General features: G+C 43.9%; 1 protein-coding gene across 1 annotated transcript; it reads right to left on the bottom strand.

Moving 5' to 3' along the window:
- Positions 1-1,164: 1,164 nt before the first annotated feature.
- Positions 1,165-51,378, bottom strand: LOC111067639 (protein toll). The gene is made up of 4 exons (XM_022356858.2): positions 50,908-51,378; positions 19,942-20,090; positions 4,662-5,925; positions 1,165-4,568 (listed from the first exon to the last, which is right to left on the bottom strand). The coding sequence occupies exons 3-4, from the start codon at positions 5,879-5,881 to the stop codon at positions 2,486-2,488; spliced, it is 3,303 nt and encodes a 1,100-aa protein (XP_022212550.1). The 5' UTR covers positions 5,882-5,925; positions 19,942-20,090; positions 50,908-51,378; the 3' UTR covers positions 1,165-2,485.
- Positions 51,379-56,515: the final 5,137 nt, after the last annotated feature.

Below are 56,515 nucleotides of genomic sequence, written 5' to 3'. Positions count from 1 at the left end.
CTGTCCGTCTGTCCGTCTGTCTGTCTGTCCGTCTGTCTGTCTGTCCGTCTTGTTGAGCGCCTAGATCTCAAAGACTATAAGAGCTAGGGCAACCAAATTTGGTTTCCAGACTCATGTGATATCACACTTGTACAAGTGTATTTCAAAATTTCGCCCCGCCCCCTTCCACCCCCGCAAAGGACGAAATCTGTGGCAGCCACAATTTTAAAGATACGATAAAACTAAAAGCGCAGTATCGTAGAGAATGACCATATCTACCAGACTGCCGAATCTGAATAAGATCGGATCATAATTATAGCCAGAATGAAGAAATTAATTTTCTGTTGCTTCCCCTGCCCCCTCCTGCCCACAACAACGCAACTCAGTTTCCTTCTCGCTCGCACACTCTGCCGCGTTCAGTGCGCGAGCAACCCCTAGCGAAGGAGATGTAGAATAAGAATGGAACATGTACAATCTACATGTTAGATGTAGAATAGACATTGTATATGTAGATGTAGATAACAGATGTAGCAACAAAATGTAAAATGTAAAATTTTTTTTTTTTTTTCTAAAATTTTAAAAAATCATAAGCTCAAAAATGTATATACTGACTGAGTACGGGTATAAGTAGAGTCGTGTCCCCAGAAACGACTCGCACGTTCCTTCTCGTTCTTACTTGGTACTGATCTGAATTAGGTAAAATTGTAGACGTAATCCATCAAAAGTACTGAGTTTTCTGCGCCAAATAATTTGTAAATGCTCTTTAAAAATTTTGAGAAATATATTAGATTTTCTTTGCTTAATTTGTCACTTAATTTCTCACTTGTTCACGAGGATTGTTTATGCTTCGTGCCTTGTTATACCTACTAAGTAGTGAATAAGTTAGGTTTAGGAATCCCTCCAAATTCTAATCAGTGAAATTTGGGAGGCTGAAGACTAAACTGAAGACTGGTCCAAGGCAATATTCAAAAGAATATCCATCGAATGTAGAAAGACTTGTTTGGTCAAATTATACAAGATCCAAACCTGAAACTGTTTCGAAAACCTCCCGATACATGCTTTCGAGATAATAAACACTGTTTTAATTTTTTAAAATATATTTTATTTACGTTGTATGTGTGTGTGTGTATTTTCCATATACAATCAGATTCATATTCAGATTCAGATTCATACACATATATGCACACAGAATGATGTATGTAGATGAGAGTCTGCACAAATGTTGTAGGTACCTTAGGCAATTACATATTGTATCCGTAGAGACAATCTACACATAGCTTAGACGGTAGTGTGTATGTATATACTCGGTACTATATTTAAGCTTAATTACATTTACGTATCATAAACGATATCTTGTGTCCTGTGTATGAAATGAAGAGCCTGTCTCTAGCGATGTGTGATAATGTGGTAGGAGGCCGTACAGTTCATACAGTATATCTTATGCATATAGCGTCGTTTAAATGGTCGTGACGAGTGATAGGGGACGGGGGGAATATACTCGTACGAAGTACATACATATACATATATGTACGCATAGTATGCATAATTGATATTTGCGTTAGTTTTTGTGAATGAAGGAGAATCTTGTGCGATACATTTGCTTGCTTGGAAAAAAGTACAGAAACTCTCATATTCAGCATAGTATGTACAGTAGTTGTGGTAGTATATGTGGTAGTTCATGGTGTATTTGCAATCGAATATGTATGAGGATATGAGTGTAGGAGAGTAGGCTACAATTTACTTAGGCTATAGAATACATACATACATACAATAAAGGCAATTTGTATATCTCTTTCTGATTTGTTAGATCTACTATTTGGATACGTCATATGTGTATTGCATGTTGTGTGTGTGTGTGTTATGAGGGGGTGTGGGGGTTTCTTTAAGTGTCAAATAGTTTGTTCAAAATAAAGCTCGATTTTTGTTCGAAAAGTTCTCAATGGATTCTGAATCGGTGATGAGATTCGTTCAATGTGTAAAATAGATGTATGTGTAGAATAAAGGCAGCTTAAAATGATGAATTAACAATAATTTAAATGTACAAATAATTACTAAATAATTGAGATTTGTTTATGTTCTACAAGAGTCTGCACAGGGTCTAGGCGCTAGGCTTACAAATAACACTTAACAGAGAGCTAGAGAGATTCATTGCCATCCTTATTATAGTATTTCTCTTTTGTTTTCTCATTTGTTTCTTTCTCTTCTCAACACAAGGCCACATGAAATATTGAAAATAGAAATTTTCATAAACTTTTCCTCCCCCAGAGAGATAATTAAAACCAGGAAGGGAGGTATCCCAGAGGGATGCAGAGGGAGCAGAAAACTTGACCAAAACATGCAGAATAATCAATAATTTTCTATAGACTTTTTACATTCAGCTGTGGATGCTCTCTGTGGCTGCGGCTGCGGCTGCGACGGCGGCTGTGGCTCTGACATCCATCATTCTTCAACGGAACAATAGCTCATCGTCGGGCTCGAACTGGAATAGTTCCGCCTTCTCCCAGTCCTATACGTCGCTCTGCTTGGCATTCGTGTTGATGATGAAGGCCCCGTTGATGTGGCCATTGGCATGCGATTTGCCATTGTGTGGCGTGTAGAGATTCGTCAGGCCATTCTTGCCATTGGCAATCATGATGGCCGTGTGGGGCGTGCCGCCGTTCAGCTGTGCCACCAGCGGATTTTTTGTGGCCTCCGCCGGCGGTGTGGTCAGCGGCGGCGTCACCGGCGAGGGTTTAATCAGCTCCAGCTTGTCGTCTGTGGAGCCCTTCAGCGGCGACTTGACCAGTGCTCCATTGCCCACATTTCCAAGCGGCTTGCGATGGGGCAGGGCGAAGCGCAGCTTATCCCAGAACCACGGATCGCCCCACTTCAGGTAGGTGTTCATCTTGAGGTACGCCTTCAGCTCCTCGTCCAGCTTCTCCACGTCTCCGATGTCCGAGTAGATGACCACAATGATGCGGGCACGGCCCTCGTTCAGGGCCGCTCTGTGGGCCGCCCGGAACTCCATGCGCGCCCACTCCGACTCGATGAAGTTCTGGCTGAGCACGATGATGGTGCGTCGCGAGTCCGCCACAGAGCGCACGATATTCTCGGGAATGAAGCCGCCGACCAGCCAGTCGCGTTCGTGCACACAGAGCTGGAACTTCTGGGGTCCGTGCTCCAGCTGGGGGACGAGGTACTGCTCGATGAAGCTCTGGTCCTTGTGCGAGTACGAGATGAAGGCATCGAACTTCTTGTCCTTGTCCAGCTCCTCCTCGGTGACGAACCACAGGAACATGTTGTGCGCGTACAGCCAGATCTTGATCTCCGTTTGGTATTTGTAGTAGAGGGCGGCCGTGATGCCAGCCAGGAAGCCAGCCAGAGAGATGATCACAGCCATCGCAATGAAGACGCCCTTCTCCTCCGGACAGATATCGTTCGTCGAGAGCTCCGCCATTCGTGTGGGCATCTCGGCGTCCATGCACAGCATCTCACCGCGATCCCCGATCCTCTCGTAGTTGCTCTGCGTGAAGAGCAGCAGCGGCTTGGCCTCGCAGTTGCAGATCCACGGATTGCCCGACAGCATCAGCGATCGTCTGGGCATCGTGCGATTGAGGAAGCCCAGCACAGAGGTGTTCAGTGCCTGCAGATGGTTGCGCCGCACATCGAGGTGCTTCAAATTGGGCGGCAGTCGGTCCACATCGATGTGGGTGAGATTGTTGCCGGCCAAGTGGAGGCTCGTTACGTTCTCGTAGCCGGGAGAGCGGGCCGGAGGCAGGCTGAGCAGCGTATTGTTGTCCAGATAGAGTTCCATGATGTGCAGATTGTCGTAGAGGGTGGGCAGCTCTGGCACCTTGGTGAGATTGCCCTCGTGGCATTTAATGACCAGCGCCTTGTCGAAGGTGCGCACCCAGCATCTGCAGCCGCGCGGACACCGCCGCTGGCCGGGCTCCTCTGCACTGCCGATGGGACAGATGAGCTCCTTCGGCGGCACCAGACGCACTGGCAGATCCAGCAGGTTGTGCGGCTGACTGCAGGTGAGTCGATCCGTGTAGAACCTGAACTGTTTGGCATACTCCGGCACATGGGCGCCCCTCACCAGCTGCACGAACCACAGCAGAGTGCAGTCGCACACCAGAGGATTATCGTTCAGATCTATGCGAAGGACACTCGAGGACATCTCCCCATCGGGCATCACCGCCAGCTCCTGATAGAAGTTGATTCTGCTGATCTGATTGTGGGTGATGTTCACCAACAAATTGGACTTGGACAGGAACTGCAGATCCTCGTAGATCAGGGAGCTAATGTTGTTGTAGCTCAGATCGAGCTCCTGCAGCTTAACCAGATTGAAGTTCCAGTCCCGATAGATGAACATAATGGAGTTGTTGCGCAGATTGAGGGTCTGGAGCTTGGTCAAATGAATGAACGGGGAATTCAACTGCTCCTGGAGTATGCTGCTGAGCAGAGGCTGCTGCAAGTCAATCAGATTATGCTCCATGCTGATCTGCAGCAGTTCCGTGTTCGCGGCAAAGGCATTCGAGGCAATGGTTTTCACGAGATTATTGTTCATGTTGAGCGTTTCCAGTTTTTCCAATTTGCTGAATATGTCACTATAGAGAGGATGAGAGGAGGGACAAACACACACAGAGAAATGTGATTAGTGGAGGATTAGAGAGAGAAACCTTTTGGCTTGCAAAACCCACCTGCTTATGTCTGTGATCATATTCTCAGCCAGATTCAAGTCCACCAACTTGATGGTGTGCTCAAAGAACGTGTCCGGCAGATATGTCAATTTATTGTTGCTCAAGTCAAGACTCAAAAGGTTCGTCTGATGCTCCAGCAGCTTGGCTGGCAATGTGCTCAGATAGTTGTCCCGCAGCGAGATGTTGGTGATCTCCGTGGACTGCTCCAAGAGGTCACTGGGCAGTGTCTCGAGATCACAGCGAAGGAGCAGGACCCTCAGCTCTGGCTGATTGGCAAACAGTCGGGCGGGCAGCGTGGACAGGGGCACACGGTTGTTCAGCAGACGAACCTGCCTCAGCTGTTTGTTGTGCTCGAAGAGGCCCTCGGGCAGGGATCGGAAGTGATTCGCACTCAGGTTGATCTCCGTGAGATTTGTGAGCAGCGAGAAGACATCGTGGGGCAGCTGCTCAATGCCGTTGGCATGCAGATCCACATCCACCACAGAGCTGGCGCCCTCAAAGTCGTGCTTGGTCAGATTGTGCAGCTGATTGCTCCACAGATTCAAGTGCCGCAGCTTGGGCATCCTACTGAACACGCCATGGGGCAGGTGCTTCAGGCCATTGCTGCCCAATTCGAGGGACTCCAGATTCTCCAGGTTGTCAAACAGATGCGCTGGCAATTCCACAATATTCGCCCGAAGATCCAGCCAACTGAGGTTGCGCAGATCCGCGAGAAAGTCCGCCGGAATGTACGTGAACCGACGCGAGGTAAACCGCAGACGCTTCAGGTTCTGCAGGCGATCCAAGTGCCGACGCGTGATGTTCACTCCCAGATTGTCGCTCTCAAAGATGAGCATCTTGGGACTCCGGATGCCCAGGTGCTCCAGTATGCCCGCAATCGGCGTGTGTCCGGGCAACGGGCATCGCTGGATTTGCACCCGTTCGATCTCTCCGATCCTCAGTGGCGGCAGCTGCTTGTACTCATTCGCATCCGTCAGATTGCACTCGATCTGGACATTCGAATTGGGCCGGATGGCCAGACGGAATTTTGGATACACATTGTAGGCATTCGCGGGGCAGTAGATCTCGTATTCGGCCATCGACGGTGCGCACTGGCAGGACGAACTGACGCTCAGTTCGTTGCACTCGTCCCGCCCGAAGGCCGCCTCGCCGGCATGCCACTGCAACAGCTGCAGCAGCACTACCAGCAGCAGCTTGAAGGCCGCTCTCAGTCGACTCATGGCGCTGATGATGATTACGTTCTGTCTCTATGGGATTCCTTTTGCTGCAAGTGGAAAGGGAGAACGCATAATTAGCAAAGAAGTAAATCTAATTGCAGCTGTAATTAATAACCGTCAAGTTTTTGATTAAAACTTCGGGGAAGGAGGCACAGGCACAGGCACAGCGGAGGACATTTGTCATTATCATAATGACACGACAGCCGTAACGAGTATTCGAAAATGTAATGACAAGGCAGCCAAGGACTGAGCGCCAGTACGACTTTTAGTTAATTATATGGCACGATGAGTAAGAGTAAAAATAAAACACAATTTAAATGAAAATGTTTGCTCTTTGATAAATGATTATATGTACATACATGCACACGTACGTATGCATACGCTTATATCCTTAAAAAAGAAAAGCACCTGCTCATTACTAGATGGCTCTGCTAAAGTATATTCGAAATGTCGCTAAATAAAAAGACAGTTAATTAAGCGCGCAAGTCAACATTTTTGACAATCCAGCAAAAATATTTCATTAGCAGCACACACACGCACACGCAAAGCCATGTGTATGCCACACTCGCAAACCCTTTCTGAAAAATGAATTCAATTTAAATGTAGTCTACATTTGGGGGCTGAAAAAGCCTTTGGAGTCCCGTTGTCCTGGGCCATTACGTGCAAACACACACACACACGAACACAAGCAAACAGCACACAGAGCGCCATGTCACAGCTCCAAAGCGACACCTAGCGGCAACAGCAGGTGTATAAATAAAGCACGCATTAGAGATGTGCACTTTGTGTGGCATTGGGGGTAACGTAAGCGAACGAAAGGGAACATCAGGCATTATAGGCACGAACTTAGAAGCAAAATAATGATGGTATGAATAACCTGAATTTGATTTATGAGGAGATTTTGCTGAATTAAAATCAGTTTGGAATAATAAGGATTTCTTTCTTGGCATACCAATGAATTAAATAACAGCTGTTCATCGACGAAACAATCGAAAATAGTGTAGAAACACACAATAAATATTTGTTTAAAGTGCTGATTAGATTGATTGATTGTTATATATCAATGAATATTCTGCTAGTTATTTGAATACTTTTTGAATCTACATTTCACAGCTTTATTTTAAAATGAATCGGCCATCCTTTTCCTTTCACAGCTCATTTTCTGCAGATTCTACGGTTTCTGGGTCATGTGATCCACGAAATCAAAAGCATACGAGTATAGAAGTATTATTTTCTCGAAACCAGAGTGCCCCACAAAAGTGCTAACATCTCTTAAAATCACGCACGAGGAATCTCTCGATTGGCCTCCACATCCAACGTGCGTGCGTTTGTGCGGCAAGCAATGTTGCATTTCATGGATGAGCCACCTCGAAACCACGCCCCACTACTGTACGCCCGCAATCCCTTCTACCGGCTACCTTCTCTCCAGAGTGAGCTCCTCTGTCCCTCCACCCATGTGGTGTAATTACGGTCAGAGAGTGTATACAATTTTGTAAAGCGTTCTGAAGCTTCTTCTACTGCGAGTGCATGTACTTCTTATCCGTATACGGTCCGTTCCGTCCGTCAGCTCCATTGTACCGATGTCCGTTGTCCGGGCCAGTGTCTGTATCCCGGTATCCTCGTATGCATATTCTACGTGTGGCCACTCCACCGGTCTTTGTGCATTTAATGAATTTGTCATGCACTCGAGTGCTGCATAATACGAGCACGAGATTTTGTTAAAGCTTCTAGATCAACTTGAGCGACAGACAGGACGAGGAGTTCTGTCGGTTCTGTCTTTGTCCCTTCAAAGTATTCCCACGTACTATCTCTTTCAGATGCTGACAATCTAATTGTGCCCATTACGAACAATTTGAAAGGAATTCAATTAAAAGTTTTTCGGCTGTTCGTTGGCTGCCTTCTTGCCCGTCTGTCACTTTACTTTAGGCCATAGAAAGGGAACTTCAGGCCATCTATTGCATCTACCCGGACGCAAAAAAGTTCTCTGGCCTCTCCGGGAGGCTTTCGAATGAAATTTTGATAAGGCAATTTAATTATGCGCGCCGTAATTTGATTTCCAAATTGGTGACTTTTCCATTAATTAGAGGGCCCAACAATGATGAAATTTACAGTGTCGCCTCTGGCTACACTGCCCCTGGCAGCTCGGGGGAAGGCGGGAAGTGGAAAATCATATTGATTTTCCTGCCATTGCTTGGGACAATTGCCTTAGTTTCGCTTTGTTAACTTGATACATTTGATAAGCCAGGCCTAAACAACGATAAACATATTTTAGCCATTTTAAAGATTATTTTTGTTGTATTTGCTATGGAGAAAACAAAGCCTTAGGTCGATAGATATGCATATACTCTAGACAAAAGTGGTCCTATATTTGGAACATCATATTTGACGTATCCTTTAAGGTAGTAAAAATATTATTACCTTTTACAAATATAAGTTTTTCCATGAAACTTGTTGAATTTTACTTTGAAAGCCAAGAGATATGTTTTCAAAGTCTTATTTATTTTCTCAAGTATTCTTCTATCCAAAATATGCTTGAACTTTAATAGTTTTGTTTGCTTTTCGATATTTTCTATGCGAAATCGAGCTGGAACAACTCTTGAATGTTTAAGCTGTTAGTCGGAGGAAGAGGCACGTCTGACAGTAGCAGCAGCAGCAGCAGCAGCACCATCAGCAGCAGGGCACTTGGTGCTCAGCAGAAGTTCATTTTGAGCTCAACACCTTGTTTGGGGCCATGGCTTGTGGCACTACGCTCCTATTTGTGTAGCCAACTTCAATTTCGCATAAAACTTTAAGCACACTTTTTCACCCAATGAGCCAGCACTCGTCTGCTGTGTTTTGCCTTTTAAATTTCTTATCTAAACTGGCTTCGGCTTTTTTCATTCAGCCAGGCCAAGCCAAGGAGGCAGCAGACCGACCGACCGCCCGACCGACCGACCGACCTGACCACCTTGGCCAAGTTGGCTATTGTTGTGTTCGGGTGCTGCCGTAGTTGCCGTTGCTGTTGCTGTTCTTTTGCCAAGATTTTAAACATTTATATTCACTTAGGAAAATTACTTTTCGCTTTTATGCGACGCTGGCCGTGTAAATATCCTGCAACGAGCTGGAACCTGGCTTCAATCCACATTCACATCCACATCCACATTGATATCCCGAACGCGTTTGTTTATGCAATCTAATCTGTGGGCGGGCGAAAGTGTGGGTTTTCTCTGCTGACAGCTTGCCTCAAGCGGAACGCGTGCGGCAAAGTGTCATTCGATCTGAAGGGACCATCAAGGGCTTCAAGTGTTTTCCTACTCCAACCACTTTCGGGGCTGTCCTCAAAATTAATTGTTCTCCTTGTGCCAAAACCTTGCTTAGTCATTAAAAATAATTGTTAATTTTCCACATGCCTACAAAATGCCTTTGGAAAATTATGAAGCCACCTTTCCTTCAAGTGCGACCCCGCAGGCGTTCCGCTCGATTTAAAATTTTTGTCTGTTTTAATTAGACGCTCGCTTGGTGCTCTAGGTGTCGTTAATAAAGGTTAGCAAAGTTTAACATCCAAGCCGCTCAGATTTTTCACACATTTTCACCCACACACACATGCTGAGAGAAACCTCAATATCACATACACACACCCCCATACAATATACAATATACCATTCCTCGCACTCGATTCTCATTCCCCGTCGTAGAGATTCACAGACATTCCAGTTGAGTGCGCATTTTTGCACTCACATACCCCTGCCGCGCTTCCGTTTCCGGTATGTAACGGTACTAAATTCATTAGGCACACTAAATTACAACCACAGGCATGCTACGCCACAGTGTGTGGCATGATGATGTTGCCAGCCACCAAAGCAGCTGCCTAGAGAAGCCGCCTCTCGCCACAGAGCAGAAAGTCTCCCATTGAGTGGAGCCAGGTTTGGGCTGGGTAGGGGTATCCTTTCCCTGTTACCTTGAATTTTTTTTGCTCACCCAAGGAGTACGAAATAGTACCCACAATGTAAGCCGGGGAGGTGCGTGTGTGTGTGTGTGTATATCCTACTGTTATTTAATAGTCGTAGTGTACCGCCCACAGCGTGCTCTTGGAAAATTGGCTTTCCACGGCAGGCAGCCCGCCGCAGTGAGAGCATTTTGCGCGTCTTATTGCACGGCAGCCCCATTTAATGGTGAACTTTTCTTAATGCCTGCAGAGTCGGGGATTAAGGCAGTGCCAAAGCGTTTTTAATGGCGTTGACATATTGTTTCGTTCCTTTAATGAGAAATTTTCGAAAATAAAACGGCGGGGGGCAATAATTAAACAAGAGTAAGCCACGGGGGGGCGAGGGGGGGGGGGGGGGGGGGGGGGGGGGGGGGGGGGGGGGGGGGGGGGGGGCCCCACAGACGGCGCCGCGGCGGACGCCGGAGGCCACACCCAGTGGGTATAAAAACAGCAGCAGAACAGAAGTAGCAGCAGCAATGTCAGTGGCAGTGGCAGTGGCAGCTATGGAAGTGCCACACACTTACTTACGCACAAACACACGCATACACAAGCATTCATCAATCAACATGACTAATTACTACAATTTCTGCCAAGCAGCAGGAGACTCCTGTTGTCCTGCCTGCCCCTCTGGGGGAATGAGAGAGAGAGCTCAAGAGAGAGAGCAAAAGAAAATCGTACAAGTTGTTTAACAATTTCTTATTAAAAACTTACAAATGCTTGGAGAGCGAAAAGTTCTTACACGCATCGTGAGGGTAAGCTCTTGGCCCACAACTGTGGTTTTTTGTATCTTATTGCACCGAAATGTTTTCATTTTTCCCCTTCGTCCTTTCATGGGAAGTATATGTGTGTGTGGGGTGTGTGTGCTGCTGCTGCTGTTGCTGCTTGTTTGCCAAAGGATTTCAATTCCCCCAAAAACTTTTGCAAGTCTTTGGGTACCCTTCCCACACATCTCTGACATTCCACTCCCACTCCCATGTTTCTGGTTTTACACACTTAACCCCCCTCGCCCTCCATCACCCTCTCTCTCTCTCTGCATAAACACTTTCGGTGCAGGGCAGGCAGCTGCGAGGCATGTTTATATAGCCAGCTAGTATTGCTTGTAATATTGGGATGGGGTTGAATGTATTGGCAACCAAAGCTCTGAGTAAACATCTGTGCTCCCATGATGGAAATGTGTGTGGGCGGGCGTGGGAGGGTCCTTCTAAGCGGGTCTTAATATTGGAAATTGTTCAATATGTGATTGGTCATGTTGCAACTGCAGTGGCAGTGGCAGTGCCACTAGATACAAATGCCATGGGGTGGCCACTCAAATGCCAGGCAGTACACACTTAAATTCAATGCTGCAGATACAATCTCAAGGCACTAGATACAAAAATAGTGAAACAATCCGTTCGATTGCATTTGAGGTTTACGAGAGCCCAGAGTCCAGAGTCCAGCATGTGGTTTCCTACGGAAACTTTAACCGAAAAAGGTAAAGCCCTTGCAGCTAATTATGCGCCAGAAATCGCATCCGAAAGGTTGAAGCCTCTTGAAATGAATTCATTAAATCCTGCCTTCATTATTTATGGCTTACACCTTCTGCAGAATTTTATGCTTAAGCGTAAAGCGCATTCCAGAGAACACAAGACAGACAGACAGACAGACAGGCAGGCAGACAGACAGACGAGGATGAGAACTCTGCCAGCACTGCAGACAAAGCGAACGTGAAACAAGAAAGTAAGTCCGACCATCAGAGCCGAAGTATTTTATACTCTCAAAGAAGGATTATTTTTTATAGGTTTTTCTGATTTAAGATTATATTTGAGCGAGAGATATATGATTGTAAAACTGTGATTGAATTATCTATAGATACGACAAAGTATTTCTTATGAAAAATATAAAATTTCAACGGCTTTCAATGTTATAATGGCTTTTGATATAATATTGTGATCGGTTCAATAGATTTTTGTATGCCAGTTATATCTATGATTAAAGGACCCTTGTCTGTTAAAGCAATTAAGAATAGATATATTCCCCGCACTGCCTCGCACACACCTCTGGAAAAACAGCATACCCTCAGTTTGGTGTGTGAGGGTGCAGAGAGTACAAAAATATCTCGAAGCTGCTTACGCGATGACGCCTCTGCTTAAGTGCAAACCGCCGCCGGCTTGGCGATTCGCTCAAGTGCAAGGCTACTGGGGGGAAAGGGAGAGAGAGATAGAGAGAGAGAAAGATGGAAAAATACACACAGACAGTGCACTGGGCGAGATGGGAGACTGTGCCTCGAAATTCTCTCATTTAAATGTAAAATTTCTATTAGTAAATGCATCCCAGCAGCTGCTCAACTTTTAAGCAGACAAAAAGCGGAGTGGAGCGTCGTAGCTCAACTTCAAAGTCAACGACAAATCCATAAGATACTCATTCACTCATTTGGCAGAGGAGAAGTTACTGCGTACTCCCACCAGCTGCACAACTCGCTGAAAGTTCAAGTTGCACGCAAGAGGCTGAGGCGGCGGCAGCGGCAGCGGCAGCTTCAGCTGCTAAGCAGATGAAAGAAAAAGGGGTTAAGACCTGATTTGAGGCACACACACACACACACCCCAGAGAGTGCGAAGGGTCTCCTCTCTTCAGATCTGGTTGAAAGCCAGAGCCGCGCTCATTGTCTGAGAAATAGAAAGGCAGGCAAGACGATGCCGATGCAGCTTTTTTTTGTCTTCTTGACTTTTTTTCGCGTTGCCAAGTCAGCGAAAAGTCACGGGGCGGCACGGGACACGGGGCACGGGACAGGGGGCAGAACTTGCCAAGTGAAAGGCTTTGTAATGTCATTTGTCTGTTAATCATGTTGTCGTCCCCAAGTTGCTGCGCAAAGTTTTAGCATAATGCGCTCGTGCCCGGGACAAATGCAGAAACTTGTTGAGCCAGGGCCTTCATCATCATCATCATCATGATCCGTGGGGTGGAGTGGTGCCCAGGGAGTGGAGCCATGGCGTGGATTGAGGCCAGGCATGCGTGACGCATTCATGTTTAATAGTTGGCCCATTGTTGGCCCAGGTCGATGATGATGATGTTGTTGCTGCTGCTCCTGTCCGCCGCATGCCTTTGAGGTTGACCAGAACGCCGAAGCGCCTGGTGGCGCTGATTGTTGTTTGCTTTGGAATGGGTGCTGGTGCCCCAACATTTCGACCGTTTCGACCAGGCGGAGCTTAGGCCACTCAAATGGATACTCTGCGGTTGACTTGGCTGCCACTCATAGTCATTCTCATACCCATGCCCATTCCCCTGCTCACTTAGCGCACATCCTGAGCAGGCAGTACTCTTGTTGTTGTTTAGCTTAGTTTCGTTGGAAGAGCAAACATTTAACGTAAATTGATTTCCACTCGCCCAACCGATGATGTACTCAAGTGGATCTACAAGTACTCCCATTCCGAGGGAGCTGAACAAAAGGTGCAAAGAATTCTCGTTTACTCAGCGCTTGATTATTCCACACATTCCATCATCAATCTTTAGCAGCAGTCCACTTTTCCACTATTCTACTATTCCACTTCCAACTTGTCATTTCCTTAAGCCAGAGCTTAGTTTTGTGCTGGTTCTGGAGCGCTCCTTAAGCGACTAAGTAAATTTATCTGCAACTTCCACACACGCACAGTCCATCACATAAATAAACAACTGGGGGTACGCTCGGACAGCTGGCTGGCAGGGATAGGGACAGGGACAGGGACATAGGCAGGCAGTCAATAGGAATGGGAATAAAATAATAGACACCCAGTCCTCGGTTCCACATTCAATTTTTCCCTTCAACTCTCCTTTCAGTCGGTGGAGGAGGAGAAGGCGCAGGCATCATCGTAAATGAAAATGTCGTCCAAGCTGCACGCTCGTCCGTTCAGCGTTCATTTGAAGAACATTTTATGGGCCAGCAATGCCATGAGTATATCTAAGTGGCAGTCGTATTGTAAATAATACAGCATAATGCCCCCTTGCACCAACAGTCCGCAGTCAGTCCGACAATCCGCCAGAGTGTGGCGGCGGCCACAACTTGCTGCGATTGCCATGGGACGCACGCGCGTACTCTTCAATTACCGACAACGACAACGACGAAGACGAGGACGAGAAGGAGTACGCGATATTGGAGAAGGACTGGGGAGAACCAGCCTTTGGGGCTGTCTTCAATCCACTGGGACAGGTTCTACAACTACTTAATTTTTCGTATACCCAGCCCACAGCCTGCTTACTGCCGCTTACTGCATTCAAACTTTTTCTGTTGCCTTTGCGATTGCCATTGCCTTTGCCTCTGTCTCTCTGGGCATTTTATGCTTTCTTGATTTCTATTTATTCTGCCTGTCGTTGTCGCAATGGTAGCAGCAGCGGCAGTGGCAGTGGCAGTCGTCGTTGCCCGCTCTGTTTGTTTACTGTTTTCCTGTCCGCTGCCGGCCCTCATAATTTGCGCTTTGTTTTACCTATTAATCGTAAAGCAAAAAGGGTGTTTTGTATTTGTGGCTGAGCATGTAACAGGCGGAAGAAAGGAACGTCTGTGGATCATGGATCATGGCAGGAAATCCCACGTTAATGGAGATAATATTTTTTTTTTAATTTCACTATTGTTACAATTTTCAAGAGGGTAGCAAATCATTAGCAGAATTTTATTTAGATATATTGCTTCCCAATTAGTGGGTATCCTTGAGTCGCTAGATTTCCCACTCCTTGTATTGTATGCAGTTTAATTCGCGTACCCTCAGCAACAGCTCTGAAGCCCCTTCCCAATCCCTTCTTTTGTTCTTTCGATTGTGTTCTGTTTTAGTTCTGCTTGTTGTTTAAATGTGAGTCACGTTTAAAGTTGTTTTCGTCTGCTCCGCACTCTGGGGCCTTAAATGGTATGCCACTCCATGATTATGGTGGCAGAAGAGGAGGCATCGTCGTTCCCTCCCATCCTCCATGGAGTATACAGCCCAGCCCCATATATAGCGCTAATTGTGAACATTTTGCGCTTGTTATAAATAAATGCACACGATTTTGTTGGTTTTTCTATTTTGTGCTGTTCCTACTGTTACTCTTGGGGTTCAATATGGTGGCATGGCATCATTTTTGGCAGCTTTTGGTCGCTACTATTAAACAAAAGAAAAAACCCGCAGTTGCATCTCAGTCTCCGGCGATAATTAAGAGACATTAGCGCATTTGGCCTGGCGCCAGTCGACTTCTTAGCCATGGCGTCGACAAAGTTTTCCAAGTTTTTCCCACAGACAAAAAGCAGTTGCGTAGCGAGTAAATCACTCTGATTAGTTTTTGGGATTAGTTTCAGTCGACAGTTATCCGGTAAATTAGTTCAAATAAATATTTTTATATGTTCTGTTTGAGAGCATACGAGTATTTTCATTCGAATGGACTTATCTGTGACAGGATTTAATCCCAGTTCGATACAAATATATATATGTAAAAATGTTGAATATTCGGGACATGCAGTCCGCGACCACATCCGTTTAAAACCGATTTTGGCTTAAATTTATATGAATTTTCGTTTCATTTTATTTGATTTCCCTCTTGATTTTCGGGTTATTTATTGTTTTAAGGTCAATTTTTGTTATGGTTTTATTTTATGGGGCCCTTTTAGATTCGTTGGGCATTAAAAATGCATAAATATTGACGGAATCCGTCGGGGCTTTGATTAACATTTAAAACTCTCTCGAATATGTGCTGAAATATGTGCGCATTTATAGAGACATTAACATTTATCATAGCTTTTCCAGTGGGGATCCACTGCTTAACATAAATTCGCCAATTGCCGAGCAGCATGAGAAGGATGAGCACCATGGACGGACCGAGCGAACGAACGACCGACCACAGTGGCGATAAATAAAGATTAAAATTTCTGGGAAATGTTCACAAAAGTGCCCTGGCACTTCATTTCAATTTATGCACACAAGTATTTATATGGCAACGCACATGCATTTGCACACACTGACACTCGCACACTGGAGGTTGTGCAGTGATAAATCAAAAATTGCTGCTTACTTTTTGGCGTCATAAAGAAATATTCCAGAGGTCTCTGGCTGGTGTCTGGGGTCCTGTGCGTGCATTTATTTGCATTGTTCCCACACAATAAATGCAATTTCATGTTTCAATTGCAAACAAACAAAAAAAAAAAGGAAGGGAAAGTCAACTCGGGGAGTCTGCCCATTACGGGCGGAACAACAACAACAGCAAAGGGCGCCATTACTGGGCGCAAGTGAAAAATCAAAATGGCGCCCGAGCTGAAAGTAAAAACATTATGTATACGCCGAGTGGTACCGAGTATTAAAATTCACAGCGTGCCTTCCGATTTTTATGCACGCGCGTTCCACCCTACCCTACCATTTGCTTCTGGACACTTTCAGTTTTTGCCTTTGTTTGCATTTTTATGGCCATTAAATCAAAGTGCAAATAAAAGAAAGTAAATAAAAAAATTTGTTACAACCTTAATAGAGGTATAGCCAGAGGTAGGAGGGGGATAGGGAGTGAAGGGGGGGGGGGGTGAATTGCTGGTCTTTTGGTTCACAAATGAAATGCTGAAATCTTGTCATAAAAATGCGAGAATTCGTAAAGTGCACTTTATGCGCTACGTTTGTGACCAGCGCCCGCATCCGCCACTCCCACACGTAATGAACGGACTATGGGGCATGCCACACAGTCCTTTCCACTGGTGGGAATATTGCATCAAGAAAATGAATAAACAAGTGGGATTGATGATGAGGGATAAGAGAGAAAAGTGTGTGCGTGAGCATGAAATAACCTGGCGAGAGCTCTTGAGCAAAGTATTCAAGGTTCAATATGCATAATGGTATTGTTGTACACGAAGAGAAGAGAAAAATTAAAGCAAGGCCATGATCCTGCATTTTATGGTTGCTTTAAATGATAGATATTTACTCTGAATAGCTAGGATTCGTACAGTTTCGGTATCTCTATATCTAATCCAAAATTTAACATTGCTAATTACATCATTATGCATTTTCCTATGTGACATCTTTTGGCTGTTAATTTCCCTTTAATTATGCTTTAATATTTAGACCAACAATAATTACACACACCCACACCCAGTCTCTATCAACCAAATATTTAGCATAATTGTTGGCTAGAAATTCCAGCCGAAGCCCTTGGCCAGAGCGGTGAGCCAAATGCGGGGGGAAAAGCTGGCTCTGGCCGCAGTGGTGACACTTGAAAACCAAACAAAAATAATTTCCTGGTAATACGCATAAAATTGTCGTATATTTACATAATGTGCACATATTATCCCGAGGAAAATATTTCAGTTGCAGGAGCAGCAGTCGCTCGCCGCTTGCTCGCTCTTTCGCTCTGCTGCATTAATTGGTTTTTCGTTAAAATATTTTCTGGCCAACAAGGGTCGGTCGGCCGTTGGGGTTAGGAGACCCAACCCACACCCGAGTACCCGGGAGGCAGAGGTGTTGAAAACTATGCAATTTTATATGCAAATGCAAATTTAATGAGCTTTAACCCAACGACGGGGCTGCGACTCTGTCATGTGTATGTGTGTATGTGCGTTGGTGCATGTGCTTGTGCGGGTGTTAATTTTTGCTTTTCTGCTGAACATTTTTGGTTAATTTTTAATTTTAATTGCAGTCGCTTGTTTAAAGTTTTATCTTATTTATTTTGTTGTATTTTGCATAATTATGCATTGGCCATTGGCCGACTGTCAACATGGCATGTGCCATGGCGCTTATCCAAATAAACATTTTATTATTTATTTGACAAATACTCGTACATAGTCAGCCGCCGGAGGTCAATGTACCATGTGGTTTTTGGTGTTTTTTGTTTGGAGTGGAATGTAGTGAAATGCTGTTTTTTCAATACACGGTATGCTAAAGGATACTAGGGTGTATACTTTTCGTGTACACTGTATATGTCAGCGAGCAGAAAGTGTTTTCTGTTCTAGCTTTCCAGCTAAACTTGAATGGAGCACATCCCCCACCAATTTTCGCCTGAGTACCAGGTAGCACATTGTCGATGCACTCCACCTACAACTCGTTTTTTTCTGCCTTTTTGGGGGTGACATGGCATCAATTAAACTAATTGCGCATTTAAATTGGCAAATTATTGCCTCGTTCTTTAATAATATATTATTTATTTGTGCAATCAATTTGCATAAAGTCAAATAAACTGATGAACATTGTTGTTGCTCTGTTGTTGGTCTATGGGTCATGGTTATGGCTTCCAGTACCAGGCTGCAATTTCATTGCCATTTCCAAATGCAATTTAAATTTTTGTATAGAGTTTGCCTTTTGCCTTTTGCCTTTTGCTTATGCTTGTGGGTGGCATTTGGAGTACATAGCCCGAAATGCTTTCATTTTAATTTGCGGTTAGCCCTGTTCCAGTTGCAGAGGGTTGCCAGGGTTTTCCGGGATCGGTCGGGGTCACCGGTCACCGGTTTGGCGGCGTCACTGGTCACTGGCAAAACCAATTAAGTGGGCTCTAAAGCTTGGCCAACGAGAGCCGCATACGAGTGTAGACTACGGTTCTGGGAGCGCGTCAAATTGAAAACCATTTGAGAACGTTTAACCGTTTTTGCGGCCTTTGTTTTTTTTCGGTTTTCTGTTTTTTCATTGCCATTGCTGCTAACTTTGTGCAAAATTTAATTAAATTCTTTAGCTCTTTGAGCCGCAGGGATACTGGGATACAACGATGCACTCTTAGCGCATAATTTGTCTGCCAGTTCAGTGCTGTATGCTATATGCAGCAGTTGCATGCAACAAAACGCACAAAAAAAGCGCAAAGAGAGATACATTCATGCATACATATGTACATATATCCACATGTATTGCCAGAGTGTTGCATACAGCTTGGGGCATAGCTCTCACTCGTGTGTGAGTGCCTGCCTGCACCACCACAGAAGTATATTAATAGTTGCTGTGGCGCCTCCTCCTGTCCCTACCACCACCACCACCACAATAAAGCCTTTGCAGCCATTTTTTTAGTGCCACTTTTTGTGTGGCATTTGTTTTAGACGCCCATAAAAGTGCCGCCAGAAAATGTTTAAAAAGTGTTTTTCCTTATGCAACAGCCACGACAAAGTGTTTGTGGCATATACTCGTAGTGTGCCCCCTTTTTCATGCCCGTACTGTTGACATTTAAAAACAAACAAAAAATAGTGTCTGTCACAATGCATTTTCGCATTTTGCATCCGCAAAGAGAGCAAACCGAGGGCGGGGAGGTGGGTGGTGCCACCAGAAGTGGCAATAAAACAAAGAAAACCAGAATGGCTTCTAGGGTGCGATATCCTGGAATATAGAACAAGTAAGTGTAAAAGTATGAAAACTGAATTATCAGGTATCAGATTTTGGTATGAAATTGCAGAAAGATACATTTTCTGCATTTATCACTAGAAAAAAAAGGGTTTCTTTAACAGAAATTGATATCGGCTTAAAGGAACCGATTGTTCATGATATATTGAATGATCTATGATGATGAGGAAATATGTTTTAATTCATAGGCAGGCAAAAGCTTCCTTTTCGGCGGGTAAAACTTCTCTTCGTACACCAAGCATGAAAGGTATAAAAAATTCTTTATGTGTTGTGTGCGGCTGACAGTGAGTGATAAAAGTTATGAACTCTTTGGGAAATTCACTAAAAAATGTACAAGTGTTAGAAGCGTTGTGTGTGTACGGGCATGCATCCTGTTGCCATATATTCTCAAAGTGTCATATTCTTTTTGGAGAGAGAAAGAGAGCGTTGCACATTTATGAAATATAATTGCGGTTTTCCATTTCTGTTTTTTGTTTTTTTTTTTTTTTGCTGTTTTGTTTGTTTTTGCTCCATTTTCTGGGCAGCGTGCGACCCTTACAACAACTCGGTGCTAAAACATATTTATTTAATGCAATTTATTTATGTTTTCCCCATTCGTTCTTTGCTCAATTAAACAGACAACCGCAGAAAAAATGCAAACATACAAAAAAAACATATCATATTAAATGAAGACTGAATTCAAAACTGAGTTTTGTGTAATATTTAATACGTAATCATATATAAATAATTGGATACCAAATGCATTCTTTATGACTGCTTTTCGTTGGTTGAATAAATTATAATTTTTAATGAATATTTATTAGCAGAGCGCTGTCATAATATTTATTTTCACTTACCTTTCGCCTGTCGAGCCTCTGCTGCTGCTTAATGGAAAGAATAGCTAGAATCCTTGAATTCTTTTTTCCTGCTGCTTCTGCAATCGGCTGCTTTCTTCTACTGACGTTGCAGCTTTCTGTACATTTTTAATGTATTTTTAAGTAATTTACTGCAACAAAAAAGCGTGAAAAATATGCAAATTAGTTGATGGTGCCACAAAACAAGAAAAGGGGGGGAATGGCATGATGTGGGGCATAGCTGATTAGCATTTCAAATGAGTGTCGGAGGCCGGGCGTGGCATAGCCGGGCCAGGCCGGTCCGTGCCATTTCTTTAGCGACTTTTCAGCTTTTTGCCAGACAAGTGCCTGTATGCATATGTGTGTGGGTGGATGGGTGGTTGTGCTGTCATTATGACACTAATTATGTCATACATATGCAAAAGTAGCAAACAACCCGTGTCTATCCGTCTGTCCTGACTGTTTCCCAGCGGTGGGTGCTGCTGCTGCTGTGGCTGCTTCTGGTGGTGTGGTGGCTCAAGTGGTGTATACATGACACGTGTGTGTAAGCCACTTAAATTTTAACGCATACCTAATGCCTATTCATGAGTCCTGCTCCACCCTACACCCCTCGCCAACCCATCACCAAAAGGGCGTGTACGCTTAATTTAATTAAGCTTCGCTGTTACTCGTACTTAGAATTTGCAATGCAAGCCATCAACATCACCATCACCATCGCCATCACAGACATCACCGCAAACAATTTGCAAGTCAAGTGCGTTGTAAAGCAGACAGCGATGACTGACTGTAAGTGTTGCAAATGGAGATGTGCATTTCAGAACAGTGCTGGATAACTGCATGCTTCGTGCCAGCATCAATGACACGAAAGGCACGAGAAACGGACACTGTTGGGACGTTAAATGTTTTTATATACCCACCAATATTTTGTATTCATATTAAATTCTATTCCATCGAGCTATGCTCCAACATAATCCCCGAAATAATCATATCCAGAAAAAAGAAAACAAGTTCCAATCCTCTGGGCCATCTCTAGACTGAAAACATCAGAGGTGATGCTTGAGATGAGCCAGAGATGGATGGCAGGATGGGATTCCATTTGAAATGGCTGGAAAACTATGCTAAAATAATAGTACACACTCCACCCCACTTGTGTCCACATACATATTCAAAAGCCTGAAATATAATTTTATTCAATTTTCTGCTGCTGTTGAGGATTTCCAAGCAATCGAATCAAGCAAGAAAACAATTCAGTGGAGAGACAATCTGCTTTTATTGCAAAACTGTTTCTATTTATTCAAGAAAATAATTAAGAACAAAGCCCCAGATTGCAAATAAATAACAAATTCAGTTTTAAGGCAGCCTCTTGTCTGGATATCTCTTGGGGGGTCAACGGAGGACATGACAGTACCAGGACCAAGACCAGGATCAGGATCAGGACCAGGACCTGGGGTTAGGTCAAATCTTTTAATTTGATTACAAAAATGTAAAAAGGCCAAAAATAAACTTTGCCTAAATTTACATATTTGAATATATGTATGTTTCGGGCCTAGTCATAAATAAGCAAAACATCTTTTGCATCTTTGTATCTTTTGGTTTTGTTTTTGCTTTTGTTTATTTTATATGCATGTCCAGCTCTTTCCTCACTAAATTCATCAGTTCTCATCTTTTATCGCATGGCTCTCAGTCCAGCCCAACCCATCCGTCTGTCTGTTGTATTTACTCATATTTCTTTGTCCAAGTCCAAGTCCACTACCGAAAAATGTCTAATTGCTGGTCGGACGCATATGCAAATTGCCAGTTATCTAAACTCTGGAGAACTGTTCAGGAATTTGTAATCAAATTTCTTCTTTGTCTGGCAGTGGTAGTGGCAGTGACAATGGATTGGGGCACAAAATTGAATGAATATAAAATTTGTTATATATTCAAATTCGGATGGGGATGATGTTGATGGTTTTGACATTGATTTCTCCATGTTAACCAATCTCCGATTGCATGTTTAATATAGATTATCTTTTGGCATTCGGAATGGTGCAGTTTCACCACCTTTTCACATGCCACATCTTTATGCTGTTCCTACTTTCTGTAGTAACGGCTTAGAGGTCTTCATTCTATAGGTTATTTATCTGCATGCCACTTTAGAATGGCTTTAAACTGTTTTTCTCTATTTTAGAAATATTCCTCTAGTAATATTCCAATGGACAACTGCTCTCTTCTTCTCCATTAAATATCATTAGATTCTTGTAACCTTCTCTAGGGCTTGGCTTCCTTTTCTGCAGCTTTTTTCCCTTTAAATTTCTCTTGCATATATTCTGAGAGTTCCCTCAATTAACCTTCTCTGCGGACAGCTCTTTTCCGCCCTCTCCCATATGCTGTGGCACGGCTTTCTGTTGTATCTCTAGAACTGCAGAATGTTTGTGGAGTCATGTGAATGTTCTGGCTGGCCAACTATCTGCCACTTATCCTCTTTCATCTATAGATGGAATATCTTTTGAAACATTTAAGTTCACTTATATTCCAGCAGTTAATCTGCTATAAGCCGCTTCTTGTGGAAGTACGCCGCTCGCTGTTTCTGCTTTCTGGCCATATACGTCTGTATGCACGGACATATCTGCTAATTTGCATAGGCCAAAAACCGCAATCCCTTGTTGCTGTTGTTGCCACATTATGTGTGTTGCCTCTGCATTCGTATTCATCCAAGCATGCGGTAACATGCATTCAGCTCAAACAACTCCCTCTCCTTCTCACACTGTCTGTCTGTCTGCCTGTCTGTATCTATGTCTGCCTGTCTGTCAGCTCTGTCTGGCTGCATTTTCATATTGAAAATCACTGAAGTGGCAGACCAGTTACGGCTCTGTCTCTCTCGCTCTCTCTCTCCCTGCCTCTGACTCTCTTTTATGACTTTTGTGTGGCAGTTTTGGTTCTTCTTGTTTATAAAAAAAAAAGAGAAGAACCTACCGAGTGGGGCGCATTTTAATTTTAATAGACATGGGGGCCCGCCCTGTTGAGCATAATGAGCGCTGCGCTTAGGGCTCCAGCAGGCATGGCAGCTTTCAATGGATGTTAATAAAAGTATGGCATGCATAATTTTTATTGCCTGCCCCCCACCGCCATTCTATCACCGCACCAGTGCCAACATTCTCTTCTATCTTCTCTTTTTGTTTAATAATGAAATGTGCAAATGTGTTTTTCAGATGCATCCCCCATCCCCCAGTCCCAACCCCAGTCCCTTTCCCCGTTCTCGAGCGGCGGCACTCCATAGAGCACTGCATCTGTGCATCAGTGTGTGTGTGTGTGTGTTTGTATCTTATGGATGCACGCGCCCTGCATTTTTTACTTAATTACATTGCAGCTCCCCTGCAGGCCTTGCATTTGGCTTTTGTTTTTTTGCTTTTTTCTTGTTTAGTTGCTAATTTATTTGTATATGCATTTGGGTCTCTCCTTCTCGCTCTCTGCATGGGTTTTCATTCATGCAACATACAGCTTCTGTTCCACTCCACTGTGGCCCATACTCTGCCTCCACTTCTGTCTTTATTCTGACTCCCACTCCGCCCGACTCTGCCCCACTCTTTGCTCATTTCTTTTGTATGCATTTTTCAGCAATTTCTGCTTTTGTTCCACTCATTAGAATGTATCTGGCGGATATGTTCTGCAGCAGTCTTTGTTCGCTTTCAAATTGTAATTACTTCAATTGCAAAAACTCCTTTTAGTTGGGCTCTTTTTTGTTTTGTGTGTATCTTTTACACAATTTTACACATGTTGCAGGGGCTCTCTGCTCATTAGAGCCACAGTTCTTTGTAGCTGCTGCTGCTGCTGCCTTTTACCGTTTGTTGCGGCTTCGATTTCCCATTATATTAAAGGTAAAAGAAAACTAGTTCTTGTTCTGCTTTTCCTTTTCTCCAGCTCTCCCTCGCCTTTTGGTTTTCTTTTCTAATCAAGTTGCCACACGGCCACTGCCACGCTGCCACACACAGCCAGCGCATTGAACCAGGAAAGTTGATTTATGCATTGTTCTTGGTGCTTCATTCTTCGTGTTGGCGGTTCTAGTGGTTCCAGTGGTTCTAGTGGCTCTTTAGTGGCTCTACAGCAGCTCTGGCTGCCTCGGTTGTGCATCGTGTTAATTACCTTTTGTGTGGTGTAGAAAGTCGACTAACCGCCTGCCCTGCCAGGAAGTTGAGTCGCACGCATTAACCGCAACAAAGTTCCCTGGGAAGTCGCCTGAAGAATTTCGCGTACTTCGCATAAATCATTTTTTATTAGTATTAACACACGATGAGCCCCGAGGCTCGGATTTCGCATCGCCTGCCACCGAAAATGCTTTATTCGCTTTGCATGTTTCCCCAGCCTTAATTGAAATATATGACTGACCCAAAAAAAAAATGAAATGTACATTCCAGTTGGCTTTTGGCCATTTCTCAGAGCCACGGCACGCAAAAGGATCATATTCGTGTGGAAAATACAAGAAATTCTGTGATACGAGTACGAGTAAATCCACATATTGGAGTCTCGTCTCTCGCAAGTAAATTTCACTTGACCTTTTGACTTTTGACAACAAATGAAAGCTAAAATGGAAACCAAGTTTTTTTATTATTGAACCTTGAACTGTAGCTTCTTAGCCTACTACACCTAATAAAAATTCCTAAGAGTAAAGTAACGGAAAAAAATTAAGAAAGAAGAGTCCGTTTGTGGAGAGATATCGTTTTGTCCGATTTAGATTTTCAGCACATCTTAAAATGTAGAAAGCTAAACACTAATAAGTTTGACTGGATTTTTTCCAAAATTAGCAACATTTTCGATACAAAATAATAGTGTATCTAAAGCCATTTTTAAATCCTATTTATATCATTATTTCTTCGATCACAAATTCTTTCCTTTCTACATTTCCCAACTGTTGTGACTTATTACCTTCTTCTTCTTCTTATACCCTTTTGAAGGATACAAAAAAAAAAAATACTTTTTACTTTTCCCTGTCTTCAGCTTTGTTCATTTTTCTTTTTTCCATTTTCCATTTTGTTTTTTTGCAATCAACAAAAAGTTGAACGCTGACTCTGGCATATAAATATTTGCTTGGCTTGGGTAAGGAGCGTCCTGAAAGGAAGTTCAGGCGATGATGACGAAAAACAGCAAAGTAAGGACTTGGCCGCGCACTCATTATATGCGAGAAACAACGGTAACAACAGTAACAAACAGCAAGAGATGGCCAGCTGACGCGTAAATGTGCAAAAGCTTTAAATTAACGCCAACAAAAAGGGGCTGATGGAAATGGGGGGCATGACAATGGTCGGATGAAAACTTTTGGCGTGGGGGAGTGACACTAAGGGACATTGGGGGCTGCTGTTGTGTCAGCTGTCGTTGTCTGGACTTCATTTTATGCGCTGACAATTTCTCATTATTAAAATTACAGAGCCCACAGCGGAGCAATCTAGCGGAGGCAGGACGCAGAGAGCCAGGTTAAAAGAGAGAAAGAGAGAGGGGGCGAGAAAGAGATGACAGTTGTGTGAACTGCGTGTAAATGCGAAAATGATTTCATGCATTCTCCATCCTTCATCTTTTTCATTTCTCTTAATGGAATATCCGTCCTCTTCGATCCTCAGGTATGCCCTCATTAGCGTCCATCCACTGTGTGTCCCGTTCTGCTGTCCGCGTGCATCTGTCACTCTGTGTGGGTTTGTTGGCCTGTTTTCTGTTTTCTGTTGCGTCTGCTTTGTTTGTTCTGTTCTGTTCTGTTTGTCCATCATTCTGCTGGCATATTTGTCTGCTGGCCATATAAATCAGCGGTCGGTCGGTCGGTCCGTTGGTCGGTCGCATGTCATTAACTTGCGATAAATCTGTCATAAACAATGCAACACATAAATTGCTGGCAAACTGGAAGGGAAGAGGATGGGCGGGAGGAAGGGCTTGGCGATAAGAGTGGAGGCGTGTGGCAGCAGCAGCCCAAACAATGTCGAAAATGCAAATCATCAGAGAAGGTTAGAGCGCAGCACTCGCAATCGTACTCGTACTCGTATTTGTGGGTGTATTTGTGTGGGGTTAAGCGCGGAAGTGTCGCCGGGGAGTGGCGTTTGCGATGTAACTTTGGGGCAATGTCGCGGAAGCAGCAGTTGACGTGACAAAGGCTCCACTGTTTTCCCACCGCGACCTCTGTATGATTTTAGAAGCTTCAAGCCGAAAGGGGTCCGCCTTCTCAATAGTTTTCCTGCACCATTTGCCATCCCGTGGCTTTAACAACTTAATTCCCACAAAAACATAAAAAAAGTAAATAAAAAAGCCACAAAAAAGTGTATGCCCCGGTGCCTTGCACTTAACAAATTACAAAACGCAGTAAAAATTACAAAACTGCAAAGTATTTGGCAACAGCAAATGCAATTTCGTAACAAAAGGTCTTTAGCACTTGCCCCACCACCGAGAAAAGAGTGGCAAGGAGCAGCAGGGGGGCATGGAATGCATGTGCATGCCCATGCACATGTAAGTGCCCTCGGGGGCAGTGGCGTAGCCAGAGAGGGGGCAGTGGCGTAGCCAGAGAAGGGGGCTCAAGGAATTGTGAAACTTACTCCATTCACTACAGAGAGAGAGAGAGAGACCATGAAGAGAGCTCTCACAGTGTGGCTTAGCTGTAAAGGTTTATCCAGGCTTCTTGTACTCGGAATGTACTCATAGAAAATGTATCTAATTATGGAATATTGGAAATTTCAATGGACCTTTTAAATATTAATTATAGTAAATCTTATTATATTAAATCCATCCCAGTTGGAAAACCCTTTCCATTTAATTCGTTTCTAGCTTGTTTCTATCAAGAAAACTCACCTATCAGAAACTTGTTTCCGTTCTTAAAAATCATTCAACATTCTTTAGGAACCCCTTTCTTACCCCAAGCACCTGCCTTGGCAAGGAGCGAGCGCTACAAATCTGAAGAATGACGTGGGCTTAAATGCTTCAATTACTGGGGAGTTTAGTTTTTGCTGGGGTGCAAAACTTTTGCGGTTTGTGTTGTTTTTGTTGCTGTTGCTGTATTGTTGTTGCAGGGCGTTCGCCCGACTGCATTGACATGTAAATGACCTTTAATTGATGGGCTCGTGTGGGTTGATTGAGTGCCAGCCAGCAGACTGCAGGAGAAGGAGGAGTGTTCATGGCATTTCTGTGCAGGAGAAAGGTGGCCGAAGACGACAAGGAGTCCAAGGAGCGCCCTCCCGTACATGGTAATTTGCATTTCAAAATAGCCTAGCCGCCGCAACTTTTGTAACTTTATGTGGTGGCCTTTTGCGCCCAGACAGCCAAACAGCCAGAGAGCAAGAGCCTTCTTCGTTGTGTCTATGGGAATGATTGTCTGCCTGTCTATCTGTCGATCTGGTTGTAGGTCTGTCTGTTAGTCCCTCCGTCTGTGTGTCTGCTAGTCTGTCTGTCAGAATGGATGTCTGCTTGGTAAAATATTTATGTAGCCTCCAATCGAAAAACTGATTGCGGCGAAAAAGCGCAGCTCTACAAAATGAAAATTTATCGCCAAACACATGAAAAACGAGTGCATGAATGCGCACCCTTTACAGCTAAGATGCACTGGGAGAGAGAGAGAAAGAGGCGAAGCGGGAGCAAAAAAAAATACAACACTTCCTCCTCCTCTCTCACTCATTCTCTCTCTGTATGTGTGTTAATGGGTTTTCCATGTCGGTGTAGTGCTGCTCTCTCTGTTTCTCTCACTCACTCTCTCGCTGTCTCTGTCACACGCCTGCACTTCCGCCGGAAGTTTGCATGTTCCTATATCATTCGCAAGAATCTCAAGCGCGCCAAAATGAGGGCTTAAAAAAAGACCCAGCTGAAAAGCAAACGCAGCACCTGGCCTGGCCGAAAAGGTTACCTCCATTATTGCCAGTTTTTTTGTTTACGATCCCAGAGACGCGCATGCATGTCTGTGGGTGTGTGTGTGTGCTAACGGTAATTGCGGCGTCCGCCATCGCTGGAGCCCCACTGCCGCGGCGGCGTCTGCCCTCAAAGTCGATAACATGTCATTTGAGCGTCGCTAATGTCTTCATTTATTTTTAGCATGCCGCCGCGCCTCGATGGGGCTAACCTAACCGCTCTTGGCCATGGCTCTGACTGTGGCTCCTGTCCGTCATTGTGGTTCTGGCCCTGGCCCTCTGCTCCTCATTCTGACCAGCTTTTTGGCCCCATACCAAACGAGCTGTTTGTTTAGATAAAAGTTTGCTTTTGGCTGCTTCTGCTTCTGCCACTCTTTCGCCTTCATTTGTTTGTGTGTGTGTGTGTGTGTGTGTGTTGGCCATAATTGGACACGAGTTTGTGCCTTGTTTACACATGCATTTTATAGACGCTTTAACGTGCCAATTTTGTGTGTGGCTTTAACCGATTTCCCAGGTTAATGGCTCCGCTCCGCTACCCGTTTCCCACTTCCCGCTTTCCGTTCGGTGTTCGTTCGATTGAGACGCGACGCTGCGGTTGACCCAGCCTTAATTTAACCAATTTTCTCATCAGTTCGGTAGAAACGGGACATGATTAGGTAAGGCGCGGGAAATTTGTTAGTTAACAGCCCACATTATGGGGCACACATGGGCACACACACATGAGGCTGCTGCCGCAAAGGTTTCCTACCAATTGTCACGCACGGAGATGCTTCCCTTTTTGGCCATGTCCGCCGTCAGAATGGCTTCAGAATGGTTTTAATGCCCCGCCCATAAGTCCTGGACGACTGGACTGTGGACCATGGACGCGTGAAGATACTAACTTGGCTAATTTCTCAATCAACGAATGGCCCTCTAATTGCGCATTAGAAGAGGCAGATGAAAAGCAGGTTAGGAGAGCTTAAACGAGAGCCACAATTGATGGCGCTGGCAGTCATCAAAGTTATACTCGTAAGAGTTGGCCAAGTTCTGCGGTGGTTCTGCACAAAAAGTAACTTTCATTCGCATGCAAATGCTCGTAGGGGCTCGCTTCAGCGAAAAAGAAATGAATGCCGCACAAAAGATGCGCCCCACAGCAAGTGGCAGTCACTTAACCCTTTTCCACACATACGACTATGTACATGCATATGTACACCAGAGTTTGCCGCGACACCGTCAAACCCTCACCGCTCTTTGCGCCTCTTAATGTTGTTCCTGCTCCTCTCTGCCCGCTCCCCCCCAGAAGCCACAGTAAAAGGCAGTTCAAAAGGGCAACAAAGTACTAAAAATAGTGGAAATTACCGCAGGATATTCAAATTTCCACATTGCGGCGGTGAAGGTAAGGCAAGAGCAAGTGTTGTGTGTGTTGGTTAGAGGTGGCCTGTGTGTGGGAGGGTGTGTGGCATGTGCATGGAGCGCCACATAATAAACCTCAACTCAAAAGCAAAACTCCCGCAATGTGGCAATGGGAGAAATGGCGAAAGAAAGAAAGAAAGTAGCAAAGCGCTGGTTCTTTTGTGTGGGTGTGAGGTAGTTTCTGTTCTGGCCAGGATCTGGCTTTGGCCTTTGGCTTCTGGCGAATGCTAGCGCGATAAGAATCGAATCCTTTTTGCATTGCATGTTAACACATGCAAATTGAAATGTCTAAATCATGCCACACACACACATACACACAGGCACAGAAGCACACAAATACGGAGAAAGCAGCGAAAGCACCGTGGCAATGAACGCGGCAAAACAAGCGCAAGGAATGCTTGAAGCAAAAGGACATGCAAAAATAACTTAAATTGCTGTTTAATTGCTGTGCCCCCAAAGGCAGTTGGTAGCTGGAAGCAGGCAGCCGGCAGAAGGCATCAAGGCTGCCCTGCCCCAAAAAGGTTACTCCGTAGATAACAATCCGAGTCTAATACAGTTTGACATGGCTTAGGCCACATTTAGCGGCTTTTGTGGTCTTAGCCCTGTAAAATGCCGCGCAAATGAAATGAAATACTTGTGGCAAGCAAGTAAAACACTGCCTGCTTTGCCTGCCCGCCCGCCTGCCCCCAGTGTCTGCTACACTTTTAACCTTCTTTTTTCGCTCCCCCCCCATGCTTTTGCTTATGGTGCAGGCATATAATTAATTATTGTCGCAACATCATTAATCAGAGGATATGCCAGGGACACTCTCTCTCTGTCTCACTCATGAAGGCTGTCTCTGTCTGTTGCCTGTTTATTTATCTGTTGACGCTGTTGCCCCACTCTGTCCGTCCGTCTGTCTGTGTGTGTGTGTGTGTAAGTGTCTGTGGCAGATTATGGTCACACTGCGAGTAAACCTCAAACAAGCACTTAAGCGCATAGAGCGGCAGCCCCCCTCCCCATTGGCCCCCCCACAACGAGTTAACCAACTGACGGATGACTGTCGTTCCGTGTGTTGCGTGTGTCGTGTGTGCTCACTGTGGCATGTGGCAGGCACTCCTCTGCTGCTCTTGCTGATAAAAAATTATGGTTTTAATATCCACGAAAACAATTCGAGTGTCAAATGCAAGGATATGCGATATAGTATGAAAGGATTCCAAAAATGAGGATTAGCAAAAGTTAAACGTGGGCTGTGTGTTGTGTCGTGTCCTTTGAAGTACTCTGTGTGGCTGTTAATTAAAATTATTATTGAAAATGTTAAATGGAATGCGTGCTGGCTATCGGGTCATTATGAAAATTAATTGGCTCAAAGCCAATTGAAAGAATTTTTGATAATAAATGAAATAAAATATGCAGGCAGCAAGTGTTTGTCGCACATTATCATTATTGTTCTTATCATTATCATTATTATTTATATTATTATCATTATTATAATAATTATAGCCATCGTTTATTGTTGGGAGCAGGAGGAGGGACACTCCATTAATATAACGATAATTGTCCTGCAATGTCCTGCTGCTGTCTGTTGTTGCTGTTTGACAATGCCACCAGGCAGCAGCCTTTTATCTTTTTTTCTCTGGTTTCTGTTGCTGCAACAGCAGCTGCCTCTTTCTCTGCGAGTGTCTGCCGATATTGATGTCTCTCTTTCTCTATGCATGTGAGTCCGTCCCTACTTCTGTCTCTCTTTGTTCTGTTGCAGTCCTCGTTCCGTTCATGGATATTTGTTTTAGCTATTCCTGTTGCCTGTTGCCATATTTTTTCCTTCAGTTCTGTCTTTTGTGTGCTGCCATCTCTATCCAATCCCGCCATGGTCCCTATCTGCACGTGCCATCACTTTCATCACTAGCATTGTATCGCTCTGACGCTCTCTTGTGGCTTTTTATCATTTCACTTTTGGGGCATTAAGTATTTAATTGCTTGCTGCATTTACCAATCATTTTACACAAAGGATATGGAAATGCCTGTGCGGACACGGGCGATTAATTAACAAGAATATTCCAGAGAATAGAGGCTGCAAAAAGTGGGTGGCTCAAAGAGAGGTGGCTCAAAGAGAGGTGGCTGTGTGGCATAAAAATTAATGAAATGTTGTGTTTATACAAATAATAAAATATTTATTGTTTACTCCCCCCACCCACCCCTCGAGCCACAGCACACATCATGACACATGTCAGCACCTGTTTGCCTGTGTACGACCCACCTGTACGACGGGGGTGCGAGTCCAAGGGGGCGTGGCGGTAATTGTTTCTCAACAGCCTGTCCAGACGAATGGGCGTGACAGCAAAGTAATGCCTGGAGACAGGGGGGAACGGGAACGAAACGGAACAGCATGTGAGAGAAGAGTGGTGGGAGTAAATCAATTTCTCTGTTGACCAAAGACCAGGGCATAAATATTTCATAAAAATCAAAAATAAGGTAACCCCAGAGAGACCTGTTAGTCCTGGTAGTCCTTGCCACACACCGCAAAGGGAATGAAAGACAAACACCAATCTGCAGGACAGAGAGAGAGAGAGAAAAAGAATGGTGTGGGATGAAAGGGAATACGTGGAACAGGTCCTCTTCGAATCGTATGCACCAGTTGGGTAAAAAGTTATTATTATTAAAAAAAAAAGCACGAAAAAAGAGGGAAGAAAAATGAAGGAAAAAGGATGAGGATGGGGTGCTGGATGGGTTGGTGAATGGGGGGCAGTGCAATTGAAAATCAGCGCAAAGTCAAACGAAATAAAAATCCATAAAATCAGATTTCCAATATCGACAAACAGATAGCCTGGACGGACGCCTCGTTATTCGTTCCTTTCCCCTCCACCTCCCACACAGTTGCCAGAGGACAAACGCACTCCATTGCAGAGGCATCTCTGCTGCTCTGTCCAGGAAGGTCCTCCTGTAGATTCCTTTCGCATTTTGAATTGCATTGCATTTCATTTCAAGTTGTTTATCGATAAAAACGCAGCAGCAACGAAGGACGAGAACGAGGACGACAACGACGCCTCCGGTTCTTCTTTTCGCGCTGGCAATCGGAATATGGACCGTAAATCATTGAATATTGCTTCAGTTGGCAGCAGGACCACCCCGTGCCTTACTCCTTTCCTGCAGTAATTTATGGGCATGTGGGCGAGGGAAAGAGAAAAGAGACCAGAGCCACACCCACACCCAGACCCATACCCAGACCCCTGGCATAAGTGTAATAATAATAATGGCTTAATGATTATGTTTGTCATAAGCGTAGCACTATACCCCAGGATTACGTTTTATGAAGTGCCGCAGGTCCGGTAGGATCTTCGCCCAAGGACGAAGGATTTGTCAACACCCCTTTTTCAATCCGAAAGGATTTTGGGGCGGCGCTGTGTGCCTGCTTGGGTTTCATAAAAAATATATTTATTTCTGGGATCATTTGCGAGAGAAAAAGTTCAAAAGTTGAGGGTGTTCGTGCGTCGTCCTTGGTCCTTCGAGGCTTTATGCGCCCGATGTTTATCCTGTTTTTATTTGCGTGCGGAAATGAACACATGAAGGCCTACAAATAGCAAACATAGAAACGCAATTACGCCCACATCCTACAGGGCCTGGCAAGAGCTAACGAGCGGGAAGGAAGGCCGCAGCAGGCCGTGTGTGTGGCCCATAAGTTTGCTTTTTATTTCCACTTACTTTCTTTTCGCTCTTAACGCATTCTACGTATCGACAAATCATTGGCCAAGAGCGAGAGAGAGAGAGAGAGAGAGAGAGAGAGAGGAGAAATCCCTATAAAAGAAATGTCATAATACATATTACAAATATAATAAACTGCCGTAGGACATGGGGCCCCACACACATGGCCATGGAGTAGAGTAAACAATTGTTCTGCTCGTGGAACCAACCTCCTCGTGGAATCCTCTGCGTCACGGCTTAGCAACGCAACTGACAATCACAACAGCTTTTGACGAGAGGTTGGGGTAGTCTGAACCAGTGCCACAGCCACAGCCACAGCCAGAGAGAGTGCCACACACGGGGGCGGCTAAAACGATGCTTAAGCAGAAAAAAAAAAATAAGAGAAATGATGAGGCAGCGTGGCGTATGTGTAATTTGTTATCATCGCCACCGCCAGGCAACCATATTCAGGATAATAATTTCAGCCGCCTGTCGTCTGTTTAATATTTTTCGCGCCTAATGAAAAATACAGCAAAAATCAGAGTGGGAATGCAGGGGTCCCTGAGCTCCATCAGAGGGTAAGCAGAGGTCTCACAGCTCCAGAGAGAAGTGGCAGCAGAAGGACCTCGTTTACTTATGATGGTTCTATGAACTGCTAAATTCCTGTCGAGGGCGAGGACGAGGTCTGTACGTATCATTTGTCACGCGCACTCCCACTCCCACTCCCTTACACTGAAACGCACCCATATGATTATGTGACATTTAAGGCTCCGTTTATTTATTTTTTTTTCTGTGTGTCGTCTGTGTGCTTGTGTTGGTTAATGCGTTGCCAGGACTTCCTTCTGTGGATCCTTCGGGAGTGGTGCTGATGGCAGATAAGCATTTGATGAGCTTTAATATGGAATTTGTGACAAAGAGGATGGAGCGGGCGGGCGGGCGGTTGGTCGGTCGGTCGCAGGCGTCTAAGCGGCTTAGAATCAGTAATTTGTGGGATCTGTGCAATTAGCGAACAATCTGCTTAAAATAAGAACCTTTGAATCCTTCGAATGATGAACCATGAATGAAATTCATTCATAAATAACGAATAAAACATTCATTTTTTCCACGCAGATGTGATGCGCTGAGTCGGCGGGTATATTTTCTGTGGCAAATGCATTTTCAGCGGCTTTGCCCCCCCACAACTTTGTTGTGGCAACCGGTTGCAGGGGCAGTGGGATATGGTGGTGGTTTATGCGGCACAAAAGTTATGCGTAAATAAAGCATATAAAATTCACATGTGTGTGGGGCATACAAAAAAACACAAAAACCGGGAAAAAAGTTTCCATCAAAAAATGTGGAAATATAAAGCCCCCAAAAAAGAGAAGAGCGGGCGATGATATAAATATTTCCCAAAAACTTTGACACGCAGCCATGAATAAAATTTATTTGTTTTTAATACGCATCCAGGGACACAGAGAGAGAGAGAGAGAGACAGCATGCTGGATATATAGGGGACATATGGAGTGTGCATCAGGGCGGGAAATGAGAATAAAAGGGAGTCAGAGAAGAGCAGGGAGACAGAGTACAACAAAGATAGGGAGCCAGGTACAGAGCTGCAGGGAGCCGTATTCAGCATTACTTTGCCTCCCCCTGATACTCGAAATATTAAACTAAAAAAATTTAAGGAAAACTAAGCAGAAATTGTTTGCATTTATTAAAAGCAAAGTAAAATTGCAATCAAATATATTTATACCGTTACACACGTTCCTTCCCGTTTAAATTGTATTTATCACTATTTTTACATGAATTCAAAGAAAATAAACATAAATAAATAATAATGAAATGCCAAAGCCAAAGCCAAAGCATCATAAAATTTCTTTGGATTACAAATAGTATTTGATTTTAAGAGAAATAAAGTCAAAAGGCAATGTATTTCCAGATGTTAAAATGCAGGAGAAATAAAAGGATTACAAAAAAAGAGCAAAAATCAAGACATAAATGCTACTAAAGGAGTAAAGTTAGTGATTTAGGGATAGTTACTGCACTAAGAACTCTAAGAATAGCTGCACAGTGGTCACAAGGCCGTGAAAATAGGGAACAATGCAGACAGAGAGCTTTTTTTTCAACATTCTGGCTGATATAAATAGGAAAGCCTGACTATTTTGGATATCTAGGTAGATAGCACCCATATTGATAAATCTAATAATTTTTATTCTCATGTCTATTATAATTCTTGTTCCTTCCAAAACGAAACCACTGACATCATTCTCCATTATTTTACTTGACAAATTTTCAGGATATTTTACACACTAATTGAATTGAGCATTTCCATTTCCCATTTGCATTTCGAGTGGAATGAATAGATTTCTTGAATTGTATGGCCAAGTTGTATTGACATTTTAATTGAAAATTCTGTTTGAAATGCAAATTACAGATAGAATCTAAGAGCAAATCCTTCAGAAATATCTAACTCATGTTTATGTCTGTATCTATTTATTTATTTATATGTGTGTGTGTGTGTGTGTGTTTTTCGAAAGATGAACTCAAGCTTGAAAAAATGAGAGGGAAATGTATAATGTAACAAAGCAGAATTAATAATTGAAAATATAAATTGCCAGAAGAGGAAACATGAGATATTTTAACCTCAAGCAATTTAAATATTAAATGGAAGCCCACACACTCAGATACACTCATACACACGTTCAGGGGTTTCCCTTCATCTCAAGCCCTTTCTCTGTCTAACGTTTATACCCCTCTCTCTTTGATGTGCGAAACCTTAAGCTCAACTTTCGTCTGCCTGTCTGCTGCTGTCGATGTTTGTGCGGCTTGGTATCCCATGTCCTTTCCTTTCTTTCCTTCCCATTTGGCCATATCCCTATACCCCTGTACCCCATCCTCCCTAAAACCCTCCTCATCCGCATAAACCCTCTTTCCTCCTTCCTCCTTCCGCCTTGCCCACTCTATCGCTTCTCATGTTGCCTTCTGTGCGCACGTCAAGTCAAATAAATTTAATAACGCATACGGCATGCGGCGTACGGTATGCGGCATACGGGAAAAACAAACATCGCCCAGAACGTTGGGTCTTGGTCCATATTACGCATACGGCATGTGGATGTTGCCACTGCCACTGTCAGGACTTCCTCCCCTGGCTGCCTGGCTGCCTGACTGCCTGCCCCAAGACGCGCATCAGCGAACCGCAGCATACGCAACGGCAGTGGCAGTGGCGGCGTCTGATAACAATGCAAATTAACACACGGCGTATGCGCAATGTTTTGTTTGCCTTGCTTTCCACCATTTTTACATTTAACCGCACCTTTTGGGTTCTGGCACCCCTCCACCACCACTCTTTACACTTTAAAGTACTCTGCCAAATTGCTCATAAATACATACACCAGACACACACACATACCCTGTACTGCTGTACTGCTGTCTGGTGTCTGCTGTGCATCGATTTTTACAGCAACGTTTTTTATTTTTTGTGTGTGTGCCTCTTTATGAGCCTCTCACATGCCACATGCACCCCACATTTCGGACTCCGACTCCAACGATGCGTAAATGATGCTCCCAAGAAGCAGCAAAATCATTTTGGGTGAAGTTATCAGCCAAGCCATTAGCTTGCGATAAACTTCCCATCGGAGAATGATTTTATTTGGCACAAATCGATTGTTTAAATGGTTAAAGTTTCAACTATAAATATTGGCCACAAAATGGAGGAGGAGGAGATGTCTTTTGTGGTAGCAGAAGGAGCGGAGAGATAAAAGCAGACTTGGAAGAAGTTGAATCGCTTTGTTCTCTCTCTTGCAGTGTTGAATAGCAAGGCCGGGAGTCCTTTATTTCTGTTCTATCTGTTGTTAATGCCCCATCGGTTATCAATTAAGTAAAACCTCTGTTAAAAGGCAATCAATTGAAGCAAAAGAACTTCGTCTAAAGAACTTTAAAGCTAAAAAAGTTGAAACTTAAACGGAAAACCCAGAAGAGCCTCAAGCACATGAACACATGAGAGTACTTGTAGCGGCACTTCTACTCCACACTCCTCTCGATTCCCGTTTATTAACTCCCAGCAGGAGTATGAGTAGTGCTGGGTGGAGGCACCACTCGATGGGGCATACATTGGTTGCTGCGGCTCCTGCTGCTATGGCTTGCCAGATCATTAATTTTTGGAGAGTGTCAAACGAGAGAAGGAGAGAGAGATGCGCGCATTGTATTACATCAAAGGGGAATACGGGAAGGTGGAATATCAGAGCTACTGGCTGTTACTCCTCCTGCTGTTGCCACACCACAAGAGCCTACCACCTATTGGTTGCCCCTGCTGCCGCCTGCCACCCCCCTGCTGTGTGTGTGTGGCTGTGTGTGTGTTTGGTGTGTGCATTGGAAAGCCATCAATTACAAGGCCCCCGAAAGTCAATTCAATGTAATCCAGCCAGATGGCGGCGCATCTTAATCGTCGCATCAGTTCATAAAGCTGCTGCCCCTGCCCATGCCTCCCATGCCATACATGCTCCAAGCCTCCTCATCGTGTTTCTCAATTGCTAAATCAGGGAAGCGTACTCTGTGGAACGGTACTGCCACTACCACTACCACTGGCAACCAATGGATTGCTTAGTTATGCATGCGCATGTGTGTCATCATGAATATGCGAATGAGACGGCGACGACGACGGCGACGACGCCAAAAGCTGATACCAAGAGTTGCGCCAATCAACTGAATAGTGGAGGCTGAATGCTGCAACTGAATGCTGAAACTGAAGCTATAGCTGAAACTGAACATGATGTTATGTTATAGTTGAAACTGTAGCTGTAGCTGTAGTTGTAGTTGTGTAGCTGTGTATAGCCTCCCTCTTTGTGAAGCTTCCTCATGCAGCCTTTACCCAGAGACTCTTCTCTAGCTCTGCCTTACTCGTATCTGCATCTCAAACTGCTGGTTGTCGTGTGTGTTCAGGGAGGATGAGGGGGACGTGGTGGATTTTGCAGCACAATTGTCTATGCAATTTGGTGCACAACAAGCGCGCAAACAATTGTGGGAAAGGTTAGTCAAAAGTCATGCCGCCGCCTGGGAAAATTGTAACAAAAAACTCGCAAAAAAAAAGAGCCCAAAAGCCAAGCGCACACGCTTTCACAGATGGAAGGCTACAAATTTATTAGCACGCTGACAGTCATGACGCACACACACACATATGTATGTATATATCCTTTCACTTGTGGGAACGGCACACAGTTGACCCCCGGGTGATGACTGGTTGGTTGCCTGTGGCCTGTTGCCTTTCCCCAGCGACATAATCAATAATTAAGCTCACCTTCTGGACTGATCAAGATAGAAAGATAGAAAGATACTCCCGTCATGGAGCAGAATGGGGGTAACTTCATGGCTTTCTATTAGCCACGACGTTGCGAGTGGATGATGCTGTTTCATGCCACCATAAATATCAACCATGTCAAATGGGTTTTTTTATGCGCAAGCGAACGCGCCACACTCCACGCAGATGCAGATGTAGATGCAGATACAGATAGCGACACACACACACACACACACACAGAAAATACAGATCTGTAAGCGGCTGCCATATGTGGTGCAAATATTTCATTCATGATGCTTGTAAATCTTCTTTTGATTGCACTTAATACTTGTCGCACACACACATACACACACGTTAGATAAATACGTGTACTATGTTACCTCAAGCATGGGGCATGCCACCGCACTGGGGCTGAAGCAGTGGCAGCATTCAGCAGAAGATGAAACCCCCCCCCCCGTGCAGCGAGTAGGAATGGAAAGAAAATCATAATAATCCAACATGTTTTTGCATTCAAATTGAGAATCTCTCCTATGTACGAGTATATGCTACCACATGAATGGAGGGATACACACACATCTATAGATACAGCACACACGGAAACACATAGTACCCATGGGTGTGTGTGTGTGTGTGTGCATATTTTCTATCTCTGCTGGGAAATCTCATTTCATTTGCCGTGCAAACAAAAACACACACGTATGGGAGGATGCCTGTCGGCTCGGTCTTTCAGTTCTGTCTTTCAGTTAAAAATCATATTTTCCGAATGCTAAAGATTTCGGTTATCGTCGCAAAAGGATTTCTCGCCCTGTATATATGTATGTGTGTGTGTGTGTGTGTGAATGAGAGACACCTTTTACCGCAATTTATCGTTTTGGTGAATCTTAAACCAACGCTGGGCCCGGCTTTCCTTTGATTCTTTTTCAAAATGTATGAATACGAGTACGAGTACATGTTTTGTGGCATGGCAATCCGATGGCATTATCCTTGGGAGCCTTGTGGCGTGCTGTAAAACAAGAATTATGCCAGGACAACGCGACAAAAAGCCCTTGCAAAGGTGCGCGAAATCTGCCCTCTATATAGATTTTTATCGAGGATTGTACTATATTTGCATTGGACGCCCAGACAAAGAGGTGGCATGGCGGCATGCAAAGAGAGAGAGGTGCACAAGGAGGCATGGCTAAAAGAAGACAAAGCAGAGCCATGAGGAATGGTTATAGGTAGGCAAACGAGGGGGCATGTGGCATGTGGGTTATGGGTTATGGGAAGACAAAAGGGAAGGCATTCGGCATGGAAATTGGATGACAATAGCCGAGAAGGCATGGCCACAGCACAGAGGGGTAGCAAGGTCACTCCTCGATTATCATCCTTATCATGTCCTTGCTTCGCCAAACTTATGCTTGAAGGGTCTTTCAGTCTCGCAAAAGGCCAATAAAAGCAACTTCTCGCCGTCTGTCAGCTGCCAACGCCGTCAACTTCTCAGCTTTTCCAGCTGTCCTCGCTTTCCCATAAAAAGAAAAGCCAGAGATTTCCCATTCCCACTCGCTTCTGTTCCCATCCTGCAGCGTAATATTCAAAGTGTCCTGTTAACAGTGTTTGAGATGGAGAAACTTTTCAAATCTACAAATTGGTTTCGCCTCTAAACCGCAAAACGGAAAAATTCTCGAGCCTTTTTGACTTTCGCTGACAAATCTCCTCCTCCGCCGCCCTCACACACGCACAAACCCTCCTCCAGTGCCACAAAATCCTTGTGCAAGGAAGGGAACATATTACGCCAGTGAAAAAGAAAAAGTCAGGCAAAGGCAAAGCAAAGGGAAAGCAGCAGAGAAACAGTGCTAAAGCAAAATCAAGCATAACACACAGTCAAAATGTGGGGCTAACAATGCTAATACCCCAAGAAAATCCCTGCGCAAAGCAGAGCGGCAAACTTTCACAGTCTCCAGTAGCAGTGTCCACACCCCCCACAGTCTTCCTTTCGATGCGCGTCGCGACCCTTTGCAACTTTTGAGCAAAAACTTTATGCATTTCCCTGCCTGATGATGATGAAAATAAGAATCAAGTTAAAGAAAAGCGAAAAGAAAGCGAGAGGAAGATGACAAAAAAAAAAACAAACGTAATTCCTGAATATTCTTGATTTTAGAAAAGAAAATGAAAGAAAACGCAAGAAACGTTTGAGCAGCCGCGCGGGGACACATGTCCTGCCCTCAGGCGAATTGTGGAGTCCTGGTGCTGGGAGTCCAACGAAATGGCGATGGAGGATGGGCGATGGGCGATGTGCGATGGATGGAGACGATAACTTTTTGATGTTTTATGGCTGTCAAGTCCTGTGTGTCCCGTCGCCATGTCAAAAATGTTTATTATAAAATTCGTTGGCTGTGGCCGCGTTCTGCGGCGTTCGTCTTTTGGGGGGTGAACAACAACAGCAACAGCAACGTCATTGATTTGCATAAAAAACGTTAACAAATATTTTCCAGACGAAACTCCAAGGAACCCCAAGAACAAGTATACAAAAAAAATGAAAACAAAACAAAGGAGGCATGAAATTCAATATGGTTTTGGCTTTCTCCAGACGCAGGACAATGAATATTCTTTACACTTTCCTTCCCCGGCTGGAACTCAAAGACTTTGTCAAACAATTAAAAGTTTACGAGTGTTAGATTTCCCTTTCATTTTTAGATACAAAACAAACTTCATCGTTGATTCAATGTATCCTTTCGCCGCTCGTAAGGATATTACTTCATACTCATACATCAGAAAAAACTGTGGCAGAGCCTTTGGGCCACACAAACACAAAAGCAAACAGAATTTCACCAGCCTCATGCCTCCCGACTCGTCCGTTCTGCTTCACTTTTATTGTTGTTGCGGGGCGCCGCCTGTCGCTTGGTAAATATTAAAAATACATGTAAAATTCAATTTCTTTTTGTGTACCCGTACATATATTTATGGGGGAGACTGTATGCTGTGCTCTGCTGTGTGTTGTGTGTGTGCTTATGTTTGTTGACTCGCGGCTGCTTGGCGCAAATAAAATCTACATGAAAAGATGGAAAAATGAGGCTGTGGAGTCCTTGCCTCATGGCAATCTCTTTCTCTCTCTATCGTTGACACTTTTTCTGTTGGGGGTACTGGGTGTTGGATCTCTTTCTGCCGCCGCTTTTAACCCAGAATCGGCTCCTCCTTTTGTCCCCAGTCTCTGCTTCTGGCCTCCTCCTTTTTGGCGCCCCCTGGCCACTCCTCTCTGGCGTTGCCTCTCAATATAAATAAATAAAATTCTTTGCGGCTGGTTTTGCGGTGGTACAAAAACCAAAAAACCGCCGCTGCTGGTGAAATTAATTGAAAATACTTGGCGCTTTAAATAAATTTCCCAACGAAAAGCGTCAACCAAATAAGAAAAAAAGGAAAGTAAAAGCAATTTCAATTATAAGAAGAAGTCAATTTTCAACAAGAAGGAAAGGCAGGAGAGGAAAATATCAAGACACAAAATCAATGAGTGTGTTTTTTGATTGAATCAAATGTGTGCCTGCAATTAAGGCGATCCTGAAGGATAAATGGAAGCAGTAGAAGGAGCAGCAGCAATATCTGGGATATCTTTGGTATATTTCTGGGCTCTCGTTTCATGCATTCCCGTCACGATTTTCGATTTGCTTTGCTTTTTGGAAGATGTCGTTCATCTCCTCTAATGCTGCCACTTGCAGATGGGGCAGAATGCCTCTGCCTCCCTCTGCCTCTCTCGGCCTCTTTGCGGATGGTTGTGCCTCCTTCTGCTTATTTACCATCAAGCTGCTCTCTAAATTGGGGGCTAAAAACTTTTGTGGAAAATGCCATACATCTTCGACTGCTTTTCGCCTTCAATTCCATTCGATTCGATTACGGGGCCTGTCGTCTGCCATGAGAAAATCTTCGGAGAAACAAACGCTTAATTTAATTTATTTTGCAGCCATTTTAGTTCAATGTTTTCCTCGTTTTCCTTCGCTTTCCTGACTGCGGCACGACCGGCTGCTCATTAATTTTGTTTTATTTCATTTTATTGGCGCATCAATCGACCAAAAAGGGCGTACGAGAATCCCAATTTCCAAAAAACCCAATGCCAGAAAGTCAGCAAAATTTTGTGTGGAATTTTTATGCAATTCACGTTTCACATGCCCCCCTCCCCCCTTCTCATCTCATGACCCCGTCATTGTCATCATCTGGAAGGAAAATCTTTATATTTGGGAGGCATTTGTGGGGGCCTTTTTGTCCCTTGATGATAATTGAAATTTGAAGGCTATTTCAAGTCGATATTTTCTTGGCGATGCGTGAAATTTTCATTCTGCTCATCTGTGGGCCATGTAATCCCTCTCTTGGCCATAGCTAAGCAGAATAAAAGGTTAGTTCCAAGGGGAAGAGGCAGCTTTTGGCTTCGAGACTTAACTTAAATGCCAGACCAAACAACACTCGAAACGAGACAGAGATAGAGTGAGAGTGAGAGAGATGCGAATGTTAATTAACAACATTTGCGAGTAACATGTGGCTGTATGACAGAGGCCTCTACAGAAAGGGGTTTCATTTATTATACTCGCGGATACAGTGGTGGAAAACAGCTCTTTAAAGTGCAGCATCTTAGAGGGCATGTGGAAAGGGCTATAAGTATTAGGAGTTTAGCTGTTAATACATTTATTGTTGCAGTTTTCCCTCTTAAGACTAATACCTCGCAGGGCTATTCGAGCACCACTGCACTCCCTCTCTGATGATTGTCTCTGCCCTTTGGCTCTCTTTCCCAGTCCAAATGGATAAAAAGGATGATAATGATGATCCATTATGGTTGCTCTTACTGTCTGTGGGAAACAAAGTCTTGTAGCTGTGGCTTTAGTTCTCATCCCAGTGGTGAACCATTTTTCAAATTGGCATCAAGTTTCAAGCAGGAAGCGGCACAAAAATCTCCAAACAAAAGCTCTCGTCAAAACGTGGGAGCTTCTGCTGCTTGGACAGTGGCGTGGAGTTTGGAGTCTCCACATCACACACACAACAATACTCGTACTTACGGCAAACAATTGAATGAACGAAAACACTTGAAGCTCTTCTTTTCCGAAATGCTTACCTGAGAAGAAAAAAAAAGACAAAAGCTGGATTAGAACAATCTTCAAAATGATGGATGGATATATGGTTAAATGAGGGAATGAATGACTGAATGTTTGGAGGATTGAATGATGAATTTAGCGACAGCTCAAATTGCTAGATAAAGTCTGCCGCCACTGGAGCCGCCCCCGCATAATTGAACTAATATTTAGCACAGAGCACAGGGCACAGTGCCAGGACACAGTCGGTTGCTATTGCCCCTCCTGTTGTGGCATTGTGTCGACAGGCAAAGTGGCAGACATGCAAACAGGTCATCAGTAGTCAGAGGCAGGACTCTGTGTGGCACGAAAAAGAGTGATTGGACGTGGCCACATTGCCATTCCCATTCCTTGAACCTTACAGTGCCTCAAATAATTGTGTGCCTTCATTTAATTGCTTTCTGACATTTTCTGAATTTTCTGCACTTTTCATTTAAGTTTTGTCTCATTTCCTGTTTGTGTGTGTGAGAAAACTCAAATAGCGAAAATCATCATTATCTTTTAATTAATTTTCCTTCTGCTGAAAGTTTTCTCTTCGAGGGGTTTTCTCTCTCATATTTTTCTCTATTTTTGAGGCGCATGTCCTGTGTGTGTTTTTGTCCTGAAAGGACAGCAGCAATAAGCAAGTGCTTTATTTATCTTGTGTCTGTCTGGCTTTTAGTATTTGGCCTCTCTCTTTGACAGTTTTCCATGGAAAGCTGGCAACGAAAATGCGAGAGTAATTACAAGATGAGGAGGCAAGAGCAATGCAGAAATGAGGGGGCGAGAAATGGAGACATGGAGACGCTGACTGCCACTGCCAAAAAAAAATTCTGCTACTGTGTTTGTTCTCAAAAAAAAAATGGACTCCTCTGTGGCAAGAATCATTTCAATTTTTCTGTGGCAAGAGTCACTCTCTTGTCTCTCTGTGGCAAACGAATCAAAGAATAAAATGAAAGAAAATCAAGAAAATCTCTGCTCCCGCCACTTGTTTTTGGACTTAAAGCGGCTTATAAGGGAAATCTCCGCCTGCTACTTCTCAGCTTCTTCTGTAGGGCGCTGCTGGGGCACATTCCCACGGAAACACGAATACGAGTATTCGCTCGGCATTCATTCGGCGATTAACATAATCGAAGGAGCATCAGTGAAGGGAGAATCGTAGGGAGAGAGACAGAGAGAATCCGTCAGTAATCGCATCAATTTCATGTATCTCTTGCCTTTTTTTACCTTCTAACTTTTTATTGCTAATTGAATTATTTTGGAAAACATTCCACAAGCAGCGCATGCGCAGCCGCGGCTTCGAAGGTGTTGCCACATAGCGATGCACGATGCAACCACAACAACAACAACAAGAGAAACCTCATGACTCCGTTATGAGTGAGTGGAAGCCACAGTCATTTCCCTGTTGCACAGTGGCATGTCTTTTCCATACAGTAGATACAGTGCGGTACAGGGGTATAAGTTCAGTCCACGACCAGAAGCAATGATTTTTTATTTTAGCAGGCGATTAATTAATTAATCAATTAATTATTGAATTAAGAGAATAATTTAATGTCTCAAATCAGCTCTTTATTTAGAGATGTTTCACTGTTTGCATTGTCATGTTCGATTTTCTCACAATTCTCTCATGTAAAGCACTGTATTGCCAGTCGTGTTTCAGTCATGGACTCTTGGCTCCATTGTGGCGGCGGCATTTCTCATTTTTAATAACTTCCCCCATGGGAGTGGCGGATAGGTAGCCGAAATTCTAAAGTTCTGATGCTTCTTTAAGTAGGAGGAGGTTCATTAAACTTTCTATTTGCTGACTAGGCTATAAATTAGGTATACAGTACTCGTATGTATACACACGAAATATCTATCTATCGATAATGTTCTAGAGCCCACACTCTCTTTTTCTGAACCATTAAAAATCATGAGGTTGTGCGTTTCCCCTACGATTACGATGGTGCCGTGCCCCACTCCACCTATATATGCGTGTGTGTATTTTTATGGCACTTGTGATATAATCTTCTACACGCCGCCGGGCCGCTGATGCCGTTTGGGCCACTCAGGCCATTGCGGTAAGTGTATTTCATAATTAATGCACATTCTACTAATAATAACAGCAATTAATGTGTAGGGGAATTTTAGATTAAGAATCTTGAATCAATATTCTACGGGTCTCCACACGGCCCACGCGACACGACGATGATTAAAAATTAAACAACAGAACACCAAAAAAAAAAAAAACAGATTCTATAATGAAATTCAAACAGAGACAGAGGGAGAGAGAGTTTTGGGTCTTTCCCAGAGACAAACAAAATCCAAAATCAATTTTATGTTTATGACACTTTTTGTGTGTGGTTTTTACGATGCCACTCAGAGGGGAAGCAGCCACAGCCCTGTCTCTGTCTCGGACTTGGCTTTGGGTTTGGGTTTCGTTGATTCTGGTTCTGATTCTCGTTTTGGGTTGGGTTCCAGTTTAATCGTCTTGGAGGTTGGAGTTCCAGAGTCCAGACTATATAAAAACCATGTCATATGTTGATTTTAATGGCGTCAATCTGTTCAAACAGTGGGACATTTCACTGTCGTACTGTCAGACTGTCTGCCCTATCTTTCGTCCTGTCTGAAATCTCTCTGTTTGCATTCATAATTTGTTTGCCTATTGATTTACATGTCCTGTGGTGGGAACAGAGGCTACCATTCTCTTTCCTTTCATTTAGTGCATTAAAAAGTGCAGACAGATGGAGTACTGGGGGTCCTGGGGGTTCCCCTATTGACACATTTGAGTCCTACAACAAATTGCCATATAATTTTCACAGCAATTGTAGTCCTTGGGCTTGCAGCCTCATTAGGAATGCAAATGTCAGTGCCATTAAATTTTCAACTGGATATCAAATTTGATATGGAAATTCGTGGGACATTTTCCCAGCCCTCCTCCTCCCTTTCGGATATCTCCCGAGGCGGATATCAATCATTAACCAATGGAGAGTGAGGGTGAGGGTGAGGGGGTGAACCTCCTGTAATTGTTGACCAGCCAGGCGTTGCCATTGCCGTTGCCGTAGCGTAGCGTTGAGTGGCGGCCCAAGGGATTCAAATGGAACGGCTGCCTATCTGAGAGTCGCATCTTGGCCATCATATTGAGGGCTCAAAGTACGTGTATGGTTATGGGGCTTATCAGTATCTTGGAATCTTCTACAATAATGCACTTTAAAGGGTCTTCTTCTTTCAAGAGCCACAAGTGCCACTCGGTGTGCAGCGAGGCATGATGGACCGACGGGTCGGCGATCGCCTTTTACAGGCTTTTCCTGCGTGGGCTGCCCTTGGGCTGCCCCTCGGCGGCTCTCAGTGGCATGCCCATTGAATGCGCGTGGGCTTTTCTTTGTCCCTACTTTTCCCATATCTTTTGGGCATTAAAGTGCAATCAGGCGTCTCAATAATTCTCTTTGTATCTGCCACAGATTGTGTTTCTGTTCTGTGTTGCTTCGTGACTTACTGACCCTAAAAATTACTTTAAATTTTTAATTATAGAAGGTTCGGTCTTTGTCTCTTTCTATGTCTCTGTCTTTGGCTCTATCTTTGGCTCTGTCTTTGGCTCTGTCTTTGGCTCTATCTCTGGCTCACTAATGAAGTTCAAATATTCGTTTTTTTTTTCGGATCAAACCCCAGGCACATTTTATGCTAATGACAAATGCTTTTATCTCGAGAGAGAAACAGAAAACGAACCAAAAATTATAAGCAAAATTTGTGTAGGCAACCTGCTGCTGCTGCTACTTCTGCTGGCCCATTCAGTGCCTCCACAAATGTCCGTTCTGTGCCCTGGACCCTAATCATTATGCCCCCGTACGGCGGACCGGACTGACCCGCCGCCAAAGTTAGTGAAAAGCGTCGAAAGGCAGGGGGCGAATCCGAATCGTCAGGCAGCATGAAAATTACACGTTTTTCAAGGGATGGAAGGGGAGAGGCTTTCCTGGCCAGGTGGGTGTTTTTCCTTCTTTTGGGTGACTACATTTATGCATTTTTTTCATGTTGCTTTAATTAAATTTCTCTTTTTTTCTGTTGGTTTTCGTGGCCGCTAATTTCCAACATTTAGGCGCGAGTCTAATGTTTTCCGCGCTGTTTCTTTCATTCTTTATTTAAATGGGAAAATATGTTAGAAATGTGGCCAAGGGAGAGGGTGGTTTTGGCCCTAATTGCCTTGAAACCACAAGGTTTATTATATCAACATTTGCTCTGGTTAATTTTTTATAACTTATTCAGGAATAGAGTCTCCCCAAAGAGAGACAGGGTGGGAGTGGGAGGCGACAGCTGTTTGATTATGAGCATCGATTAGGCTGGAAAGTTAAAATGGAGGCAGAACCGCGAGGGTCACAGTATAGGGATGAAGGGACACAGGACAGTCCGCTGTGTGCATGTGCATGTCCTAGGTGAAGCAGGTAGAATCCCAGGCACACACAAGAGGGAGATTAGACCCAAAAGATAGAAAGAGAGCCGAAAATTAATGAGATTTTTGTGTGTGATGAAGGCATTAGGAGGGACAAAGGGCAACGAGAGCAGGGAAAACCTGCTCTAACGACTTCATTTGCGAGAAGAATGTCGCTGTCGCAGTTGCAGTTGCAGTCGCAGTGGGAAACCTATAGGTCGTATGGCAATAAATTAAATTAAAAATCGAATTAATTGAATGGCAGCGTAGTAAACGGGTCTCGCCCGCTCTCCTCCTCCGATGATTTCCATCTAATGAAAGAGTAAAAAACCTCACACGTAGTAGAGCTCTACCTCTCTCTCTCCCATTGACGTCATGGATTGACTTTGGGTTAATCCAATGTCTGATTAGATGGAGAGTCAGTCAAAAGAGAGAGATAAATATTTGAGACAGAGTCAGATACTTATTTGAGAGAGAGAGAATCGAATCGCATCGCTTGCTCAGCTGCTGCTGCTGACTCATCTTTAATCGAGTGTAAAGCTGTCGTGAGTGCTCTCTGGAATCGCAGTCTCACTCCGAATCCGAATCCAAATCCAAATAGCGCCCCGTCATACAATAGAAAGACTCAAAAGCCAAGCTGCTGCTAATTATAAACACAAGCCGCCGATAATGAAGTGACGAGCGCGAAAAAAACACTTGGCAGATGGAAAAAAACACATCTCGAGACAGAAAGCAGCCCTAGGAAGCTGCCTTTTAATTAATTTTGAGATTTTATCTTCATATACCCTCTACAGACGATCCATTAAATAGGAAAAGAAAGCAGAACTTGCCTGAGAGCATGCAAGTTTCTGAAAAAGATTCAAAGTAGAATGGATCTACAAATTTGCTAAGTTTTCTGTGTAGTTGACTCTGCTCATTTTCAAAATTCTTCCAAGTCTTATTTATATTGAATTCAAAAGGGAACCAGTCGGAGACTGATATTATAACAGTATAAAAATCATAAAACTCATAATTTTTCATATTAAAACCAGTTTTGCTTGTTAAGCTTATTAAATGAAAACAAACATTCAAATTGGTTAAAATAATACATTTTTTAATATTTTTTGTCCTAGTTGTATGGAAAAATGCATGAGTAAAACAGCTACATTAACTATGGGAATGGGTGTATTTATGGAAATAATTTTACTAGTATTGTATGAAGCTTAATTTCTGTAAAACATTCTGTGCTTTAATAATTCTGATAAGCTGTATGAAAATTTAATGAATTTCAATGAATATATAAAAATGTTTTTTTAATGATATGGGGAAAGAAAAAACTAATGTTTTTCTTGGAAAATCCCACTTTCAATACAACGAAAAAAAAAAAAAACTTTACTACTCTCCACAATACTAGGGTATACAAACATCGGCTCTCGACACAAAGTGAGCTTTATTTTTTCTGTATTTTGCTGTTTATTTATCAGTTGGCTGAAAGTCTTGAAAACGAAACAAAGAGAAGCTCTCAGTGTGGGGCAAACGCCCACAGAAACCGACAAAGAGAGAAAGACAGAGAGAAACATAACAATGAATCGAAAATTTCAAATGTGTAAGCCCCAAACATACAGAAAGACAGACAGAAATCAGCAACTGGTTGTAGGAGAGTGTCATTGCAGGAGGGACAGGGACAGGGACAGTGCAGAAATATAGCCAAAAACCTTTGTGGCGCTGTATGACAATTCGTTTTAGTTTTATTTTTGGGCAACTTTTACCGCCTGGCCGCCTGCAGTCGAGCGCGTAACAGTAACCATAACAATAACGGAGCCGCAATTACTGCTACTTTCTAACGTGACCAGAAGGCCACAGAGAGCGAACCATCTTGAACGTTTTCACAGTCTGCCGTTTGCTACTTTTCTTTAATTTTTTTTTGGCAAGAAAACTAAGTAGACTGTTAAATGACTTCCGCAGTTTTACCTTTTGGTTTCTATTGTTAAAAGCCCCCCCTCTGCAGAGCTCTGTGGGGGCAGAGGTTTTGGGAGGAGCTTCTTGGCTTTGGAAATATTTTAACCTAAATCTTGGTTGAAGATTAAGTCCAAGGCTGACAGCAGAGGGAACCCACAATCCACAATAATCTTTATCTAAAGTAGTGAAACAGAGCTATAAACTGTGTTATATTATAGTTTAATAATAGATTGTTCTTCTGGGTATATGGGGACATTCATCTGTAATAATTTATGAGTGTGCTTGAGTGCACTGGCAATGAAAATGATAAGCTTTAAACCTCTGATAGGAGGACTACCGGACTTATCTGCGTTTTAAAAAAATATAATTTTATGTCGAAGCGCTCATTTAGTACTGATTAAATCTGTTAAGTCGTGGCCCGCCATTTAGGAGCATGGGAATGCCCAAATACACAACAAACGGAAGCCTCTTTTCGGGATTCTCTATGAATGTCACATGGAAAATGTTTAGTACAGGAAAAACTTCTATAAATAATTGTCTAAATCAGTGGCCATTTAATTGCACGATTCGAAAACCGCTTTAAGCCAGCTTTTTGATAACATTTTACCAAGAAATTCCCCCCCACAAAAGTCACTCGTGTGAGGCGCAGAGAAAAAAAAAACCTGTTGAACCGAAGCTCTCTTTGGAGTAAATAAACTTTTTGCTTGTGGTTTTTTCGAAACGGGTTTTTTGGACACAAAAATAACAATAAAAAAAAGCAATGGCAATGCTAATGTGGCTTGAAGCTTTTGGGCCAAGTCAAAGCCGAAGCGAGGTCCAAGTGCGTGTGTGCGGCTTTTGGCCAGGAAAAACCTCAAACAGACCTCAAACTCAAGGCCGGAATGCACTTTGCAACTGCTACACAGAGTGTCCACTGTACCACAGTTCACACCCGCAAAGAATGACCGCGAAAACAAGTGACATACAGAGAATCCACAAGGGAAAAAGCAAAAAAAAAGCAACAGCAGGTAAGAGTGTGGGGATTGTGCAACGGTACTAATGTGCAGTTACATTGCACTGCTATGGAAGAGGAGAGAGGAGACAGCAGAGAGGCAAATGAACCGCGCAAAAAGCACAATTGAGTGATCTGTATAAAATTGCGAGTGTGAGGGAGAAACACAGAGATCACTCGGATGGCGTTTAGCGCGCGCCAAAGCGAAGCTTAGCACAAAGCACAAAGCAAATACGTAGGAGAGAGAGGGAGCGACACGCATACCCAGCAAAGCTTAGCTCCACAAAGCAAGTGCGTGACAAGGGGAGCTAGGAGGTGGATGGGGAGGAGTAGGAGGAGCACAAAGCACATTGTCAGAACGAGAGAGAGAGGGCAATGAGTGCAATCGCATGTAGAATACTTACCGTTTTAAATAGTCGAATGTTGGACGCTTGCTCCGTCCGCTTGGAGGTTATCTCTATTGGCGATCTCTTTTTCAATTTGAAGCTCGAGTTTTTTTGTTTAGTTTTAAATGCTTTAACTTATAACTTGTGTGGCTGCATCACGCACTGGTGGTACTCGGCCGAAAATAGTTGAAACAATGAAACGTTGCAAAACATGGAATTATACGAGTATTTGGCCGTTTCTTCCACTCCGCTTGTTCGCACTTTTTATGCTACACTTTCTCACACATTTGCATTTAATTACGTTTTGTGTCTGACTGCTGCTGCTGCGTGGGGGCGGTCTCTCTATGCATCACTTGCCAAATATTGTTGGCCACAAAAAGAGACAAACAAAAGCGGCGAAACACACACGAAACGCGGCCTGGCTTGAACCCAGGTTCCAGTCTCAACATAAAATTACGACGAGCGCGTTTAGGTGCGTCCACGGCGGCGGCTGAGAGAATACTCAGAGCATATCGAAGCCATCGCTACGTTGCCACCAAAATGTCGAGAGAGTGAGCCGAGTTCCATGGCAGGTTTTGCCTTCGTTTCTGGCGTTCGTTGCACTGTTTGTTCATCGCAGATGGAGAGAGAGAGAGTGAAATACGGGGTTTTTTTGTGCATATAAGAGAGTTTTGGTTGTACTTTGTATAAGAGTGTTGGGGGACCACTCTGTTTAGCGCTCTCTCAGTTCTCTGTTTTGTTTTGTTTTTGGGGATAAATGCCGGCATTTGTTGTTGTTTAAGTGATTTCCCCGTTAGTTCTTGCTATTCGGGAAAACTATTACCCAACTCTGGGACCGGTTGGGCTCCAACGCATCGCATCCCAGAGACAGAGAGAGCGCTGGAGAGGCAGGGTGCCAGTTCCCAGCATAATAACAGTTATTATGGACTTATTAGTTGATTAGTTTCTCCCTCCACTCATCCTCCCCCGCACTCACGCACACCCTAGCGGAATGTTAACTGTAATTGCCAGCACGTATGAGCGTTGTTGCAGCAATTAAATTTACACTCCATCCATGGTACTGTCTCTCTCTTTCTATTCCCTTCTCTTTCTCTATCATATGATTTAAATGGAGTGGAAACGTCTGCATTGTTTTATGTGTCTATTTGCTGAGTATTTAGGCTGCTGTGGAATATTATGATGGTGCTGATTAGGATGGGAGCGCTCCTAGGGGGATTCATGGGGAGAATAAACTTTATAGTTTCACTCGTTGAGTTATTCTAAATTTTAATAGAAATCTAGTGAGCCCTTGGGTTACCACATTTCCACGAAAACATGTATGAGGCTTTATCTATAATGTGATTAACACACATTTAATAAAAAAGCATTACGATCGAATAGGTTTAAAAGGCAATAGGTTTTTCTTTTTATTTAATTAAAAACGGAACTGGCAAAAGCATGCTTCAAAGCATACTTCAAATTGTAACACTCCAATAGTTTTCTATATATCAATTAAATTAGCTAGCCTAAAAGGTAAAAAAAAACTAGCAGCGGGTGCTAAATGGTTTCCCAACATACCAGTCAGCCATACAGCGTTCTTGTTGGTTCATTTCTCTGCCACAAATTTGTACGTAGAATCTGCTGCTGTCTACACACGTGGAATTCTTTGAATAACTCCCCATAGAGGCCCACGCAGTTTGTGGAAAATCCCTGCAATTTCCCACACCCACACAAAACACACGCGCACACACACACACGAACACGTGAGCGATTTCCATGAGAGATTTATGCGGTATAATTTGTTTTGTTTATGGTCGAAGCAAAATCTCACTTTGAATTGTGCCGAAAATTTAATTTGATTTCATTTTCATCAGAGACACACACATAAATAGTGCAACAAATGAATTTTGTACGTGCCACAAATGCCAAAGGAGACAGCTAACGAGGAAGGAGAAAGGGACTGGGGAGGGGGGAGGGGGAGGCTGGATAGACCCACATGTGTCGCTGGCTCACAGATTTGTGACCATTTGTGCGTGGTTGGCCACGACACGCCGAGCCATAAATTTCGAGATTCTCAATAAACTAATGGCAATTTGTATCCGAAAGATACATTCGATGCGCTGCCCGCACTCACACTCACACTCGTACTCGTTCTTTCTCTCTCTCTCTCTGTCTGTCACGAACAGAATTCCTTGTGTTATTAGTTTTTCCTTTCACTTGGCCTTCTCTTTTTCAATCCCTATGACACTTTTATCACACACGTTCGACTCATCAAAAAGTTAACGACGATAATGACAAACATTTCAAAGGCAAACACTCTGGGGCATGCAACGCCGTAACCAGTTACTCTTCCTCCCTCCCTCCCTCACCATCTTCTCATAAGGTAGATAAATATCTCTCATATAATGCACGACGTTGTTGTTGGGCAAACACCTTAATTAACTTTTTTTCATGAACATCTTGGTCGGGAAAGGGAAAGGGAGAGGGAACGGGATCGGGAACCCAATTCCCCCCTCAATTGTGGCAACTTGGCTTATTTATTAGGGTTATTTGCTCTACGAGTCTCGCTCTCCCACTCTCCAGCTGGATTTGTGAGAGCGGCGGTCCTTTCACAGACACAAACACACACACACATGGGTATCTACCTGCTCATTTTCACCTGAGTACGTGTTAATTTTGTATATTTATCTTTCTGTTTCTGTTTAGCTGGTTACTGCGCTGCCAAATAGAAAGATTGTATAAATTTCATCGTAAACGAGGATGTCAGATGGGACCTAGGGATCACACAAGAGGAGGACAGGGGCTGCGGCAGTGGCAGTGGCAGTCCCAATTCCAATTAACAGTTGGCAGCACCGCTTTGCCAACCATTTCTCTCGCCTTACTACAAAGATGTAACAACTACATCTGAAATTGTATCTGACACGTTCAACTTTGACGCTGACTTTGACTTTCGTTACTCGGAAGTTTTATCTTTTTCTTTCTCCTGACAACGTGGGAAATGCAAATGAAAAGTTACCAAGTTTCGGTAAACACACACAAACATACACAAACACACACACGCCAGCATATAGCCAGAGAAAGGAACAAACAAAGGCTTGGAAATGGATCTCCAGTGGGTACACGAGAGGCAAACACAACTTGCACTTGTCTGTCGCTGCCTTTGTCCCTGCAACCAGACAAAAGTATATGGGACTACCATCGTTCTCGACAAGTTCTCGAAGGTATTTCAGTGTTTTATTCCAGGCATGTCTGTGAGAAAGCAGCATTTCGCTTATAGACTTTAGAGAAGTTGGCATTACTCTACGCTTCTTAATTATAATTATACTGATTGGCTGGTTAGGCATCGACTTTTCTATTTCTTGATTTTTCGAGCTAAGAGAAACTATCGTCTATCCCACGTATTAGCGATTGTAAATTGTTTTGACTGGTGGACTGGTGGTCTGGTGGCTACTTTGGACAGTCTTTGTGCTGGGCATAGCATCCATTTCCCACTGGCACTCATCATCATCCCATTCCCTTTCCCGTTCCCATTCCACTGCCATTTCCATTTCTGTTTTCACATTTCTGCCTTATTGTTTTTCCATATTTTGCGTGTGTTTTGTTTTAGTCTCATTTTCATCAGCTTCCTTTCGATATCTGATATGATTTCGAATTCCCTTCGGATGATGCCCACCAGCAACATACCAGCTACCGTCTAGCATCGTTCGGAGTCGTCGTCTCATATTTATGTTTTCATAAAAAGGCGTTGAAATATGCATATGAGCCGCCGTCTCCGTCTCCGTCTCCGCCTCCGCCTCCTACTGCTCCTACTGCTACTCCTACTCCAATCTTTTCCTGTTTCGAGTCTCGAGTGACTGCCACATTAGAGACCGCGGCACATGCGCAACATGTGTGAATGTTGCACAGTTGCATCTTGCAACTTGCAGTGCTGTTGTGCCGCTTGGCCGGAAGTTTGCACATCTCTGAGCCGCATCTGCAGATGCCACAGCCGGATTCCGAGTGCCCCAACTTCAAGTTACATTTGCAACAAATGTAAAAATAATTTTTGCAGCATGGGGCAAATGCAAATCTCGAATGAAATGAAGCGTAAAGGGACGAGCAGTGGTGGGGGGGGGGGGGGACTAATGCATAAGCAGGCAGCTGCAGGCGACTCCAAAAACTGGTTCAGACCGTCATCTAGTTATTATGTATGTAGATGCTAGGGCTTATCAAATTAGAAGTGCCAACTGGTTGCAGGTGCCACAATCGATGCTCATACACACACCCATAAACATCCTGTCGCGTGGCATGCCTCACATCATCTACAGCAATTAGGATTTGTTAGCAGCAACAACTTGAAGTGATTCAGGCATTTTCCATGGGCATTTCATAAATTTTCCCAATGCTTAATTGATGTTTCCGCCTCTGTCAGAGATCAAGGCGCATTTTATAAACAGCCAGGCAGAAGGAGTCTTCCTCTGGAAATTGTAATTTATAAGAAAATTTATTAATTCAGATTGTGTTGCATGCCCCATTTCGGAAGAGTTGGTTGTGCAGTCGCTGGATGATGCATGAAAATAAACAAAATGTGAATGCTGTGGAGGAGTAGCTGTGGCAGGGATTGTCTGTGGCGTGTGTGTGTGTGTGCCACAGATATCCCCTAAAGCGGAGTTGACTTCACAAATCCACGTTGACATAATTTGCGCCGCATGTGTGAGCAACACGGTGCAGCAGCAGCAGCAGCAGCAGACTGTGGCATACGGTAACCAGCAGCCATGGAAACAGCAAAGAAATTAAAAATAAAAATACGTTTTAAACACGTGCGAGAAGCGAGAAGTTTTTCCGTGTGTGTTGCCACGGGGCCCTTCGGGGTCGGAGTCCTGGTCTCAGCTGGGATCCAAAACGGGAGTATCTGCCACTCCAACTAGAATGGCAGATCCCGCTCTCCGGCGATGAGCCGCAATGCCACTTTGACTGACAATTAATTTCAATTGCGCATTCGCGTTAATCGCCCTAAAAAAAAGGGACACGGCCAAAAAGGGAGCAGAGAAAGATCTCCATGGTAGCAGACTTAACTTAACTTTTCAGTCACTTCCCACTACACTGAGAGAAAAATAAGATACCGTCAATTAAGGTCTCATCTTTAATGATAAGGCATTAGAGAGAAATGGAACACGTTTAAATAAAAAATGTTTCTCAAATTCTGCATCTCAAAGCACCCCTTTTGCTCAGTGTATTTCTAAATATATCTGGGAGTACGCTACGCACATTTTTTTGTAGCATTTCTCAGTGTGTCGCCTGCTGCTGCTGCAGGAGATTAAAAATATAAGTGACAGGCAGACACAGGGCCAGGGAAACTGTTTTATCTGGCAGCCCGAAAGGAAAATGTCAAGTTCAAGAGTCATTACAGCTGCTGCTGCTGCTGCTGTTCCTATGATGGGACGGGGGGGCGAACTGTTCCGAAGTGCGAGGCATGCATGAATGATATAGAAATGAAGAAAAGTCCAAGGGACTGAAAAAAGGGGGTCGAAAGTGCTGCTGCAGCTGGGGGAAAGCGGACTAGGGGAAAAGTGGATTAATTTTGACATTTATGATGGCGGCTCAAAGTGCTTTAATTGATTTAAGGGGAAGAAGGAATTATGGAAAACTCCTATCGAGTGTGCAGCAT

The sequence above is a fragment of the Drosophila obscura genome, unplaced genomic scaffold (assembly GCF_018151105.1).
Source record: "Drosophila obscura isolate BZ-5 IFL unplaced genomic scaffold, ASM1815110v1 contig_192, whole genome shotgun sequence".
NCBI classification, from domain to species: domain Eukaryota; kingdom Metazoa; phylum Arthropoda; class Insecta; order Diptera; family Drosophilidae; genus Drosophila; species Drosophila obscura.
The sequence above is the reverse complement of the archived record's forward strand: the minus strand, read 5'-3'. Positions and strand labels throughout refer to the sequence as shown.

What these genes read in the sequence shown, in the direction of transcription:
- LOC111067639 (XM_022356858.2), bottom strand. Translation starts at nt 5,881, where the DNA reads ATGAGTCGACTGAGAGCGGCCTTCAAGCTGCTGCTGGTAGTGCTGCTG. An exon ending in ATGATCACAGACATAAGCAG is followed by an intron (nt 4,569 to 4,661) that starts GTGGGTTTTGCA and finishes TCCTCTCTATAG; the next exon opens with TGACATATTCAGCAAATTGG.